Source organism: Canis lupus, chromosome 20 (assembly GCF_003254725.2).
Source record: "Canis lupus dingo isolate Sandy chromosome 20, ASM325472v2, whole genome shotgun sequence".
NCBI lineage: Eukaryota > Metazoa > Chordata > Mammalia > Carnivora > Canidae > Canis > Canis lupus.
Window position 1 is genome coordinate 42,153,300 of NC_064262.1, and position 68,189 is coordinate 42,221,488.

General features: G+C 57.9%; 3 protein-coding genes across 16 annotated transcripts in view; 2 read left to right on the forward strand and 1 right to left on the reverse strand.

Moving 5' to 3' along the window:
* CCDC12 (coiled-coil domain containing 12) overlaps nt 1-4,458 on the forward strand; it is a 54,696-nt gene extending 50,238 nt beyond the window's left edge. The window contains exon 7 of the mRNA XM_025458316.3: nt 1-4,458. This exon is cut by the window's left edge and continues 226 nt beyond it. The gene's annotated coding sequence lies outside the window, so the exon portion shown is untranslated.
* Nucleotides 4,459-16,233: 11,775 nt separating this feature from the next.
* PTH1R (parathyroid hormone 1 receptor) lies at nt 16,234-40,286 on the reverse strand. Of its 6 annotated transcripts, XM_025458301.3 has the most exons (17): nt 40,112-40,286; nt 37,887-37,942; nt 35,410-35,532; nt 32,919-32,984; nt 25,477-25,579; nt 23,520-23,654; nt 21,809-21,919; nt 21,591-21,709; nt 21,370-21,464; nt 21,037-21,229; nt 20,389-20,542; nt 18,752-18,812; nt 18,362-18,428; nt 18,028-18,122; nt 17,469-17,610; nt 17,307-17,348; nt 16,234-16,790 (listed from the first exon to the last, which is right to left on the reverse strand). In XM_025458301.3, the coding sequence occupies exons 3-17, from the start codon at nt 35,482-35,484 to the stop codon at nt 16,395-16,397; spliced, it is 1,854 nt and encodes a 617-aa protein (XP_025314086.1). In that variant the 5' UTR covers nt 35,485-35,532; nt 37,887-37,942; nt 40,112-40,286; the 3' UTR covers nt 16,234-16,394. The 6 variants fall into 6 exon arrangements, with proteins under 6 accessions (XP_025314086.1, XP_035559025.1, XP_025314087.1 ...); XM_035703132.2 differs by lacking the exon at nt 37,887-37,942; XM_025458302.3 differs by lacking the exon at nt 32,919-32,984 and having other exon boundaries at nt 40,112-40,285.
* A 12,238-nt stretch (nt 40,287-52,524) lies between these two features.
* Nucleotides 52,525-58,002, forward strand: MYL3 (myosin light chain 3). Of its 9 annotated transcripts, none has more exons than XM_049098299.1 (7): nt 52,525-52,790; nt 55,005-55,032; nt 55,185-55,334; nt 56,117-56,290; nt 57,363-57,440; nt 57,555-57,597; nt 57,799-58,002. In XM_049098299.1, the coding sequence occupies exons 1-6, from the start codon at nt 52,644-52,646 to the stop codon at nt 57,581-57,583; spliced, it is 606 nt and encodes a 201-aa protein (XP_048954256.1). In that variant the 5' UTR covers nt 52,525-52,643; the 3' UTR covers nt 57,584-57,597; nt 57,799-58,002. The 9 variants fall into 9 exon arrangements, with proteins under 9 accessions (XP_048954256.1, XP_025314085.1, XP_048954254.1 ...); XM_025458300.3 differs by having other exon boundaries at nt 57,790-57,896; XM_049098303.1 differs by having other exon boundaries at nt 52,577-52,794.
* The last annotated feature ends 10,187 nt before the right edge of the window (nt 58,003-68,189 follow it).

A 68,189-nucleotide genomic window follows, 5' to 3' on the forward strand; every position in this document is an offset into this window, starting at 1 on the left:
AAGTGGTCCCCGCCGCCCCGAGGGGCAGAGCCAGCGGCAGCCCAACGGGCTTGCTGTGTCTCTACCTAAGTATGTATTTTGAACTTTCTTTTCTCTCTAGAAATAGAAGCAAGCAGACCCATGTGTGTGGCAGAACCTATTAGACATTTCTGGGTCCTTGGGGCGCTGTGGGTCGGGCCCTGAGGTGGAGCCACAAAGGCCCAGACCTGACCTTGTGAGTGCAGGTCCTTGTCCAGTCAGATGATCGTGTCAAAACCTGTGGGTGCCAGAGAGACAGGGTCAGAGAGCCTTCTGTAAGCCCTCCCACGGGCCCAGACCTCCCAGGAGTCTCTGGTCAGCCTGAGAGGCTCCCGCCCTGTCCTCTAGGGATCCCCTCAGAGTGTGGAGAGGACAGGGAGAGGCTGGGTATGCGGAGGGGATGCACTATGCCTCGGCAGTCCGTCCCAGGCTGCTTCAGACCAGGGCCCCTGGCACTGTTGCATCTCATCCTGCACAACGCTCAGCAGCCCGACTCCCAGTCAGAGCCAGACCATGGCTTCTCGGGGACAGGGCCCCTGGATTGGGGAGGGGGCTCCTGTATCCTAGGGTAATACAAACTGGGTTCCCAGGGTCCTGGTGTTATGATCACAGACCTCCTCTGTGGAGCTGACTCTTCAGAGTGACTGGCCACAACTCTGACTCCAGGTACCTGAGACCAACTAGAATTTAATCTCCAGAATGATAACACTCTTGAGTTTCCTTCAGCGTTTCCCCTTAAGTCTCCCACCCTGCCCTGTGTCACCCCAGTGCGTCCTTCCCCCTGTGCTGAGTTGGTCTGACTCTGGCCAGCAGCGCCAAGAACTCAGGCCATAGGGCTGGAGCGAGTGCGTATACACTGAGACCAACACGCTATACAATAAAGTAGATGCTTTCAGCTAAATGTATGCAACTACCCTGAGAAGTTAACTTGTACAGAGAGGGAGCAGAAACCTGCAGGCACTACTGAGGGCTGATGTGGTCGGTGGCTGGCCAAGCAGCCAGTAGGACCAGGACTCTGATTCGCACACAAGCAGAGGGTCACATGTGCCCACGGGCAGCAGGGCTGGAGCCAGACTCCCTCTGCATCATGGTGTCTGGAAGTATCTTTCCCTTCCTGGGAATAAAGGATGAGAAGGTGCCTCCCGGCCCCAGGACTGCCTTAGACAGCAGGGTGCTCGTCCGTGGCAGCATAGGACTCGGACATCTGGGGACGGGGCCCAGTGAGGTTCCCACTCCGAACTGGCACTGTGACTAGAATGTGGCCAGCCCCACAGAATGAGAGCCCTTAGAGCTGAGGAAACATTTGCTTCTGCGTTTACAGCTCTGTATGCCTACAGAAAACCGCCGTGCATGGAGAGAAGAAAACAAACACCATCACACTCGATGGGCATGAGTACAAAAATGACAGGATCCGTGAGGAGATCTAGTGCCTTGAGGAGAGGCTACCACCCCACCAGGTGGAAGAATTTATACCTAACAAGCTGACAAACTGACTTCCTAACATGCTTCCTCTAAAATGAGCATTTGTTATATCACCAGAGAGAGAAAAGAGGCACTGAACCCACTAACTCAGGAACAGGGACTAGGTATGAGGACAATCTGGTGAGTAATCCTGGAAACAAAGAATGTTTACTAAACTAAGCAACTCACAGATGCACATACATACACACAATAAGCAACTCACGGGAGGAGCTAACTAGTAACAATCAAGGGATTGATAAACTGGAAGTAAAAGCTGAAGCTCCCGAGAGTTTCAGAGAAGAGGGTCTGTCAAGAACTTGAAGTACTGCCACGTGTCCTTGAACAGACAGGAGATCAGGAAAAGGAAACTAGAGAAAGGAGAAAGAAGAAATGGCTGACCATTTCTGTCTCTGGCATTATGGTACAACAGTTGCCTGAACTGATCCTCCCTTTGCAAATAGCTAAAATACTAAGTACATAAATAATCACGACAAATACTTCTTAAATGCATCACTGACCTGGCGAGAAAGTAAGGAACACTCAAGGTAAGAGAAGCACCAGGACGCTGAAGCCCGACATTTAACTTGAAGGTATTTGATAAACCAAATGAAACAGCATGGTTTTGGGGTCCTCGGTACCTCGGGCCAAGCTAACCCAGTACTTGTGCATAATGAGGAGTCTGGTCAGAGAGCCCACCAGAAAGCTGGGCTTCCCAAAGGGCAGTACCCTCTGAATTAACAGTAGATCTGCTCCCTTGGCATCCCAGGGGAAAGTTTAACCTTGCCACTGACTGGAGTGAAAAAAGTTCTCCCTCCTAAGGACGGAGCAGGCCCTCACATGGGTTTGCACATGAGAAACCTCAAGCCAAGAGTGTAAGTGGTCCCAGAAAGTGGTGGTCTCAGATGCTTGATAGACATGCAGATCCTCCCTGAATGAACCTTGATTCATTGCAGTCCTCAATGAACCCCCAGGGATAAAGTTCCAGGAAAAGTGAGCGGCTTCTGGAAAAGGTCACCAGATCTACTAGGCAGCAAGGCACTGAGAGCAAAGGACATCAGCAGGGATGTGGTAGACTTGCAAAGGATTCACACATTAGAATTACCAGGCACATGTCTTAAATGTTTAAAAATGATGTAAGAAGGCAGCCCGGGTGGCTCAGCAGTTTAGCGCCACCTTCTGCCTGGGTTGTGATCCTGGAGACCTGGGATCGGGTCCCATGTCAGGTTCCCTGCGTGGAGCCTGCTTCTCCCTCTGCCTGTGTCTCTGCCTCTCTCTCTGTGTCTCTCATGAATAAATAAATAAAATCTTTTTTAAAAAATAAAAATGACAAAAACTAAAAGGCTTGAAAAGAGGAATCGATTTGCTAAAAAACCCAAGTGATATTCTGGAAATAAAAATTGTCATAGCAATTAAAAGCCCTGTATCTGTGAATTAGAGCTAAAGAAACAGATTGATAACCTAAAACAAAAAGCTCAGAGAGACAGAGGACAGAGTGGGAAGAGCCAGCATAACATGTGATTCAGGTTCCAGGAGGGAGAAAAAGCAAAAATGAGGAGGACGTAATTTTTTTTTTAATGGCTATGAACAACTCTTCAAAATCACCAATCCAAAAAAAAAAAAAAAAAAAAATCACCAATCCACAGATTCAAGGAGGTCAACAAATCCCAAGCAAGGCAACAAAAAGAACTCAACACTCAGATGTTCTATGTCTTGATATGGATGGTGATTAATTAGTATATTCACTTTATGGCTATTCATTGAGCCACACCCATATGATTTATACACTTTTTTGTATGTTTATTACAGCTCAGTAAGCAAGGTCACAGTTTTCTCATATCTTGGATTGCTCAATTACTGTATTCAAATTCCATACAAAACTCAGCGGCTTGAAACAGAGCTTTAATATCTGACAGTTCCTGTGGGTCAGGAATTCAGGAGTGGTTTACCTGGGTAGTTCTAGCTTGGGATCTCTTTGGGATTGGAGTCAAGATGGCCCCCAGGGCTGCAGTCATCTGAAGGCTTGGCTGGGGCTGGAGGGTGTGCTTCCAGGATGGCTTCCACCCTCGGGATTACTCATGGAAGCGTGGCGTGCACGCAAGTGCTTGCCACAGGGTTCTCTCCACAAGACTTGTGAGATTGCTTGTGTGCTATGGCAGCTGGCTTTCCGCAGAATGAGTGATACAAGGCAGAAAGCAGGGGAGGGTTTTAGGGCCTTTTATGACCTGGTCTTGGAAGTGATATCCTGCCACATTGTATTGTTAGAAGCAGGTCATTACATCCAGGCCACACTTAAAGGAGAATTAGATTCTACCTCTGGAAGGGAGGTCTGAGAATTTGTGGATGTATTTTAAAACCACTGAATACCTAGACAATAAGTGCAATAAGTTGGCAGGACAAAAAGAAGAAGACAAGATGTTAAAATTAGAAAAGATGCGTTACCTTTTTTTTTTTTTTTTTAAGATTTTATTTATTCATGAGAGACACAGAGAGAGAGAGAGGCAGAGGCATAGGCAGAGGGTGAAGCAGGCTCCATGCAGGGAGCCCGATTTGGGACTTGATCCCGGGTCTCCAGGATCATGCCCTGGGCCAAAGGCGGCGCTAAACCGCTGAGCCACCCGGGCTGCCCAATGTGTTCCTTTTAAGGAGCAAGACAGCAGATGTCTCAACCACAGCCAGTGTTAACTGAAACTATACCTTCTGGTATCAGTGTTAACTAGATGAAAGGAAATTGTCACCTTAAAATTTTATACCTGAAGAAAATAGCTTACAAGTACAACATATTTTTAGACAAACCCAGAGATTTTGTCACCAGAAGATTCACATGAAAAGAAAGCATTTTAGGGTAATGAAAATAGTCTACAATATTGTGGTCGTGGTTGCACAAATCTGTGAGTATGCTTAAAAGCCATTGAACTGTACACTTCCAGTGGGCAAAGTGTATGATATCTATCTTAATAAAGCTGTTTTTTAAAAAATAAATATTCTCCTTTAAAAAAAGAGTTCACAGTATGTCTTCAGATTGAAATGAGGCACAATCCAAGATGGAAAATCTGAGATATGAGTAGGAATGAAGAGGAAAAAAGTGGAAATCTAAATAGGTATTGACCTTGTGGGGAATAAAAAAAGGAATGAAAAAATTCCTGAAAGAAGGCAAAGAGAGGGATCCCTGGGTGGCTCAGAGGTCGGGCGTCTACATCGAGCTCCCTGCCTGGAGCCTGCTTCTCCCTCTGCCTGTGTCTCTGCTTCTCCCCCGCCCCCCGCCATGAATAAATTAATAAATAAAATAATAAAATAATAAATAAAATAAAATCTTAAAAAAAAAACAAAGAGAAAAAGTGGGACACATAAATGAATCCAAAAACATCATTAATTACAATCAGTACCTTTTTAAAAAAACTAAATCTGATGCTATTTTTAAAAAGCCTGAACTCAAAGATTGCAAGGAAAGGGACTTGATAAGCTCTATGAAGAGGTGTCTGGGTGGCTCAGTCGATTAAGCGTCAGCTTTTGGCTCAGATCATGATCACCAGGTCCTGGGATCGAGCCCTGCTGTGGGGCTCCCTGCTCAGCGGGAGTCTGCCTCTCCTTCTGCCTCCCACCCCCACTTGTGCGCTCTGTCGAATAAACTCTAAAAAGAAAAAAAATACCTTTATGAAGCTCAGAACCAACAAAGGAAGCCAAGGTGGCTGCGGAGACCTTGGGCCTGAAGTGTGATTAGGTATTCTGTGTGCAGCCCCGAGCTGTCACCTGTCGCACGGGGAGAGCTAAATGATCCGGCCGCTTTGGAGAAGTGGAACACGTGCTCACCCCGTGCGTGACCAGCAGTTCCACCATTAGTGTCTTAGGGAGCTGTTGCACAGCTGTACCAGGAGACGGGGACAGGGTGCTTGTAGGAGCATTCTTCATAATAGCTTGTGCGCACACTTCACACGCGCGTGCATGCACACGCACACATTAAACCATGTAAGGGGAAGAAATGGAGTATGAGCCATTTGTGTGATGCTCCAGAACAGGTAGAGTGAAACAAGGTACTCTACGGGTAGGCCTGTGGGTGGTGAAGTCGGTGCAGAAAAGCTAGGTGATGACCCTCAACATCAGGCCTGCTTGCGGTTAGCTCCGGGAAGGGGCCCGTCGAGGCAGCGATAATGTTCTTTAACTTGGTTTGAGTGGCAGGAATACATTTTATTCTCTGTCCATTTTATTTTATTTTATTATTTTATTTTATTTTATTTTATTATTTTTTTTGGTGTATATGCTGTATCTCACACACATACCTTTTAAGGAGAGAAATCTCCAGAATTCACAACATAAATTACTCGGTAAGTGTGGTATTTTAAAATAGCCACATCTGCAGTTTTGTTAGCGGTCCAAGTTAGAACATTGAGGGTGAAGAGACAAATCATACAGGCTACATGGGGAAAAAAAACAACCGCCACATAAGAATGAATGAGTTCCATTTTCCTCAGTAGTAGGTACTACAAGACAAATTTTTCCCAAGTACCAAGGAAACGTGACAATCCGCTTAATTAGTGTACGTCATTAGGGCCAGATAGACATTTTCGGGCTTATGATACCAAGTGTTTACTATGCACAGATCTTTGCCGGAAGAATGAGCAGGGAATGCTCCTTAGCAAGAGGAGTGGTGGTGGGGGCCGCGAGAGGGGTGTGGGAATCGGGGCCGCATTTGGCAGACGACCACGAACAGGATCTCAAACAAGGAGGGCTTTATTGTTCTTGTGTTAAGTCCATGGCGATACAGTGGATCCAGGGACACAGATCCCTTCTGTCCCCCCAGCTGCCGTCCTCAGCTCCCCTAGGAGCCTGCGCACCCCCAGGTGGGAGCCACAGGGAGGAGGCGGAAGGGCAAGGGGCAGGCTGGCTGAGGGAGCCGTGGCTTCACGCCCGGTCAGCCCCCCAGGCTTGCCTCCGCGTCCCACGAGCCCTCACTGCAGACGTGTGGGGAGTAAGGGTGTTTTAAGCTGGGCACATTGCCACTGTGATTGAAATCGAGGTTCCACGAGAGGAAGAAGGGTAGAAAGAGTACTGGGAAGGCAGCCAGCAGTGTCTGCCACAGGATGCAGGAAGAAGTGGCGACCAAAGAAACTGGTAAGCATTGCAAAAATCAATAATTGGCTGACCTCTAGCAAGACTTACAAAGACACAGGCACGAATATTAGGAATGCAATAAGGCTGCCCTGACGACCTCAGAAACCTCAGAAGACAATGAAGGGATACTGTAGATACCCACATCAGTTTGACAAGTTGACGAAATGGACCAATTTCTTGAAAAGCACAAACTACCACGACTCCTCTGAGATGAAATAGATGGTTTGCATAGCTGTACCTACTAAGGATACTGAATTCATGATTTTAAAATTTCCTTATTCATTTAAGTCATCTCCATACCCAGCGTCTGGAACTCATTACCCCAAGATGAAGAGTCATGCTCTACCCACTGAGTCAGGAGCCCCCTGACACCATTTTAGATTCCCCTGTAATCAAGCTGGGGGTGTTGGTGGAAAGATAAATACATAGATCAGTGAAAAAGAATAGGGAACCCAAGTAGCCCCAAACAAGTATGGCTAAGTCATTTTTGACAGAGGTGCAAAATGAGCTCAAGGAAGGCAAGGTAGGATTCAGCAGATGGTGCTGGAGTGGTTGGATATCCATAGGCCAAAAAAAACCCCCCAACCAAAAGCCAAGGCAATATACAAAAGTTAAAGTGGATTGTAGGTTTATTTTTTTTTAAGTTTTATTTATTCATGAGAGACAGAGGCCGAGACATAGGCAGAGGGAGAAGCAGGCTCCCTGCAGGGAGCCTGATGCAGGACTCAATCCCAGGACCCCGGGATCACGACCTGAGCTGAAGGCAGACGCTCAACTGCTGAGCCATGCAGGTGCCCCTGGATCATAGATTTAAATGTAAAATGTAAAACTATAAAAACGTTTAGGGGCAGCCCAGGTGGCTCAGTGGTTTAGCGCTGCCTTCAGCCCAGGGCGTGATCCTGGAGACCCGGGATCGAGTCCCACGTCGGGCTCCCTGCATGGAGCCTGCTTCTCCCTCTGCCTGTGTCTCTGCCTCTCATTCTCTCTCTCTCTCTCTCTCTGTCTTTTATGAATAAATAAATAAAATCTTAAAAAAAAAAACTTTTAGGAGAAAATCTCCAGGACCTAGAACTCGGTGAAGAGTTCTTAGACATTAGACCCAGAAAGCACATCCATTAAAAAATAAATAAATAAATAAATAAATTTAACTTAACCAGAATGAAAAGCTTTTCCTCCAACAAAAACTCTATTAAGAGAATGAAAAGCTACCTACTAAATTGCAGACCCCTTATCTGATAAAGGACTCAAACCTAGAATATATGAAGAACTCTCACAACAGAAGGAGGGAAGGAAGGAATGGGAAAGACATTTCACTGAACAGGGTATACAAATGGCAAACACATGAGAGAGGTTCAGTATCTCTGGCCGTTAGGGAAATACAAATGAAGACCATGATGAGACCTCATTACACACCTGTTAGGACAGCTTAAATACAAAATAGTGATAATACCAAATGCTGGCAAGGATGTAGAGAAACAGAGTCTCTTGTATGTTGCCGGTAGGACTGTGATTGGTCCAATTACTCTGGAAAATAGTTTGGCAGTTTCTTAAACACTTAACATGTAATCCAGCAACCAGAGTCCTCCTAGGCATTTACTCCAGAGAAATAAACACTGTCCACACAGATGTTCACTAACAGCTTTCTTTATAATCACCAAAAGCGAGAGGGGAAAAAAACCCTCCCAAATGTCACATGTGTCATTGGTTATTGAATACTAGGTAGCTTGAATTTGTTGTCCAGGATATGTCCAACTAAAACAAATGAGCCTAGATCTCTAGTGTAATGGAGGTTTCCAAGTCATCAGATGAAGTTCAAGGTCAGTATAGTTTCCCGTTCTTCATTTTGGAATTAAAATATTACACAAAAACAGATGAAATAAGTATGTGGTAATAAATTTCTGACATATGGCAATGTATGGGAGCATTCCTTCACTTGGTCCTGTACTTTTGGGAGTAATGGAGTAGAGAATCAGGTTTTTATTCTGTGAAGAAGCAAACCAACCGCAAAATGTCCTTCAGTAGGTTCCCTGTTAAACTGGCACATCTGTGCCATGGAATACTATTCCGCATGGAAAAAAGAACAAAACTGTTGATAAAGCTGATGGCTTGGGTGAATCTCAAGGACATTATGCTGAGTGAAATATGCGCACACATATCTTTATATATAAAGATCATGTGCCCTACAATTCCCTATCTGTAACATCCTCGAAATGACAAAATCCTAGACCTGGGGAACAGATTCGTGGGTGCAGGGGTTAGGAACAGTAAGGGCAAGTGTGACTATATAAAGGGGTAGCTCAAGGGAGATCTTCATGGTGATAGAAGTTCCTGGTTGCACCGATTTCACAAATCCATGTATGTGTTGAAATGGGATAGAACTATGCACACACATTGTGCCAATATCAGATTCCTGGTTTTGATGCTTTACTAGTCTCCCATCAGGGGAGAGTGGGTGAATGGTACACAGGACTGCTCTGTATTATCTTATTAACTTTTTTAAAAAAGATTTTATTCATGAGAGACACAGGCAGAGGGAGAAGCAGGCTCCCTGCGGGGAGCCCGATGGCAGGACTTGATCCCTGGACTCTGGGATCCTGGGCCAAAGGCAGATGCTCAACCGCTGAGCCACCAGGCGTCCCTCTGTATTATCTTTTTAACTTCCTATGAATCTGTATTTCAAAATTAAAAAATTTAATTTCAGCAGCAAAGAATGGTAGGTCATGTAAAATTGTGATTTAAAAAAGTATTTTAAAAAGACAAGTTTTCTAGAGTCTTGTGGAAGATCAGATGGGGCAGTTCAGAGTGGGTCACAGCAGGGGGCGGGTTGGGGGCTCTCAGGCCCCAGCAGCCCCCTTGTTACAGGGCTGAGGGAATGAGCAAGTGGCATTGCCCACCTCTGTGGATGGAGGGAGCCCTCGTGTGCCCATTGCTACCCAACTCCCCAGCTTCTCCAGGACAGCCCTGACTGACCTCCCAACGCTTAGGTCCCTCCTGCTTGAAATCTTTGAGGACATCTGGCCTCCGGGTCATCTCTGGAGAGGTGTCAGACCTGGGTCGTTCAGCAACGCCACTTCCCCAGCAGAGGACAGGAGGACAGGGCCTGCTGGCCCAGAGCCCGGGCTTGGCGCAGGAGGGCCGGGAGGAAGTTGTACCTGGGATAGGCCGCTGGGGGCTGGTACGGGGCCTGTTCCGCAGTGAGGAATCGGGGACGCGGGGGTCAGAGAGAAGCCGGGCCCTACAGTTAGGAGGGAAAATTCTGTCTGCAGCGGGCTGCAGCCAAGAGTTGGAGGCACCCGGTGCGGGCAAATCTAGCCCCTGGAGCCTGGCTGTCCTCCCGGCCACGTCCCCTGGGGTCCCCTGCGGCTGCTCACCAGCTCTGGGCTCTCTGAGACGCCGGCTCACCTTCGCGCAGGTGCCTCTCCGGGGCTCTGAGCCACGTCCAGGGCTTGCTGCAGGACTGCCCACCCCTACAGGGGCCGAGGACCTACCCTCGCTGGGCACTGTTCTGGGGCTGATGTGGCTCCCGGGCCGGCCGACCTGCCGGTGGCGGGAGCCAAGCCCCTCCCTCAGGCCAGCCTGAAAGACCTCGCTTCCCCCAGCGCCATCTGGCTGCGCCTTACAGCGGGGCCTCGTGGGCGGTGGGGCGGGGGCCTCAGCCTGGAGGCCGTGGGGACCAGTCTTGGGCAGCCTTTATGTCCCCACTTCTTCCCGTGGCCGCTGGGGGGCAGCAGAAGACACCGATCGGGGGCCCCTGAGGGAGCGCAGGTCAGCCCTGCCTGTTTCCCCGCTGCTCCGGCGGGTCTGGGGTAAGCACAGCGCCCCTCGTCCCCCGGAGAAAGCAATCGCCCGGCCCGGCCCGGCCACTGCGCCCAGGCTGGCCTTACCCAGCTTCCAGGCACCACACTCCAGGGCACGCGGGCCCCCAGCTCTGGGGGCAGCTCCAGCCCTGCCGGGTCCAGGCAGCCTCATCCCTCCTGTGGGAGGGTCTGCACCTGTGGGAGGCATCCGTGGCCAGGACACCCCGGGATGTGGACCCTCTGTAGTCTGGCTGGGGAAAGGGACTCTCCTGGAAGGTCAGGCCCCCTTAGCCCCCAGGCCAGACCTCGCACGGCATCCTCTGAACCTGTCCTGAGCATCGATTGTCAGAGCCAAGCTCCCAAGATGCCTGTGGTCCCAGAGGCCATCCGGGTGGCCTAGGAGGCTTCACCCACCTGATGGGCCCGGAAGGGCGTTCGTGGGCATTCCACAGAGTGGAGCGAGCGTGCGTGCTGGGTCCTAAGGCTGCTTCCTCCCTGGCTCAGGCCTGGCCTCAGGGCCTCTGGCGGCCGTGGGCTGGGCAGGGGTGTCCAGGCAGTTTCCCGGCCAGCCTGCCCCTTCTCTATGTATTTACTGGTTTTCTTAAAATGTTCCCATTACTCAGGCCTCTGGTCGGCACTGAGACAGAAATAAATCCCACAAGGCAGCCCAGCCAGAAGCCGGGAATCCAATTCCCCATCAAAGGCCGGAAGAGGCCCCTATGCAGAGCTTGCCAGACCACAGTGGCCCACACACTCCACATGGCCACGAATACGGCCACGCACACACCCCCCATGCGCACACACGGGCACATGCATGCATTCTCACACGCATACCCACACCTGCACGTGCAGGCACCCATACGTCCCCCACGCACTCATATTTGCCTAATGCACACACATGCATTCACACATATGCACCCTGTTCACACAGATTGGCTCCCATGCACATATGCATTTACATGTACACACCCCCCAGTGCAGACTGTTCATGCACATGCTCCCTGACAGCTAGGCTTGCACTCGGTTTTGACCACACACCCTGAGGTCACAAACTCAATCATCCCCAAGGTGCTGGTAGGCGAGCTAAGTGGTGAGGGGGTGGGAGGATGGGCAGCCCCTGTGCAGCTCTAGAGGAGAGCAGCCTCATGGGAACACAGGCCAAGGCTGCCAGGGCTTCTGAATTTTTAAGAGAAACTGGAAAGCTGAATTTTTATGTGAAATATCCTGATTTTTAAATGTTGGCTCAAGATGTTGAAAATACTGTGAGGGCCAAACCAAACATGTCCCTGGGCCAAATTCCACCCACAGGCGGCGTTCTCAGACCACAGGTCCACACAGACACACACACACACAAATAGACACACACGTATACACAGACATACATACAAACAAATGCAAATAGACACACTGATACACAATACGGTCACACAAATAGACATGTGCAAATGGACATATACACACGCATAAGCAGACACAGATATATATATGTATATATACAGATAGAACCACTGGGGACCTGGGTGGCTCAGTGGTTAAGCGTCTGCCTTTGGCTCAGGTAGTGATCCCCGGGGTCCTGGGATTGAATCCCACATCGGGCTCCCTGCAGGGAGCCTGCTTCTCCCTCTGCCTATGTCTCTGCCTCTCTCTGTGTGTCTCTCATGAATAAATAAATAAAATCTAAAGAAAAAAAAGAGCCACCAACTGACACAGTACAGATAGACACAACAGACACATAGCTAGACACATATATGAACACACACATATAAATATACATACATAAATACAAATAAATACACAGACACAAACATACACTAATACAAATAAATAGACACACAAATCTATACACACATAAGAGCCCCATGACACATCCGTCTGTGTCATTGATGTGGGTGAGCTTGGTGGGGCACAGAGCCTGCCCATGTGGTCTCTGGGCAGGGCCAGAGCATGGTTTACATCGAGGCTGTCTCCTGACCTACTGGGGAGAGGGTCCCTGGGATGGACCAGCTACCTTGGGCGGCCAGGAGAGCACAGCTGTGCAGAGTGGGAGGAGCGGACGACGGGCCTCTGTGCCAGGACCTGCAGAGTTTGCAGCCACAGGTGCCGGAGCTCGGAGCTCGGGGTGGCCAGGAGCCCGCCCTCCCATGCCCCCATCCTCCCTGTCTGGCCTGGTCCTCACCTCCTCCCCTTTGGGAAGCAAAGCCAGCAGGAGCCCATGGGGGCTGCTCGTCTGCAGAGCTCCCCAAGGCACTCCTGGTTCTGTCAGAGAACTCTGATCAGAAGCCTTCAGGGGGATGCCTTCAGGGGGATGGAAGCCTCTAGACCCCCCATCAGAACTGCTGCGGGGGGAGGGAGGCTGAACAGTAGGTGCACAATTAATGCAGCCGCCTCCCCTCTCCTCACCCACAGATTTGGAAAGCTGAGGCCAGAATGAAAGGTTGGAATCTGCTTTTCTGACTCTTCTGCCTCCCAGACCCCGGCCCCCTTCCTCACCCCAGCTCTTGGACAGGCAGGAGCTGCACAGTCGGCACCCACCACCTCTTGGCCCCCACAGCCAGCATGACTGTGATACTGAAGAAGGAAGGGATCTGTCCCCTGGTCTTGTGTCCTAGGGGTCGCTAAGGAGCAGGATGGGGTACCAAGCCCACACTGACCAAGAGACCTGGACAGGGGCCTGACCTCAGAAGAGAAGCCGAGGCTCAGAGAGGGAAGGCTGCTTGCCCAGGATCACACAGCACACACTGGGAGCGAGCCAGGGTCCAGGCCCCTGCCTGGCTCTGGAGTCCCCTCCTCTGCCCAAGAGGAGGCTCTTCTGCCCCAGCCAAGGCTTGTTTCAGTTGGCTGTGGTAGCCTTAGGCTGGGATCATTCTCCTGGAATTGGCTGAGGAAGCATGAGGGACAAGCAGCTGGACCCAACCCAGCCCGTGTGCCGGGGCTGCTCAGCAAGCCCCACTGCTCCAGCCCCTCTGACGGACCCCCACAGCCAGACCTCTTCTAACAGCAAGGCAGAGCCAGGACCCTCTCAGACCCCCGGGCAGGGTCATGGCCCCTCATACGCCATCAGCACAGGGCTGTGTCCCCTTAAGACCCCCTAGGGCAGGGTCATGTCCCTTCTGAACTTCCCCTTCCCCTACTCTGTTCTGTCCCAGCTTCCCAGGGTGAGGTCAGAAGGGCGTGCGGGTGTCACAGCCTGCCACTCTGGGTGGGCGTGTGGGGCTCAACTTATTATGCTTATTCTCAACAGGCTTGCAGGTTGAGGGTGGGCTGAGCCATCTCTCTGACACCCCTGACCCCCTAGGCCCCATCCTGAGCAGGGAGTTATGGTCTCACCCAGGCTTGGGGCCCAGCCTTGTGTTCCAGGGGCCCCCAAGAGGGTACATTCCTTCCAAGGATCTTCACAGGTCCCTCTCCTAGTCTGGGCTGAGGAAAGACAGGCCAGAGAGGGCAGGGCCTGTTCACATGCCCAAGACAGGTGGGAGCTGAGGTCTGCCTTACTGGCCCAGCTTGGAGTTCAGGGCAGCCCCCGAGGTGCCAGACACCATGGCCAAGGTGGCTGAGGAGCTGGGGTCTCTCAGTGTCCTCCCCCTGCCTGCCCGCTCCCAGCTCGGCTGGTGTTTACGTGTTCCCTGTGGCTTGGCTGGGCTGGGAGGCCTTGAAGGGAGAAATGACCACCTGGCTCCAGCCCCTGCTCAAGGCAAACAGGGTCCTGACTGCGTGCCAGGCCCACTGAGGGCTCCTACTTCCTCTGCCAACACCTGGATGGCCCAGGCGCTGCTCAGGGGCCTCTGAGTGGGAAGGCCGGCTCTGGCCTAAGGGTTCCAGGTCTAAGTTAGCAGGAGGGTCCTGGCCCAGGGCCTTGGGCTGGTGTAAGGTCGAGTCCTGTCCTGGACATCCCAGAAATGGTTCCCGGTCTAAAGGGGAAGGCCTGGCCCTGTCCTGGGGGGTATGTAGTCTGAGGAGAACAGCCCTGTCCTGGAGGAACACCCATTCTTGAGGGGTGAGCACAGCCCTGTCCTGGGATGGAGGTCCCATGGAGGTCTGTGAGAAGAGGCTAAACCCTGTCTTAAAAGAAATCCAGTCTGAGAGGAGAGGTTCAATTCAGACTGGAAGCTATGGTCTCACCCAAGCTTGGGGCCTGGCCTTGTGTTCCAGGGCCCCCCAAGAGGGAATGTACCAAGAGGGTACATTCCTTCCAAGGGTCTTCAGAGGTCTGGGGGGCACCCAGTCTGAGGGGGAAGACACAGGCCTGTCCTAGGGGTACCCTAAGGTGTGTTTCAGGGTGAGTGGGCCTCATGGACTCGACTTCAGAAGCCTCCCAAGGAGGAGTCTGGGATGGAAAATAGGGCCCTGGGGCCCAGCCAGCTAGAGAGGCCTCAGCGACTACGTGTGGGGTAGGTGGGATGAGTTTGCCAGAAGGCCCAGGGTCCTGTAGCTCGGAGCCCTGAAGAGGGATATGATGCAGACACCCCTAGGAAGGGGATGGGGGCCTGTCCTGCTTGGGTCTCCTCTGTCCGCCAATGCCTCATGCAGGGTCCTCCCTGCCACCTGCCTCCCAGAAGGCTCCCTCTCCCCTGAGCTCTGAGTGACCTCCTCTGGCCTCTCCAATGGGGCAGGGACTCTTCTAAACGTGGCTCAGAGCTCGTTGCTCTCCCTGCATGATCTCCAACAGCTCCCAGCATTCACAGCAGTCCTCGATGCTTAAACTGCCTCAGGGGCCCTTTGGGTCCTGGCCCGTCGCTTGCAGCATTCCAAGCACATCCCACCACATAGCGCTCATGGGTGCTCCAGGCCTTTGGGCAATCGTTTGCCTTCCCCGCCATCCTCAGCCTGAGGCTGCCCAGAGTGTCTGTGCCACCCCGCTGCTAAGTGAGTCTGTGGTCCTGGCCCCGTGACCCCTCACCCCTCCCCAGGGGTAGGAGTGCTGTTCGAGATGGGGAGCGCTTTCCAGATGCTGAGTCCAAAACCGTTTGCGCTGAAGAGGGTAGGGGCGCCAGCTAGGGGTACTAGCCCATAAGGCCCAGAGGCGAGGCTGTCTGCAGACTTGAGAAAGAAGCTTGTTCTGCTCAGAGCATGGGGTGGAGAGGCACTGGGGTCAGTTCTCAGTATCAGGCGAGGAGGGCCTGCGCCATTCTAGAGCCCGAGCCTGGACTGGGCAGAGGTCACCGGGGCAAGTAACCTAGCAGGCGGGTGTTAGATAAGGATGCTTAGTGACAGCCTGAGATCCACGGTGAGTGGATGTACTGAGTCCTGCAGGCCCTCACCCCAGCCAGACCTGTGGGCTGACCCCAGGCTCCCTCACAGCCCACAGCTCACTTGATGGCCTCGGCACACTCTCAGTCTGGTCGCCAGAGGTGTGTCAAATCCAGGTGGGGGCTGGGGATCATGTGTGCAGAGCTCCCTGAGTGCCCCAGCCCCCAAGGGGCTCAGCATGGCCACCAGACCCGCAGGAAGGGGCTTGGAGCAGGGCCAGGGACCCAGAGATCTGCCGTTGGCTGCTAGTGAACAGTGACAGGGCAAAAGGGGACAAGATGGCCTAGAGGAACCCGGGTTCCCCCACCCCACCCGACCCGGAGGCCTGGGTCTCGGCAAAAGCAGCCTAGGTGGCAGCGTGTGGTGGGGAAAGGCTGCGGCCTGGCTCCTGCATGGCTCCACTGGGCCCCTGGGGGACCCCCGCAAACTCGGGCCACTCTAGGCCTCTCCCAGGTCCTTCCTGCTGGACTGTGTGCCCCACCGACCCCTCCAACTGGCCCGTGGCCCCTGGAGGCCCTTCAGAGGTGAAATCCAAGAACTTCTCCGTGGCTTCCACCCCTCCCCTCCCGAGCCCCAGTTCAGACCACAGGAAGCTACACACCGCTTCCTTTTCCCTTTTCTTTCTTTTTTTTTTTTCTCGTTTTTTTTTTTTCCTGTTTTGTCTTCCCAGCCCCAGCCCTGAGTGGGCAACTGTCCAACCGCCTGTCTCTTGGTCCGTCTGTCGGCCCTTATGTCCACGAGTCCAACCCTGGCACAGGTCCCCGATCACATGACCGTCTCCCACTCCTCCTGCAGCAGGGCGGGAGGCCGCTCCGGCGCGGAGGCCTCCTCGTCCAGCCCCGAGCAGGAGCCGTTGAGGAACCCATCGTCCTTGGGAGCAGCCGTGGCAGGTGGTGTGGCCGGGAGGGTCGGGGCCCCTGGCTTGGTGTGGCCCGGGATCGGGGGGTGGCCGTTGGTGGTGGCGGTGGTGGTGGCGGCAGCGGCGGGCAGCAGGCGGGGGCTGAGGGGCAGGCCAAGTCCCGCGCGGGGGCCTACGTTGGTCACGCTCGTGTGAGACACCATCGGGCCGTAGCTGTAACTGCTGCTCCCACTTCGGGCCTTGCGCTTGAAGTCCAGGGCCAGTGTCCAGCGGCTCCAGGATTTCTTGATCTCGGCCTGTACCTGCGAGGGCCGGGGGAGGGCGGACCATCAGGTTGGCAGCTAACCCCTCCTCCTGCCATGTGTGCCCCCAGCCCCGGCCGTGCCCTTGTCCCTGCCCCTACGCTCAGCCCCGAATGGAACCAGAGGTGTGGGGTGTTCCTGGAAAATCCCAAGGCCAAGTAAAATCCCTGCATCCTCAGAAGTGGTGCCTGGCTGCAGGCAACAGACACACCCAGAAGCTACAAGGCTCCAATGGCCCCGGGTGGCTGAGTCCTTCAATTTGAATTACGGGGAATTCAGCCCTGGGGTTGGGAAGACACTGCCCCTGCCAGAGATTGAGGAGCCGGCAAATCCTAGCTCATCCTGAGCCTGAATCATCTGGAAAGACTCTCTGCCTTCAGAATGTCCTTGGGGATGTCTTGGAGGAACAGAGGAATTGGGTGGAAGAATGGAGGAATAAGACTTGGGGGACCCCTGGCACTTCTGTGTCCTCCTTGCCTGGCCCCAGCGCTGCCCCCCACCTGCCACCCTGCTTACCTCGCCATTGCAGAAACAGTATATGATGGCGACAAAAAATCCCTGTGGAAAGACGTGAGTGGGGTCAGGGCCCAGAGGCCGCATCTGGAGAGCATGGGAGTGGCCGCCCCTGCCCTGCGCCCCCTTCCCGCCCTCAGCCAGGCCTTGGCCAGGGCTGCGCACCTGGAAGGAGTTGAAGAGCATCTCGTAGTGCATCTGGACTTGCCAGAGCGTCCCTGAGACCTCGGTGTACGGCGTGGCCATGAAGACGATGTAGTGGACGCCAAAGAGCGGCATGAGCACCAGTGTGGATTTGAGCAGCTTCCTGGGCCAGCAGGGCAGGCGGCTCAGGGACAAGCCACTTCCCCTGGGTAGTCACTGTGCCACCTGCACCTGCCAGCCCCAAGCTCTAGGCGCCTAGAGTTTCAGCTGAGCCACCGCCCTCTCAAAGCCACCCACTGCCCACCTGTCCCTGTACTCCCTACAATCAGCTTTTTGAGGGGAGGTCTGGGTTTGTCCCTGCCCCCTGCCCCCTCGCAGACCCCGCTCTAGGGCAGGGCCTAGCACTTAATGGCTTAGGTTGGCTCTGGGATGGCCCCAGAGAAATCCCATTACTGCTCAGGGTGGGGCCAGCCAGGGAGTCAGGAGCTGAGTCCTTCCCATGACACAGGCTCATTCCTGGGGCCTCTGTCTTTGTTTTCCTACGGGGCACTGGGGCGTGATGCCCCCGGGCACAGCTCACCGGTACTGCTGCCGCGTGTCACACCGGCCGGCATTGGTCTCCCGCAGCTTGGTGGCGAGCACCCGGACGATGTTGATGAACAAGATGAAGTTGAGCTGTGGAAGTGAGGCAGGGCTGCATCTCGAGCTGCGCCCTGGCAGGGTGGGGGCGAGCGCCCTGGGGCCCATGGCCCTGCCAAGACGCTGCTCTGCGCTGCTGCTGCGTCTCCAAGAGGACCCTTGTCTTCCCCAGCTGGGCCAGGACGGGGATCGGGTGCTTCTCAGGCCTGTGGCTCCAGCCCTGGCGGCGCCTGTAGCACACGCCCCCACCCGGCCCCATTGCCAGCCCCGCTCACCACAATAGAGGCCAGGATGGGCACCTGGATGATCCACTTCTTGTTCCCGGAGCTCAAGTCCCAGCACCTGGGGGAGGCCGAGGCATCAGCTCCCACCCCTGTTCCCACCCTGCGCCCCCCCCACAGAGTGGCCCCAGAGTGGTCTGCTCTGCAGGCAGCTGTTAGGGACAAAGGACAGGGCGCTGTTGGGTATGGCGGAGCCTGAGGCTGCCCTCAGACACTTCTTTTGAAGCAGCCTCTTGTGACCCTGAGAGAGGACCCGGCTCAAAGCCAGACAGAAAACGGTAGCGGGGCCCACTCAGGGCCAGGGTACAGGGAGCCCCCTCACACACTGCACAGACCAAGGGGGTGCCGGGGGGTATCCCGGGCCCCTTCTCCACCTGGACCTACCCGGTGTTGGCCAGGGTGGCTCTCACGCTGACCCACACAGCCACGAAGACGGCGGGCAGACCTGTGGGCACATAGGGACGGTGCGTGAGGGACCGTGGGCACTGCCCACCGCGTCTCTCCCCTCGGCACACCCTGCCTGGCCCATTCCTCTCATCCTCCATGACCCCCCTCACCCTGGGCCCACGGGCGCCTGGTGATGGAGCCACACGCTGACATGTGCTGCTCTGCCTCCCCAACAGCCTCCTCCTAGGACTCTAGCACTCAGGACCCAGTTCAGCCCTCTGCCCTCATCTTGGCTCTGCATCTCCTACCCACACATGCAGACCTGTCTGGTGCGTGGCAAAATAGGGCTTTGCTAACTTCCCCATGCCCAGACCATTCCCTCCTTGCTTTTAGGCTCTGGGCTGAGAGTCCCTGGGGGGAAGGGGCCTAGTACCAGCAGTTTTCTGTCCCAGCACCGCCGTGCCCCCAACACACACACTCAGTTTGAAAGGTCCTAGCCACCTCCTCCCCCCCAGGGATGAGGCTGGATGGAGTGACAGCTGTCATCCAGGCTGAGTAAAGGCCACAGGGGAACCCTGGTGTTCCCAGGCCTGAGTCAGCTCAGATGGCACATGTACGGTACCTCTGAATGAGCCCAGACTCTAGACAGGAGCCCGGGTTCCCGCCCTCCACCCCCTCACACTTCATTCTAGGTCAGGTGCACCCTTGGGAGGGGCAGGGTGTGACCTGGGTTTACGGTGGGCAAAAGGGCTGTGACATTCTTGTGTCCCTCAGTTCTGTATGCTCGCAGTCTGTGTGTTTCCTGCTCAACCCTGACACCCTCTAGCCCCAGAGCCCAGGTCAGTTTCAGGGACCAGAGCCCCAACTCTGGGGCTTGCCGTGGCTAAAGTCAAGGTCAGAGTATGTGCCAAGGGGCTGTGGCTGTTGACCTGAGAGCTTCTGGGTGCCGAGTGCAGGGAGGGCTTCAGCCACCGGGCCTACCCCTCTGCAGTCTGGCCAGTTGCCCCGGAGCCCAGCCAAGCTCTGGTGCTGCCAACAATAATGGACAATTATCAGTAACTCAATCCCAGAGCCCATGGGGGAGGAGTGCCGAGCCCCAGCAGCCCATTCGGCAGAGGGGCTGCCGAAGCCCCAGATGAGGCCAAGAGTCCGGTCTGGGGCTCTGGGTCATGGATCCCACAGGCAAGGTGGCAGTGGTGTGGACAGCTCCACGTGGTGTGGAGATTGGTAGGGAAACAGTGCTTGGGGTGGAGGGAGCATTCCAGATCTCAACTCCAGCCCCAGGATGGCCTCTGACCCACCATCCCACTCTGATGCTGAGCTGAATCTTGGCCTGAGAGCACCCCCTCCCTCTCCTGGGTTTAAGCCTCCACGCCAGGTGAATCTGCCTCCAGGTGAGCCCCAACCCCAGGCTGAGCACCCACTCCAGATACACCCAGACCTCTGGCCAAGGCCTGTTGCCTGAACCTGGGATGGGGTTAGAGTCAGAGAAGGGGTGGGCAGACCACACACTGGCGGCTCCAGGTCCAGGCCGGGATATGCTGTGTGGACACCTCACTCTTAGTGGCCCCTTTGACCCTGCTGCCTGTGGTCCCACCCTTGCCTGTGCCACGCTGCCCGCCGCGCCTGCATACCCCAGCCGAAGACCGTGAAGCCCCACAGGTACTTCTTCTCTGAGAAGAAGGCCATGAAGATGAGACTATGCAGGTACAGCCCCTCCACCAGAATCCAGTAGTAGTTGGTGGCCAGGAAATAAAGGAAGAAGGTCACAGCTACCCTGCAGCCCGCCTAGGAGAGCAGCTGATGTTAGCCAGAGGGCCGGCCTGCATCTGGGGAAGTCGGCGATGGGCTAGGGGATGAGCTCGGACAAGTGGTGCTGGCTGACGAAGGGCCAGGCTCTGGTCAAGGGCCAGGGCAAGGGCGCAGCTGAGGAGCAGGGGGCGGGGGTGGGGGAGGATGCTGCCAGGGGCAGGAGGGCACTCAGGACAGGGGCAGGGGCCAAGGTGAAGAGGTGGGGTGGCTGTGGGGTGCTGGGCAGAGGCGGGAGGGTTGATGAAAGGGGCGGGAGGGGGACAATCACAGAGTCCTTGGCCGAACGGGCGGGCGGGCAGCAGGGCTGAGGCTGGGCTAGGGACACGGTGGGGTGTGGGGTGGCTGTGAGCAGGCCCACGACGATGACGATGACGGTGACGCCCGACCCGCGGAAGCAGGAGGCTGGGTGGGGGGGTGCAGAGCTGGAGGTGCCTGGGCCGCGGCCGGGGGGGCGGGGGGGGGGCACTCACGTAGCCGGCGGCGGCGGTGGGCGGCGGGGGTGCCTGGGCGATGGCGCGCAGCTCTTCCTCCGTGAGGCGCTCGGCCTCGTCGAGCGTGGCGCCCGAGTAGAGCACCGCGTCCTTGACGAAGATGCTCACGGCGCGAAGCATGAAGGACAGGAACAGGTGCATGTGGATGTAGTTGCGTGTGCAGTGCAGCCGCCTGCGGGGCGCGACAACACCGTGGGTGGGGGCCCCGGGACACGCGGGGGGCTCCCGGGGAGCCAGGCTGTGTGTGGGGGGAGGGGGGAGGGGGGTGCGCAGAGGGAAGGTGCTACCCCGGCCCGCCCCGGCCCCGCCCACCTGAAGTAGGCCAGGATGAGCACGGCCACGGTGAGGGAGGCCAGCGACACGGAGTAGCCCACGGTGTAGATCATGCCCAGGCGGTCAAACACCTCCTGTGCGCGTGGGGAACACACAGTCAGCGCCCCGGGACTCAAGGTTCGCTCAGGAGTCACCAAAGGGGTGGAGGTGGCCTTATCCAGATCACCCCCTGATGGGGTGGGGAAAGGGAAAACTCGCACCCGTTCACGAGTCTCGTTGGTCAGGAACTTGACACACTCGCTGTAGTTGGCCCACGTCCGGTTGTGTCCAGGCACCAGCTCCCAGCTGCCATTGCGGTCACAGCGACGGTAGGCATGGCCTGCAGGTCCACGGGGAGGGTGAGCGTATGCAGAGAGGTCTGGGGCCCTGAGCTCCCAGTCTCTCCCTGTGGTCCCTGCCCTACTCCAGCCGGCCTTACCTTTGTGATTGAAGTCATAAATGTAGTCGGGACAGGGCACAGCCACCACCTCACCTGGTGCCCCCAGCGGCCAGCAAAGGATGTGGTCCCACTCGGGCAGGCAGGGGCGCCCTGTGCCCACAGAGACAGACAGACAGGGTGGGGGACACCAGTCAAGTCCATGGTTAGTGACCCAGAAGAATGAACACACCTGTGGTCGCTGGCTCCCTCAGGGACAGGTGTGCCCCAGGACTGGAGAACTCAGGCCTGGAGCGTTCTGGAGAGAATGCATTGAGCCTTACTACCTACTGTGTCCTACATAGAATTGAATCCCTGGCCTCATAGAATTCAGCCCTACAGCCCCTGCGTGCGGGTACTGGCACTGGCCCTATTTCCTAGATTGGCTGGTGGAGACCAAGAGAGGCAAGTATAGCTTAGGGCCCTGCCCTCCTCAGGTACTCAGCCCCTGGCCAGGCCTGTCTCTTTTTCCTCTGCTTTTGGTCCCACCTCCAGGTGTCTCTGGAGAAGGGCAAGCGCCCAGACTAACTCCCTTAGTTGAAAGTGTTTTCCGTGGGACCCCTGTCCAGAAACCATGGACGGGAGGCAGGAGGTCTAGCTGTGCCAGCTGGACTCCCAAACAGCTGCTGACCTCATGCATGTGTCCACCCTCTTTGCGTTCCAGTTTCTTCACTGGGTAGCTGGGATTGACCATATCAGCCTGTGCTTCCACCACCATCCCAGACCACCCTAAGCACCTGCTATAAGACTCCAATGATCATTTGTAGAGGGAGGTATACTCCCCCAAATCCACGTGCTAATTGCATTTGAGACAGGATAACATATCCTACTTTGGGGTTCCAGCCTCACAGCAGAGATACTAAGTGACCTTGGAGGGTCCCCAGCCTCTGAATCTTCCACTTTCTTCCCCCCTAGTTCTCTTCTTTCCCCCTGCAGGGCTCCAACCACAGGACTCTCCAGCCATCCTGGAAGGCTGCCTTGATGGCTGGACCCACCCCAGCTTGGTGAAAGGCTCTCTGTCCTGGGCACCATATTCCCAGCCCCGCCTGGCCAGGCCCACAATTCCCTCTGGTCCCTGGGGAGCCACAGGGTGACCACAGCCTCCCAGATGTGGCCCATCTGGAATCTGCTGCCCACCCAGCCGGTTCAAACCGGCCCTGTGGCTGCAGCCTGGGCTCTGAGTTTGTCTCTCCTTACCTTCCTGAGGGACAACACAGTCCTGCATCTCCCTCCCTCTCTTCTTCCTCCTCTGCCCACTGTCTCAGGCCCCGCTGCTCCCAGCCACCCTCCTCTCCTGCTCTGTGTCTATGACCCACCACTCTATGTGTTTTGGTGTGCCCTCTTCTGACACACTGGGTCCCAGTCTCAGTTTACGCCTCCTGGTACCCTCTCTGCCTCGGTCTTTGCATCTCTCCCTGCTCCTCTGTCTCCCAGGTTCTCTGTCATCTCTCTCCACAGGAGGGGCCACAGCCCGGGGTCCCCCACCCCGGGGTAGTGCGGAGCAAGTTCTCTGCCCAAATCTCCCAGTGGTCCAGCCCCCTCTGCATGATCCCTCCTGGGCTCTGTGTCCTCCCAGCTCCTCCCCTGCTTTCCTGGGGAGCGGGCCACAGCCTATGCCTTTCCACAAGAGCTCAAGAGCATGAGCTCACCGAAAGGGGATAGAGCCGTGGGGTGGGCGGGTCTCAGCCAGTCTCGGATGGACACACAAACATACCTCGGTGCCTGCTGCCAGTGGGCACCTCCTTGTCCTCCTCGGACTCAGGGTAGAGCTTCCCAGATGCCTTCTCTTTCTTAGGCTTCCCTGATGTGGATGCAGAAGCCCATCCTTTGTCTGATTCCATTATGTCAGCTGGAGAAATCAGAGCAGTCATGGCTGTCAACGAACTGTGCTATGGCAGGGGACCCAGGGGACCTTCCTGCCTTAGAGGGATCCCCTTTGTACAGTGGGGTTGATCCCTGCCCTGCTGACAGCCCAGGCTGTTGGGAGAGCTAGGTAAGAGGTGAGAGAGTGCTTTACAAACTGTAGAGCACTCGCCAGGTGCAGAAGTAAGCAGAGAGCATGGAGACTGTCAACAGGAGGTTCAAACGGGAGAGAACACCATGTGGGTGTGGGATCAACTAGTGGGTTGAGCAGTAAGTGTGGATAAGACTTGGGCAGAGGTCCTGTCCTCCCACCCAGGAGCGGGAGCCAGAGCCTGTGCAGGAGGACAAGACTCCCACCAGGGGGCGCAGGACAAAAGTGGACAGTAGGGGTGATGTCCGTGGAGGTTAAACAGTGAAAATGAAGGCTGGCTGGAGCACGGTGCAGCTCAGGAAGCTGGCGGTGTGGACGCCATGAGCAAGAGTGTGCAGCTGTCAAGGGTGTTCAGGCACCTGCTCCTGCTGCTCCAGGTCTCTACCTCGCTGCAAAGTCTCCCTCATTATCTGACCTGTGTCCCTGCAGTTACCTGGACCCTCCCAGGTCAGGGTTTGTGGCAGCAGTGCGAAGCTGAGTGCAGACCCCCAGACTGGGATGGAGTGGCTGTGCCCGTTATCCTGCCTGACCCTGGAGCATTAGTGGGGGGGGGGGGGGCAGCAGGATGAAGCGGAGCAGGAGGAGAGGAGCTCCATCAGGATGAGGCACCATGGCGGGGAAGGTGCCCCTGGGCTTCAACTGGGAAAAGCACTAGGACCCAGAGTGGGGGGTGGGCATCTGATCCCCAGACCCTGATGTGATTGGGGCAGGGGACCAAAGAGCCACCAGAGGAGCCAGTATGGACAGGGCTGGGACTGCACAGACCATGTGAATCCCTGTGACTGTGAGCAAAGCCCACATGCGACAGTGTGTGTCACTGTGTGGGCTTCAGTCCCTAGCAGTGTAGGGGCCAGCTCCAGACAGGAAACGGTTCTCCTCGGCCAGTCAGGGGGGTCTGGGCCTCTTCCAGGTTGATGAGATTAATCAGACAGGCAGCAGAGGCCTGAATGCCTACTAATGAGCTCCCAGCAACGCTTTCCAGGAAGTGGACTCAGGGAAGAGATTAGCTGGAGATGAGGCAGGAACTGGGAAGCCAGGTGAGTGCCCCTCCCACCTCGACCTTGGCAGGGGTCCCTGAAGATACGGTGCTGGTGTGCAGAAGCCCCGCCGACCCCATGTCAAACCCCCTCTCCTGGACAGAGACCATGATTCACAGTCATAGATACCCATCCCTACCCTCTATCCTTCTCCCCATCCAGTCCCGTGGACCCTTGATTCTCCTGACCCTGGACACCTTAGCCTTGTCCTCTGACCAGGTGGCCTTCAAAGATCTACTTATTCTTGTGGACCTGCCTTGGATACCTCCTCCTCCAGGAAGCTGTCCCAGTGCACCCCAGTGGGGTTTGGCAACCTACTCTGCTCCTGATCCTGGGGTGCCCTGCCAGGGCTAAGCCTGTTAGGGATGATTTAGGCTGTGGCTGCCTTCCTACTGCCCTAATCCCACCCGAAGGCTCTGCATTTCAGCCTGCTGACTTTGATCACAACTGACCCACCTTGCTTGGGCCTGACCCTCCCTTTAACTGGAAGCCCTCTCCCCTGCTGCCCCTTGGTTCTGCATCCTAGGCTCTCACCTGCCTTCGGCTCCTCCCCTGCTTCTCCTGACCTCGCCCCCAGACCCTCTTTTTTTTGGCCGCGCCCCACGGGACTCCGCCCCCACCTGGCCTCTGCAGGACTTCTTTGAGCCGCTTCTGGCACTGGGCCTGGGCGCGGTGCAGCAGGAAGATCTGCTCCTCTTTGGTCATGACGTCATCTGCATCCACCTACCAAGTTGAACGTCAGACTGCAGGCAGGACTTCCCAACCCAGTAGCAGGTCCCACAATCATCCCAACCTCTCTGAGGCAGTCCCGCCTTTCCAAAGACCCTGAGTCTAGAATTTGGGAACTCTGCCTTATGTAGCTCCCACTTTACCGATGGGAAGCTTTGGCTCTGACGGATAAAAGAGGGAGGGGGGATGTCCCCTGCCTGCTCGCTAGTAACCCTGTGGGCTGCAGCCACTGATACTCTCGGTCCAGTCTGTTCCCCAAGGGTACAGGGAAAGGGATTGGAATGTCCCAGGATGTATCCTCACAAGATCCTGTCTGTGGGGGACCTAGTGGGGAGAGGGGGTGGATAAGGAGTGGTGAACTCTGGGGATATAAACCAGGCCTGGATTCTTTCAAGCCCTGGTGCCCTGGGGGACCTTGGGAGTCACCAATTTCCATCCTGGCCCTCACCCCAGTCAGTGCTTTCCCCAGTGAATGGTGAGTGCCTCAGCTGCTCCCACCCTCGAGATCTCAAGAGCCAGAGGTCAGAGGAACTGCTGGCAAGTGGTCCGGTTGGGCGGGCACTCCTGTGCGGGCTGTGAGCGAGAGTCACCCGCAGCCCACTGCTTATCTGGAAGGCCCTTTAGCCCAGCAGACCCCGAGCTCTGACGACGCCAGCGGGCCTTTGCTTCCTCCCCTTCCTTCCGACCTGCACACCCTGGGCACTGGCTGCCACCCACTGGGCTACTTGGCATCATTTTGAGGAAGAGAACCAGAAGGTCATGGGCATCTGGGGGCTGAACCTGTGTTCCTCTTAGGGTTCCAAGAAGGTCAGAGCAAAGGCAGCATGCTGCCCTGGGGACTGCTCCGGGCGACCAAGCCTAGCACTTCCACGAGTGCGACCCACAGAGTTAGTAGGCGGCTCGCGGCCCCGCCCGCTCAAGTCTGACGCGTCCGTCCCCTTAGGCCCCAGAGCAGGGCTGTGCGCCCCGACCCCGCAGGGCGGAACCTGGCCCCTCGGCCCCGCAGCAGGCAGAGCTGCCGCCCCTGCCCCTCGGACGCCCCAGGGCCCCTGCGAGCGCAGAGCCAGGGGGCGGCGCGCTGGGGAAGGGGCGGCGGCCGGCGGCCGGGGCGGGGAGCTGGCTGCAGGGTGCGGTTCGTGGGCCGCGTCTCTCGGCGGCAGCTGCACGGGCTCCAGGGCCAGGGAGTCTCCCGTGGGCTCGGCCCGGCTCGGGGGCCGCTGCTTTCACTTGGCGGCGGCGCGTGCGCGTGTGTGCGCGTGTGTGCGCGTGTGTTCCGCTCCCGGCCGTGCGCTCGAGCGCGAGCAGCCAGCGGCGAGCCCCGGCCCGGCCCCGGCCCCGTGCGCTCTGCGTGGGCACCGACCCGCAGGCACACCCGGGGCGCGAGCCTCGGGGGCTGGGGACACGCGTGTGAACAGCGGGCGTCTGTCGGGCGTCTGTGCTTCCTCTGTCGGCGGGAGCCTGCGACCTCAGCAGGGCCCCTGCCATGCCCCCCGCCCCCACCCCAGCCCAGGAAGGGCCAGCACATTCCGACGTGCTCCCTCCCCTCCCGGCTCTGCAGCCTCCCCGCCCCGCCCCGCCCCGCCCAGCGCCGCCGACGGGGGCAGAAGCGGCCTCGCAGGGGGCGGCTTGAGGCAGGACGACCTGCCCGAGTCCAGAGGATCCAAGACTGACCTCAAGTTTTCTCTGTGCGTCTGGCATTGGGGCTCCCTGCGTGGCTGCCCCGCTCACCCCAACCCATTATCGCACCCTTTCGCTACTGTTGCCATCATTACAACTAGTACCTCCATCAAGAGCCGCCACCACCTTCACCAATGACACCAACACGACCGTCACCATCCCCCATCACCACCACCACGAGCACCATCCCAACTGAGATGAGGACCTCATTACCATCACCACCACCGGCCCTACTCCCACCATGACCAACACCGCCACCACCAGGATCACCACCACCTGCGTCACCACTATCACCATCACCACTGAAGGGGACATTAGCACCATCACTGCCATCACCATTATTGCCCCCAGCCCCATAAGCACTGTCGGTACCGCCTCTGCCCCCGTCTTACCCTTACTCCCTCACCACACCCCCGCCCCCACCTTCTGCCCACCTCCCTCTCTCTCAAGACAGATACCGCGCTGTATTTCTTCTAGCTAATGGAAAGCTCCCGAGTGGCTGAGGTATCCACCAGTCCCCAAAGGCTGACACACCAGCCCTCCCAACGGACAGACTAGCCTGCTGATGTGACGGAGGGCTGGCTGACATGGGTGGAAAACTGCCCATTTGGCAGACTGACTGACAGGTGTGCTAGCTGGGCCACGGCCAGGGACTAACACGTGCTCTGCTCAGCCCCCACCTACTGCTGTTGGCTTTTCCCTCTCTGTGGCCAAGAGGCATCCCCTCGTCTCTGGAGTCTGGTTTCCATGGTGGGGCTGGGAATGCCTGGGAGAAAGGAAGGCATGTGTCTCCAGCACCCCATGGCCCTCAAACTCCTCCATTCATCCACAGGGATGGTGCCCCCACCCTGGACTCCCTGAACTTATAGGCCCCATTTCTCTGACTGCCACTGCAGCAAGAGGAATCCAAGCCAGAGTCAAGGAAGCAGTAACCCAAGGCAAGGAAGGCAGTTCCACACCAAGTTCACTTCACTTGCCTTGAGTGCAGCTCCCCCGCCTGCAACACCCTCGTTTGCCCCTCCCTCCAGCTGCACCCTCTCCTCACCCAAGGAGATTCTGCTGGCCAGCACAGGAGCTTGAATCGCACCTCCACCACTGACTGGCTCTGTGTCTAGGAAAGTTGGTTAACCCCTGTGATCAGAAAGATGATAGGGCTGTTGGTGAGGATTCAGTGCGGTACTGCGTGGAGAGCCTGGGTGTGGGTGGGGTCGGGGGAAAACTGGTTGCTCTAATTGCTCCCATTAGCAGCAGCAGCAGCACCAAATCATGGCTCTCCCACTCTGGTTACGGGCACCCCTGCTGCTAGGCATTGAGGGTGGCCCCAGGCTGGGGACATAGAGTGGCAGGGGGAGATTGGGTACATGAATAAGTCTAGGGGGCTACAGTGAGGGGTGGATGGGAGGTGGGACTCCAGGAGGGTGAGGAGCAGGGAATACAGGAAGGCCCACTGGGTGATGTGGTGTGTGATGAGCTTTTGGGGTGATCCAGCCTGGACTCACAGTAAGAGCCCAGATCACTGCCAGCACTCCACCTCGCCCAGAAAGCCTGGGCTTGGTTGGGGGGCAGGCAGGAGGACCCTTCATCTGCCTCTGCCCCAACTGGAAGCTTTATGTCCTGGGGGTGGAAGGGAAAGTGCAGCTCTGATTCCCCTCCTGGCCCGGTGACTCTGTCTGCTGCTCTCTATCCCCACCTTTCCCCTCTTCCCCTTCCTTTGCAGAGTTCAGATCTTTCTGGCCCAGCTCCTGGAGTGAAGGACTCAGGGGTGCATCAGTTTAGATACATAGAGTCTGCAGATCTTGGGTTTCAGGAGCAAGAGGTGAGGGAGCCAGCGCTGGATCATGGCCAGGCATCACCCACTAACTGGCGGGGCCACCGAGCCCTGGCACCGGGTGTCCCGAATCCCCCCCTACATCCTTCTTAGGGTCTTGCGTTAGGGCTGACTTCCCCTGACTTAACCACCCTGGGGCTTGGCTTCAGTGTCCCTCGCCTTGGCACACCCCCCATGTTGAACCTCCCAACACAGAGCCTTCCTGTGTGCACAGGTGTGCACGATGTGCATTTTGTGAACATGCAGGGGGTGAGTGGGGTGATGCCCTGACCTCAGCTCTGAGCTGAGAGGAGTAGGGAGAGAGGCATCCTGGGAGCAATGAGCTGGTGTTTGTTGGGCTCCAGGCAGGGTACAGGTGGAGGCTGGAAGCCAGTCTGTTATTTACAAACATAGAAGCTGCTGTCCCAGGGAGAGAGTAGTGTGTGGTCAAGAGGCCCGGATGTGTTTCTCATTTCCTGAGTTCAGAAGCCCGGACGAAGAGAAAAGCCATCTGCTCGTTACCCCTCCCCTGGGGGGCAAGCAGCTCCTTCTACCTTGCAGGAAGCCCCACTGAGGAACGAACGGTGTGTCTGGAGTTGGGGATGGGAGTGGTGGCGGCAGTGCGGGTGGAGGTGAGGACAGGGAGGAGACAGCATCAAGGCTGGTGATGGTGATGGAGGTGTGACGGTGACAGTGGTGGTGGAGAGAGCCAGTTCCATGCCACTGACCAAATGAGGGCCACTCCTCTCAGTTTCTCTCCTTACTGCCAAATTCCACACATTTGCTGTCTGTGATCCCAGACATGCCTACATTCTCCTCCAGGCAAAACGAAGGAAGGAATACAAGGGCTACTTCTCCAGCTGCCTCCACCTCTGCCTTTGGGAAAGGGGCTTCTTCCACGGAGTGACGTCAGCCTGGAGATGCCCTCTTGGGTCATCTCATCCATCCATCCACCCTGGTTCAGCCTGGTCCCCTGGGGGAAGGTGGCTGTTGGCTTCCTGCTCTCCTCTGGAGTAAGCAAACCTGCTTGTTGGTGTCCATTCAGGCCCTCTGCCCACTGGCACCTGCCAGTGCCCCTGGAGCTTTGTCCACACCTCCTTTACCTTCTACCACAGCCCCATCTTACAAACGGGGACATCAAAGCTCAGAGTCGCAGTTAAAAAGAAGAGGGCCAGTCTGCTGGACCCTGAGGCAGCAACCCTGGACGAAGCACCCATTTCCATGGATGCCCGAGTGCGAGCCTCAGTCCCAGCTTTCCAGAGTCCTCTTGGGCTGTGTCTTCTGCTGCATCAAGCAAGTGCCTCCTAGCAGAGCCTTTGAGGCAGCCTGCACAAAGGGAATTCCGGGGTGGGGGCAGACAGGATCACATGGCCCTGGTGCTGGTGATGGCATCTGGTGCTCAGCTCTAATGGGACAGAGGACAGTTGCACCCTGGTGTTAGGAGTGAGGAGAGTGGTACCTCCAGAAAATCCAGAAGGAGAAAACCTTGGCTCGCAGGAGACCCCCTGGTGACCTCCTGGCCTTCCTGCATCTCCTCTCCAGGTTCCACTACTGGGACCTGTGCTGGCACCCATCGATGTATCCCGTGCCAGCTGGCCAGGGATTGCTCCCCGCCCCTTGCTGCCCTCTGTCTGTCCGGCTGGCCCGAGCAGGCTGGGACGGGCTCCCTGCCGGGGACACTCCTGCCCCGCCACCGCTGACAAGTGCTGACTTTTCCTCCCCCTCTCCAGGCCTTCCTGAACAGGCTGCCTGTGTTCGGGGCTGGGAGGGGCCCGGGGGGAGGCACTGTGACGCCTCTCATCCTGGCCAGCGTGGACGCCTTCAGGGCAGGCGGTGGGATGGAGCCTGGGATGGCGGAGTTGGCTGCTGGACCCAGTGGATCTTCACAGGCGGCCTCTACCTGGCCTGCGGTACCAAGGCCCAGAAGGATAGCATGGCCTAGCCTAACCGTACGCCTGGTCAGCAGAATAGGATCCCACCAGGTCTCACCTCCACGCAAGGCCGGTCCTAGAGTTGGGGTTCTTTAGGGTATAGAGGTTTCTGACATCTTTGAGAATCTGAGCGAAACTGCCCTCTCTCCCCGTCACACCGTCTTTGGCAGACAATATCAGGGGTCTGCAAAACCCCCATCCCACCCTTTCCTTTTCCTAGGGACTCACTCCCTGCAAGAGCTGCCTTCCTGATGTGGTGGCTGGACCAGGGAGTGTCCCCAGAAGGCCCACAACAGGAATCTGGGGGAGGCCGCTTGACGCCTCATTAAAACATTCCGAAGAAAACCCAAGTTCCCGGGAGGGCTCGGCCCCCCTCCTCCTGCTCTGTCCACAGGCCCTTCCCAGAGCTGGGGTGTGTGTGGGGTGTTTAAGGGCAGGTGATATAAAAAGCCTCAACAAATCAATACAAAAAAGACAAATAACCCATAGAAAGATGAGTAATGGCTCTGAACAAGCTCTTAGAAGAGGAACAATAGACCAATGCAAAGTCCAAAACTCATGGGTAATTGGCAAATTAAAAGGACAAGAGACACCATTTTTCACCTATCAGAATGGCAAAGGTGAAAATCTTCATAACTACCCTATGAGACAGAGGGAGTGGGAGAGAGACCCTCCTGGTCACTTCTGGTATTGTGCATAGAAACTGGCACAGGCTTTCTAGAGGGCAGTTTGGCCATGTCTTAAAAAAAAAAAAAAAAAAAGGAAAAGAAACGTGCATGTGCTCAGACCCAGCAATGAAGAATCTAGAAATACCCTACAGGGAAATGGTCACACAGGAACATAAGAGGGCATTTCAAGGAGCTTCCCTGCCACTGTCTGGAATCACACACGCACACACAAAAACTATGCAGAAAAGATCTAAATGTACATTTCTAGGGGCTGCTAATGAATCCTAGGTTTTGGAATACTATGCACCATTAAAATAATAGATTTATATTTACTGACAAGAAGATCTCTGAGATACACCTCTTAAGTAAAAAAAAAATGTACACAGCAGAGCCTTACCTACAGATACTACTCATTTAACAACAAGCAGAAAACCGACAGGACAAAATTCTGCTTTATACGTACACAAAAAGGTTATCTTTTGGAAATAAACAGACAAAGGTCTGGGAGGACATCCCCCACACAGACTGTTAAAAATGGTTTTCTCTCGAAGAGCACTGGGACTCGGGAGTCATCAAGAATGAATTTTGTTTAATCTGTGTTATGTGACTCTTTTATAAGAAAGAACATATTCAAGGATTAGTTCAATTAAACATAAGAAAGTACAAGCAAAAAAATAGAAGGATTTTATGAAAGAAGGAAAGAAAGAAAGGAACAGAGAAACAGAGAAAGAAAGAAAGAAAAAAGAAAGAAAAGGAGGAAAACTTTTAAAAACCCACCATAGGACACGGGGATCTCCTGTCAGCACATCCCTCACCTTGCTTTGGAGGAAGAAGCTCAGCACAGGAGTCTGAAGACCTGGGTTCAAGTCCCACCTCTGGCACAGACTCACTGCGTGAACCTCAGGACCCTTTCCCATAAAATGGGTGGGTGAATGGGACGGAATAAGAAAACATTTGTGACAGTTTCTAGCTCAGCATCAGGGGACAGTCATTGTTCAATACATGGTGGTTCCTCTGGTCTTTAAAAGATGGGCCATGGCCACACTGGCCCTAGAGCAGGCTGGGGCCTAATCCCCCAGCCACCACAGTCCCTCCTGTGCCTGACCCCGAGGTCACATCTCTATGCTCGAGGCCCATGTTGACCTGTGGCCTCTGCCATGGCAGTTTCTCCTTCACATGTATGCAAGCTCAGGGCGTCCCCAGGATGAGGCGCCCCCAAGGCTAACACCATCCCTTTGACCCCTACTCACATCTGTGGGTCCGTCCCTTCCTTCAAAATTCACTCCATTTGGCCCCCAGCACACAGTTACTATTCTCTGTAAGGACAAAATGGACCAGCTGAGTCTGGCCACAGCCCTTTCCTCCCGGTGGGATGCTTTTTGATCCCCCAGCCCCGAGGTCCCTGGAGACGGGAGCCTGCTCCCGGGGCTGGCTGGGCAGGCAGTACACAGGTCTGGCAACAGAGGCCACCAGCTGAGTTCAGTGGACTTGGTGGGCATCAGCATAGATGTGGATGGGAACGGCAGTCTCCGGGTTCAAAAGAAGAAGCTGGCAGGCTGGCAGTGTCTCGCTGGCTCCAGCTGAGCCCAGGGGGCCTACAGGGGATTGGGTGATCATTGAGCCACATCCTCCAGCCCTAAAACCAGGGAAGGCCCATGGCCTCAGTGTCCAGCCACGGATGTCCCCAAAAGGTCTCAGAGCAGATCCAGCCATGGCACCCCTCCTGCCCTGCCCTCAGACCTGCCCCAGGGCTAAGCCAGGCAAATTCTCTGCATGTGCCTCAGCTTCCCCAGAAATCAGTGTGGGGCTCTGGGCACCCATTACCCCCTTCCCATAGAGACACGGGGCTTGGCAATAGATTGGCACGTGAAAAAAGATGGTCCTACTGATTTCGTGATTCAGATTATTTTAAAAATGGGAACAGTAACAAAACCCTTTTTTCTAGGGTTGTTGGAAAGATTAAAACTAATTAATACCGTAAAGTGCTTAGGACAGTGTCTGACGAGTAGAAAGCACTAAAAAAGCATTGATTAAATGAAAAATAAGAACTAGACCTGGGTGCACATGTGCTCACAAATGCACACACACACACACGCGTGTGCACAACTATGCCCCTGCAAGTCATGTGCAGACCCACAGCTTTGGACACATGTGTTCACACACGACTCAGCCACACGCTCACCCGGATCTAGAGAACAGCCTGCCCAGAGTCCCAGCGGTCCCGCTCTGACAAACAAACGACTCTCAGCACCCTCACGTCCATCATCCTGTCTACCCCAGGGATGTGCACGCAGATTGCGGCTGGCTCGGCACACACTCTGGAAGGGACGGTGGTGGGGAAGGCACGCCTGGCCCAAGGGGGAGGGTGGGGAATTGGGTCCGGGTCCTGGCATTTATTTCTTGTAAATGGCCTTGACTTCCCCATCTATAAGTTCTCGTATGGGGTGAGGTTTCTGGCTTTGGGGAGCCAGAGTCGTGAGGGCATGGGCACCGGAGAATGGGTCTTGCCACGCTGAGGGCCCCCCTCCGCCCCCCACCCCAGGAGAAGAGAGCCTCACTTAAATCAGGGGACTCTCAGGCAAATGTTTCTCGCTAGTTTTTTGCAGAAGGTGTGGAGAATAGCCCCAGGTCCCGCGGGCCTTAGGCAGGGCTGGAGGACTCCCAGAGCTCCTGCCTTCCCGCCTAAGGTTCTTCCCGGGTAGGGAGCTGGTCAGGAGAAGGTGGCTGCCTGCCTGCCTGCCTGCCTGCTTCTCTAGAAGGCACATGCCCACCTGGGAGGTACTGGGGAGGCAGCAGGGGCCTTGGAGCCGGACACACAGGCAGACAGCCTCCTCAGCAACGGGCTAGTCCTGTGAGACAGGGCTGCTGTGGGATCCGACTACTCCCCGGGTCCCGGCCCCCCATCTCTGGCCCAGAAGGGGGAGGATGCTCCCCCCCACCCCCAGCCTCTGCCAGTCTCTCCTTTTCTCTGCTATTCTTGGTCTATCTACTCCTTCTGCTCTGGGGAGCTCTCATCTCCACCCCCTTTGTCTCTCTTCTCTCTCTCTTGCTTATTTCCCAACCTGCCTCTTCTCTCTCTCTCTGGTCTCCTCTTGGTCTCTGCTCTCAGGATGGGGGTCCCTCACTCACCAGAGTCCCCCTCCAGCATGTTTCTTCTGGAGGAGTGTCCTGTGAGGGTGGTCTCCTTCAGAGGACCTCCATCCTTCCTCTGGGCCACATCACACTCGCCTCCCTGGGCAAGAGCGTCTGCGTGTGTGCATGCGATCGCGAGAGCTGGAGGGGACCCCTAAATCCTACCCCTAACCTAGGGGATTCTGACCTCAGATCCACAGCCCTGTGTCCTGGATCGCAAACAAAACTTGCAGAAAACAGAGGCCCTGGAACAAATCTGTGGGACCCTCGATCAGGGCCAAAGCCAGGTCTACTGCTAGATCACACTGTCATCCCCGAAGGCGACACAACCAGAGCAGTGGAGCTCACAGAAGCAGAAGATAGAAGAACCCCAACCACAGAGTTCCAGACCTGGGACCCCAAACCCAAGCTTCAGCCATAAGGAGATGGGAGCCATCTGGAGCCGAGTCCAGACACCCCAGAGACAGCAGGCACCGGGGATCTGGGGTCAGAGGGGCCGTTCCTCCAAAGTTCAGATTGCCCAGGGAACCCAAGACTGTGCGCCCTGGACCCACCCAGGCACCGCAGAGCAAGCCCGCAGCCTGTCCCGAGTGCCGGCGAGGGACTTACCAGCGCGTACGCGGAGCTGAGCACCGGGCAGCAGAGCAGCAGCGCCAGGCCGGGCGCGATCCGGACGGCCCCCATCGCCACCGCCTAGGGCCCCGTCCCTCGGGGCAGCCGCCGCCGCCGGCCCTGGTGGTGGTGGTGGTGGGGTACAGAGCTGCGTCAGGCCGGGCTGCCCCGCCCACGCCCGGGCCTAGGGGACCCCGGAGGCCAGGCGGCCCGAGGCCCCGGGGCCCGGCGCGGGGCCCATGCGCCGAGGGCGAGCGAGCGAGCGAGCGCAAGGGAGAAAGAGAGGGAGGGAGGAAGGGAGGCAGCCGGGGGCCGGGCGGGCGGCGGGCGGGCGCCGAGCGCTGCGGAGCTGCCCGTCTGCCTCGGAGCGGAGAAATCACATCCATATGGCCGGGCCCCCCGCCCCCGGCCCGCCCCCCGCCCCCCCCCCCCGCGCCGCCTTTTCTTTCTTTTTTTTTCTTTTGGGGAACTGGGAGCTGTGGCTTCGCCCCACGCCCAGTGGGGGAGGGGTCGGGGGAGGGGTTGGGGTCGCGGTCTGCGGGGGGCGAACCGGGCTGTTATTTTTAGCTCGGCGGCGAGCCCCGGGCGGGGAGGGGAGGGGGCGGGGCGGGGCGGGGGGCGCGTTTCGAGTCGCTCGGGGCGTGCAGTTTAGGGACGCGATCCTAACTTTGCAACGACGCTGAGCCGTTCGGTGCTCCGGCCGCCAGCCGCGTGCCCCTTAGCCCCCCTCGGATCCCCATCGTGCCTGCGGCTGCCTCCCGAGCCCTCTCCGCATCCCGGGCCGGGGCCCCGCCCGCGCCCGCGCCCCCGCCCGCGCCCCCGCCCCCGCCCGCGCCGCCGGAGCACGCCCGCGGCCGGGACGCTCTGCCTGTCGGCCTGTCCGTCCGTCTCCAGCTCCCCCAGCCTTGGCCTCCGTTCTTGCAGCAGCCCCGAGCTCCGTGTCGGTCACTCCCTCGCTCCCTCCCTCCCTCCCCTCCCCCTTCTCTCTCTCTCTCTCTACGAAAACATTTGCAAGTTTCCAAAAAAGCCACGGAGCCGAGCGGCACGGGGCTGGCGGCTCCACCGGGCTCCGAGGAGGCGCCGCCGACCGACACCGAGACGGAGCAGCGCGCCCGGGGCCCGGCCAGGCCCGGAGCCGCCCCGAACCCAACGCCGCCCCCGCGCCCGCCCCCGCCCCCGCGCCCGCGCCCGCGCCCGCGCCCGCCCCGACCCCGACTTACTCCGAGCGCGCCGCCGCGGCCCCCGCCCAGCCATGGGTGTCGGGGACCCCCCGACAGCCTCCCCAGGACAGCGCCCCGTCCGCGGCCCCGGGGGCACCTCATGGGGCTCTCGGGATGCCCTCCGGCCGGCCCGGCCTCCAGCGCCCCCCGCCCGGCCGCCGCTCGGAGCCGCCGCCCGCCGCGCGCGTCCCTCGCCTCGGCGTCTGCCGCTCCCCCTGCCCCCGCGGCCGGGCGCCGCTTCCCTCCCCGCGCGCTCCCGGGCCTCGCCCCCGCCCCCCGCGCCGCCCCCGCCCGGGCCGAGCCGCCGCGCCGCCGCGCCGCCGAGCCCAGCCCGCTGCCCCTGCCCCGGGACGCTCCGCTAGGGGCCGCGCCCGGGTCGCCGGCGGCGGGGGGGCGTGTGCAGGGGACGGGGCCGGGGGACTCGGACGTCGGGGCCCGGGCACGTCGCCCGGGACGCAGCCGCCGCTCCGGTCTCCTCTCCGGGAAGCACAGACGGGGTTTTTCTGGTCGGCCTGCGGGGGCCGGGGCCGGGGCCGGGGCCGGGGCCGGGGCCTGAGCCCGGAGCGGGGCCTCCTCGCGGGAGGCGCCCCGCCGCGGCGCTCGGGCGGGCCCGGGGTCCCCGGGGAGGCTCCGGGCCGCCAGCCCCGCCCCCTCCGCCGCGGCCTCGCCGGGACCCCCAGCTCGGGAGCCCCGAGGGGGTGGGCCCGCGGGGCTCGGACCCGCCCCCGCCCTGCCCCCGCCCTGCCCCCGCCCGCAGCTCGGGGCTCACGTCTCTCCCACCCTCCCCAGTCTCGACCCTTGCAGACGCGGCCCGGCCTCTCCGGCTCCGCCCCGGGCTCCACCCCGGGCGGCTCCAGCCGCGAGACCCCGGGCTCAGCTGGGACCCCCACTCCCGAGCCCCGCCTCCTGCTCCACCCCTAAACACCCCCAAACTGTCCTCGCGGACTCGGGCCCACGGGGGACCCTGGGCTTGGGGCAGGAGCCGGAGGAGTCTTTGCGGGCGGAGGAGGGGGTGCAGAGGGGGCGGGGTTGCGTGCTCTGGGCCGGGAGGGGACGCCGGAGCGCCAAGAGGAAGGGGTCCCGGACCCCCAGCCCCACACCTTTCAGGATCAGGCAGGGAAACTGAGGTGCTTGGAGGGCCCGGGATGCCTGGAGCAGAGAGCCTTAAGGATGCTCAGGAGCAAGCTCATGTGGTGGTCGGGGCCCTTGGAGATACCATCTGGGCTAAGTGGCAGCCCCTGCCCATCCACTTACCAGTTGTGGATCCTGGGCAGGACGACTTCCTGCTGTCTGGGCCTCAGTTTCCTCATCTGTAAAACGGGGACTTGACCAGCTGATTCAAAGGGCACTTTAACTTTACTGTTTTAGTGCTGCAGAGGGTAAGACCCATGGACTCTGTGGACTCCCCAGACTCAGCCTGTGGAAATTGAGCTCCTCAGAGCCCCCAAACCAGGACCACCCCCTCTTCCATCTCAAGGATGGCCCCTACCCTCCATGTGAATGGATCCGCAAGCCGAGCCCCTAAGGTCACTGGAATCCAGCTCCAGCCAGCTTTCCCGGCAGCCCATCCTTGTCCAGGCGCAAATCCACCCATCTCCCATACTGGCCCCACAGCTGTTTTCTCCGTGAGTCTGTGGCCACACCCTTCTCTGTGCCCCACTACCCTCAAGTTTCTTGCCCTGGTGATTAAGGACTACGCTGTTGGAGGCACCAGCCTGTTTGAGGTGACTCTCCCCAATAGGTACTGTCCACTAGACAGCTGACCTTCTCCCCATGTTCACTCCTCTGTCCTTGCCTTTGTCGTTTACTCTGCTGGGATCGTGCTTCTCTTGCCTGGTGTAAAGAACATTCCTCCCTCCTCGAGACCACATCTTTTCCACTACTAGCAGGGGGCACAGGTGGGTGCTGTGACTTGGGGGCTACCCCCTGGATGTATGGGTTTCTTGGGAAGAGGGACAGAGGCCCACGTGCCCAGAGTGGGTACCTAAAGAACATTTGTGGTTCTTCAGTGTTATGTTTTGATGGTCTTGGTTTTATGTCTCTGTTTCTATCCATTCTAATGACCACCCCTGCCCTGTGGTGATAGGGGAAAAAAAAAAAAAAAACAGTCATGGAGAGATGGGGGCAACTGGGGTACAACTGGGGACTAACGTAGGGAGTCCTCAGATCTGATACTAGGAAGCTTGAGATTGGGAAACACACAATATTTGTACTGGGGAGGGCCAGGGTGGGCTGTGGGTAGAGCTGCAGAGGGGGGTCTGATGGCTATGGGCCTCTTAAGGGTGTTCCTCTAGCCATGACTCCATGTGCCTCACCCCAGACATGCCTGTTGAGGTTGATCCCCTAAGGCACCTCCTGGTCTCTGGTTAAAGTGCCACCGTGGAGGTTGTGTGTCACACATTAACTGGTAGCACCCCAGTGCCTAGCAGAGCCAGCCTGCCCTCTTTGTCAGGCAATCCCCGTGGGGCCCCAAGGGTCAGTTTCTGGTTAGTTTTAGGTCAGTTTCAGTGGCATTTGAAAGGCTTGGTTGGGGGCAGGGAGTCCCCTTTGGTGACTCCCGTCTCTGATGGGGTCCTTGGAGGAAGAACCAGGGTAGTCACTAGAGCTCAGAACTGGAGCAGGGTCTGGACTCTGGCCCAGGGGCCCTAAACTGGGCTCTGCTGCCATGAGTAGGGCTGTGGCCAAGCTCTATAGACCCTAGGGCCAGGGTGGGCAGCAAACTCAAAAAGAAAAGACAGAGGCTCAGCTCTCAGCTCTGCTGCCTGGACTTGGTCCCTCAGAAAACCCCTTGTTCCATTCTGGGGGCTCTCTGGGAAAATTGGTCTGCAAACCCTCAACAGTTCATCCCCTAACCCTAGCCCCAAAGTCAGCTGGAATCCCAGTCTCAACCCCAACCCCATGCGGGTCTTTAGCCCAGTGTGACCTCTAACCTCTGGCTGAACCCTGACCCCAGACTGAGCTTCCACCAAGCCTCAATCCCAGACCTCTCTCTGGTTCCAGTCCCCTCTGGAAGCTTTTCAAGGCAAGAGGCTGGTAGGGGAGGGGATGGCCAGGCCATAAGTGAACTGAGGTGCCACTTTTACAGCCATTTCGGCTGCTCATAAACACCCCCCACCCGGATGAGTCACTGGAGGCTCCCACAGCAGCTGGTCGGGCAGCCCCCTCCCCTTGCAGCAGGAAGCCTGGTTTTCTCACCTCTCAGGAAGGCAAAGGGAGGGAAGCTGGGGGCACAGGGGGCTGGGAGGCTGTGTCCAAGGCAGGGAACACTCTTGGGGCGCCTGGAGGAGACCCCCTGCTATAGCAACGTCAGATCCACAGGCATCTCTGTGCAGGCATGCCTTGTCTGCTCCACAGCACGACACGGGTACACACACACACACACATGCACACACACGCACACACGCACACACAATGGGGTACCATGGCCTTGCCCCTCCCAGCTGTGCTCGGATCCCAGGGTTACCTTGGATCCCACTCACCTGGAGCCCACAAGGCCTTCCAAGTAGGGCCTGGGGACTCAGAGCAGGCTCAGGTTGGCCATGGAGGAGAGGCCATGGATCGTCCTCGCGGCTTCTGTATGGTTCAGGCCTAAACAAGGATGTTGCTGCTAGGGACAGGAAGAGGCTTGAGTGAGAGCTTTCACTTGAAAAGAAAAATTAATTATTTTTTACTAAGCCCTGCACCAGCCCAGGACTTTGTCCCAGACCCCTGGTGGGGGAGCAGAGGCAGGTCCAAGGGTAGCAGTGTTTGGTACCCTGAGCTGGGCCCTCCCCCACCTCCATGGGTGTGCCTGCCAGGCGCCCAGGCCTCTGCCGTGGATGTGCCTCAGGGGTCCTCTCCTGGCTCCACCAAGCCCGTCTCCAGCCAACTGTCCTTCTATTTGTTCCTCTGTCCCTGTCTGCCCTTTCTGGCCTCTCCCACATCTCAGAAATTTCAGGCCCCTGTGAGGTATGGACAGAGCCCCGTGAGGATTTCATTCAAGTTTTGGGCACCTGAAGAAATCAGATGGAAGCTGAGGGCGGTTCATACCCAGGTCCCAGGCAGGAAAGCTGAGACCTGAGAAGGCCTCTCACCTCTCTGTCCTGGGTACTCAGTGTTCCCCGACCAGGTGACATGTGGGGACACTCATTCTACGCAGCCCTGGTTCTAACCCTGCAGCCCCATTGCCGCTCTGAATCTGCCTCCTCGTCCACTGGAATGTGGGTTCTTGGCGTGAAACCAGCCAGTGTCACCCAGGCTCAGAGTCTGCTTATGCAGTTCCAGGTCCCGGAGGCAGAGGGTTGTGGACAGGATGACCTGCCTTCCTCTGTGGTTCTGTGAAATGAGCTCTGTCTGAACCAGGGCTGGGTCCAGACACGGAGAGTGAGGACGTGGACGGATGGGGCGGAAGAGGCTCTGCCAGGTTCTGGAACCTCACCCCCGCACCTGGAGACCCTGGCTGGAGGCTGCCCTTCTGCCTGAGTCCAGCCTGAGCTGGTTTGGGTCTGAAAGTCCTGGGCCCAGCCTGACAAGGTGTAATGATTCACGTGGCAGCTGCCGCTCAGCACATTCCAGCCGGAGCCCCCAGCGCCCAGCACGTGAGGCGGCTGGCCCCAAACCAACCCCCCACCCGCAGCCAGGGCACGTTCCTAGGGGCCCCCATCCCCAGGGCGGAAGGGGGCAACCCTTCCCCAGGTCTTCTAGGCTCCTAGGGTGGGTACCACATGATGCAGTTTCCAAAGGACTTTCTAGTTCGTTTGTTCAGAGGCTGGAAAGGGAGGCAGAGAGCTTGGCCTCCAGGTGGGAGAGATGAATGAGGCTGAGGGAGTAGACTGGGCTGGCCTGGATGGGGGGGTGCTTGGAGCAAAGCGGTGACAAGCATTTATGGGGTTCCTGCCCCCTTCCCCCCTGGCGCTGGGCTGCTCCCAGGCACGCAGCTCCAAGTCCCCCGGCCTCCCCCCCGCCAGTGGAGAGGCCATTCTGTAACCAGCACCAGTGGGGGACCGCACTTCTGTTTTACAGGCCACAGGACAAGTGTCCAAGGGGAAGGAGCTCTTCTGCCCTCTGTTAAGCCCGACTCTCCGCTCACCAGCTTCTCCCTTCTCTGAGCCCCTCCCCACATCCTTGCTCTTTCCGCTGTTCCTACCCTCACTGGCCAGGGAAGCTGGGGCCTCTTCTGCCCTGACCTGTGGGTCCCCTTCCTGCTCCTGGCCTTGGTTTCCTGATCTGCCATTGATAGATGGACGGTCCAGGGTTCGAAGGGGCTCTGTCAAGCACCCAGGCACTCGGGGTTCGGATGCAGACCTGTGGATCTGAAACCCTGAAGTCCCCTCTCCCCTTGTGGGCCGCCGGTGCAGGCCAGCCTGTGTTCCTGCAGTGAGCCCCAGCCCAGGGCTCTGAGGGGCAAGTCTAGCCCTCAGCTCCGGGACAGGAAGTTGTATTTTGGTCCTGGGTCCTGGGGAAGGGGGCAGAGGTAGAATGGCAGCTCAGACCCAGTCATGTTTACTTGGGCCCAGCCCCCTCTGAGCTCAACAGGCCCATTCATCGGGAGCCCCATAAACCCTTTGGGGCTCCCTGAGGTTCGGAGTGCCTGGATGCCAGGTCTGGCTGCTGCCCCCAGATCTGCTGGGGTGGGGGTGGGGTGGGGATGGTCTCAGATGTGCCTCCGTTTCCTGACCTGTACTTCGGAGTAGTGGTTGCTGCCCGTGAACATTGAAGGGCAGTTGAGAAAAGCGTTTGTTCAGTGGGAAGAATCAAGGCTAGAGGGTCCGAAAGCTACCCAGCTCCCGCGTGACCTTGGAGTGGTCCCTTCTTCACTCCAGGCTGACCTGCCCCCACCCCACCCCACACCGTAGTTGGCTAGGGTTACTGCGCACATGCTCCCCAACTCCTCTCAGCCCTAGGGTTCCTATGCCCGGCAACAGAGGGGGGACCTGGTGGTGGGAGGGGCAGCGTAGGAACAAGCCCTCCCAGCCCAGATGCCTTTCAACAGCGTCCCCACATGCTTGGGCAACCTGGCCAACCTCTTGGGACCCTAGTGGGGGTGGTGGTGCGAGAATGGAGTCTCCTTTCCCAGACGCCTTCCGGGTGGGGTGTGACTTCCCGCTCCAGTGGTTGTAAAATCCCCTGAAGCCTGGTGGGTCCCTGGGGGTGGGGGTGTCTGTGCCTTGGAATACCCCCCTCCCAGGCGTGTTTGACACGTGTTTCCGCCTCTCCCAGCATGGGCTCCCGCTGCTGCTATTTATAACTTTTAAGAGCTCCTGCCGACTGCAAAGTTTTCTTAAACTCAAAATATCACCGAGGTCCTGGGCACGCGTTCCAGAGGCCGGCTGGGCCCTGCGGTTTGAAGGGCCAGGGGGCCAGGAAGGAAGAGGCAGAGGGAAGGGGGTTAGCTCAGACACTAGGTCCTGGCTGGGGCGGGTGGGGGGAGTGGGGGGTGTGGTGGAGAGACCTCGGGTCAGGGACCCCTAGGTCCTAATACTGAGCCCTGCTTGGATTGGAGGGATGCTCTATGTGGGTGGTCCTTGGTCAGGCTGGGCCATTTGAGGACAGCTGGGCCATTTCTCTGGGCCTCAGTTTCCTCTCATGCCTCAGAGAACACAGCCGGGTGAAGCAATGAGCTGGCAATGACACTGGGAACATCTCGGGCTGGGCCCGGGACCGTGTCTGTCCAGCTATCCAGCGCCCGGCACGGAGCCTGGCCCAGAGGCGCCGTGGACGTTGGCTGAACTGGCCAGAAAGGGGAAACACTTGGGGAAGTTTATAAAACTGTGTGTGGGAGAGCGGTGTCCAGAGAGGGGCAACGGTGTGCCAAGGGTCACCAAGCTCATCCAGATCAGGTACCCCAGGTCTTCCCAACACCCAGGGCCCTGTTGGCTATGGAAGAGGCTGAAGGCGCCCATTTGGGGACCAGAGATAACAGGAGTGGCTAAGCATAAATTAGAGACCTCCCCAGAGTGGGAGGGCCCTGGGAGCTGGTTGGGCCCAGGGAGGGCTGCCCAAAGTCAGGTACGTAGGTACATAAGCAGCCCCTTCCTGCCCTGGGTCTCTGGGGCTCCTCTGCCTCTTCAGGAGGGAGTGAAAATCTCAAACCCCACCCCGAGGGGCAAGCTGGAGGTGACTGGAGCCCAACTCTCCAAGGGGAGGCTGATGCCTGGGAGGTGGGGGGCTGTAGGGAGGGTGCACCCCAGTCCTCCAGCACAGGCCAACCAAGCTGCCCTTGTGGCTGCTGTTCTCACTGGGGCCACGGGGGTGGGGCGACTGGCATATCCTTTCTCTGGACCCCAAGGTCAGGTGTGCAGGGCCGGAGATGGCAAGGACTCTTGGCAGCCGCGATCAATGATTCCTCTCTGTGGATCCCAGACCGCTACCGTGATGATTTAGAGTTGGGCTTGGGCTGGGAGCATGCAGACAGGGGTGGGCTGCAGGAGGGGCCAGCTTATTCCCTCCAGGGCCAGAACTCCTGAAGGCAAGGGCCCCTCTTCAGAGATGGGGCTTGCTGTCAGACTAGGCTCCCCGGGTCAAAGAAAACCCCCAGCTCCTCCTCGCTTATCTGCAGCCTTGGATGAGCCCTGTGTTGGAGCAGAATTCCAGCTGATTGTTCCCTTATTGACAGGGCTCTGAGCTCCAAGCTCCAGACAAGCCCCAGCCTTCCGCAAGGCCCTGAGACCCAGGCTGGGGACAAAGGTTGGTGTAAGTGGGGGAGGGAGGAGATTCAGGCCCATGCATGCCTCCATCTGACTGTGCTGGGGGGACTGCACGCCTTCTGAGTTGACCCAAGACCCCTACCCCGTTGTGCAAGCGTGTACCCTGAGGCCTCTGGAGGGGGAGAGGCTCCAGGAGTCAGTGATGAGACGGGGAACACATAACTAACTGCAGGCCCAGCCCCTGATGATCTGCTAGGGATGGGACATGATACTTTGAGGTCCTCTAACATTCCCCATCTCCCCAAGTAGCTTCTTCATTAACCCTGGTTCCTCGGAGCAGAAGGGGCTCAAGTCCCCCTGTTGCAGAGAGCTGAGGGCCTGGCATTCATTGCCCCTCTCCATGTGCTCCGACCCCTGCACTTGGGTGTCCCAGTGCCAGTTTGAGGGGTCATTCTGCATTCCTGGGCATCTGGGAGTCTCTGAATCTGCTATGCAGTTCCTGCCAGCCCTCAAGGCCAGCCTGATGGAGACTTGCCTGCCCCTCAGCCACCCCTCTTTCCCTTTGCCCCCACCCCTGCCTGCTCTGGGGTCCAGGGTCTGGGAAAGGAATGGGTCGGGAGACTTCCAGAGAGCCCTTTCCCACGAGAGCCGAGCTCTGACCCCCGTGCTTATCTGGCCTGAGTGCGCCAAGAATAACACAGATGCTAAGGCTTGCGAGCCCCAAACCTGGGGACGCTGACCTCCCCAGGCCCAGCTGCTGTGCTCTGTCCTCTATTTTCCCTCTGTGAACAGGGAGGGGCGTGGAGGATGACCCTGCAGGGGGCCGGGGAGGAGGCAGTGAAAGGGTCGCAAACACCTGGATACGTACATTTGCGTTCACATTCACGCTCACATATACTCACATAATCTCCCAGACCTCACCAGGCAGGCCTGCTCTGGTTCCCTGATTTCTCTAGTCTTTGCTTCTAATTCCCACCCAGAGCTCCTCCTGCATCAGTGAGCTCAGAGGTGTGATGTGCTAGGTGTGTGTGTAGGCAAAGGCACGTGAATGTGTGGCCATATGTGTTCAAATGGTGTATGTATGTGTGCAACCGTGTGGATGTGCGTGCAGAGGCATGCATACATGCATATAAACATTTGTGCAAAGGCATCTGTGTTGTGTGAGGATTTATGTTTAAAGGTGTGTGCATGGGCATGTGGTTGCACTTGGTGCAGGCACCTGTGGGCAGGGCATGTGACGTGTGCACACACACATACACACATCAGTGTGATTCTTGTTGGCTCTGGTGTTGGTGAAAAGAGACCAGGTGGTGTGGGGAGTGTCCAGGGCCCAGTGAGTATCTCCAGACAGACACAGACACATAGCAGGAGCAGGTTAGCCTGACTCTGGTATTTCTGAGTGTGTGTGTGTGTGTGTGTGTGTGTGTGCGCGCGCACGCACTGTTTTAGACAGGGTAGGCGGGCCGATGTATAAATATCCGCACAGGCAGGTACTGGAATTGACCCTAACTATTCCTGGCTGGGGGCTTGAGCCATTTTTAATGCAGTTCAACACCCTGGGCCACAGAGGGTGTTTGTGTGGCCACTGGAGGCAAGGACACAGCTGGTGCTGGGTGGAGTGGGGTGGGGACAGCGCTGGGTCTGCTGGGGCCACCACAGCAAGGGGACAGGGAGGGAGGCCCTCCTGGTCACCATGACCCCTTCTGCCATCATCACCACCATCCTCGTCACTCTCCTGCCATCACCTCCACCTCTGCCGTCCCCGTCTCCTGTGCTGTCCACGTTCCAGCCCCCACCCCCTCTGTCGTGACTGCCTTGCCCACCCTCTTTTCCTGCCTCCAGGTCTGGTGCCCCTTCTCATCCACTTTGGGCTGCTCGAGGGCAAGGCTAAACCTGTCTTCTCCTCGGCTCGGAGCTGAGGATGGGGGCCGGGGGGGCCGTGTGCACACACACCTCGTCTGTGGGGGGGTCTGGGAGGCTGCATCCAATCCCGGATGCTCTCTGTGTCTCGGGCTGGCCTTGCCACCCTCCCCCCCCACCCTGTTTTTGAATCCGTCCCCGTCTCTGTCTCGGTCCCCGTGTCTCATCTCTGGTCAGCCGGGGTCCACGTCTCCAGTTTCCCCACGCGGGCCCAGGGGGGAGCCCGGTCCTCCTCCCAGCCAGCAGGGACTGTTTGCCTGAGACAGTTGGTCCATCCAGTCAAACAACCACCCAATTCAGACTCCTCGTCCGACCGACGGGTTTTTTTTTTCCCCTGCTAAATTTACTCTCCTTTTTGACTGAATTGGCCATTCAACAGAGGTTGTGTCCACATGCCCCCACCCCGCCCCGTGCCAACAGAGGAACGGTCTCACAGATGGCCAGGCACCCAGGGCCAGGAGCACCCAGACGTGCTCCGACACACATGGGCTTCCAGCCTCGTGTGACACACGTGCGCACACAAGACGTCACACATCTACACACACATTCACACCTCCCACCGCAGTGCCAGCATCCGGCCACCCTCAGACCTGTTCTGGGGAAGCCTCGGGGAGGTGGGACCTGGGGCAGAGCCCCCACCCTGCAGCCTGGGGCAGCCATGACCCCCTTCCTCCGAGGCCAGCTTGGTCCCAGCCACCTTCCTGCACCCTCGGCCCATCTTCGTGGGGCTTCTGGTCACCTCGGGCTGCCACCGAGCCCCTGCAAGCCTCAGGAGCAGCTCCCAGACCCTGAGCCTAAAAGGGGACTCTTTTTTTTTCTTCCAAGGACAATAAATATTTGCTCTTTGGGAAACTGCTCGTGGGAGGGTACAGGGTTTGGCCCAGTGGCGGGAATGTCCAGGGCAGTTTAGGGAGGCCGCAGGCCATGCTGGGGGGTGGGGCGGCGGGGGCACTGGGTGGGACTTAGCCCCAATCCCTCGGACCCTTGCCTTAGGCTCTGTTTTCTCCACTCTTTGGGTCAGCACGTTGGCACACCTCTTCCCATCCCTCCCACCCACCCGACACTCCTCTACACTCGAACTCACCCCTTGAGAGCCTTTCCACTCCCATCACCCTCGTCAGCCCCCACCCCTTTCCCACACACTCAGGAGGCCTGGCCCCAACTTGCAGTCTGACTCTTTGGACTAAATGAGGGGTTCAGTATTCTGGGACACATTTCCAATCGACCTCTTTAGACCAGCCTCGGAGGGCAGGACTGATGTCCCCCAGGCCAGGCCCCTGAGAACACAGCATGCCCTTCAGACTGAGCCCCAAAAGTCAGGACTACGCCTTCCTTCTGTAAAGAACCAAGCCCGGCCGACAGTGTCCCCTGTCCTGTCCTCCCATGAGGCACTGGTCCCTAGAGGCTCTTGCCTGCCCACCCCTCCCTTATGCTCAATTGGGCTCCCAAATATAGCGGCCGTGGCCACAGCCGGCCAGGACACCACAGCCCCAAGCGTCAGTCCTGGGCAGGGATCAGAGGGGCAGGAGCTGATTATAGGTCCCTGGGCCAAACCCGGGGCTTGCCTGCCAGCCCGCTGGGTCCTGCCACCCCCACCCCAGAACCACAAGGTTGGAGCATCTGGTCCCCGTCAGCACAGTGGGCAGAGGGAGGGGCCTGAGGGTTGTATTTGGCCTGCTGAGGACAGAGTTGTCTGTGTGTGGTGTGGGGGTGGCGAGGATGGGCCAGGGCTCGGGGGCAGTGACGGTCACCTCGTCCCACCCCTGGCCATTGTACAGATGGGGAAACTGAGGCTCAGAGCAGCCAGGACCAGCCCGGGTCACAAGAGCATAAGGAGACTCCTGCCTCCCCCTTGGCCACTCCTTCCCATCTTTCAAGGCCTGGGGCTATGCTCCGGGAAGCAGGCCACATCCTGTTGGTGGCACAGCAGTGCTGCTGGGAAGTCCTCCTTGGAGTCAGACTTTCACCCAATGATCCAGGACCGTGGGATGGTGCACAAATTCCTCTCCTCCTGGTCCTCGTGGCTGCCTCGTGCCACCTCTGGCTAGAGTCTCTGGGCAGCTCCTGCTGCTGGGTGGTTGGGCAGGGGCTGAGGGCCTTGCATGGGGTCTGTGCTTATGGCACCTGACATGTGGCGGAGGGTTCACATCTCTGTGGATACACATGTGTGCCCTGGTGGGTGAGCTGCCGCCCATGGGCCTGCCTACGCCTGGACGGGGTCCCCAGGACCTGCTGCACAGCAACATTTGACCTACTTCTAAGGCTCTGGGTCTGGCCCAGGCCGCGTTCTCGACTCCTCCGGGAAGTGTGGGCCTGCATCCCAGCCCAGAGGCCTCGGGCCAGGAGGGGCGGTCTGGGGCGGGCCAGGGCAGCCCATGGAGCCTGTGGCCAGGGGCACAAGAGCCCGACCCTCCTTCCCTGCCTCTGGCTCCTGGGCCCAAAGGACAGCCAGGCCTTATCCATCCCTCCCTCCCATCACCCTCCACCACCCCCCTCCACGTGGCCACCATATTCTCAGCTCCCCAGATTGGCTCTGACAGGATGAGGGACATTCCTCATGCCCCTCAGAGGAACACTAGCGGGAAGGCCTGCCAAGCACTCACCCCCACTGTTTGCCAAGAGCTTACCCTCCCCTGTCCCCCGCCCTTGTCTACACAGAGCTGGAGGGCAACGCCAGTCTGGAAAGCCAGCCGCCCCTGTCCTGGGTCCTGGGTGCTGAGTCCTGGATCCTGGGTCCAGTTTAGAGTCCTGGTCCTTGGCCTAGGGTCTTGGGTCTGGAGTCTGGATTTAAGGTCTGGGTTTGGCATCCTGCATTTTAAAGTCTGGGTTCCCAGAGTGGGATCAGGTTCTGGGCCTTGAATTCTAGGTTCTAAGTTTGGCATTCAGATTCTGAGACCCAGGTCTGGAGTCTGGGTTCCAGGTCTGCAGTCTGGGTTCTGGGTCGGGGATCCTGGGTTCTGGGGTTTGGGTTTGGAGCCAAAGCCTGGTTTCTATCCCTTTTACGCCCCCTGCTGGCTGGTCTTCATGGTCAAGTCGCCCTTGAGACCACGGGGTCGCCCTACCTTTTCAGGCTATTGAGAAGAACCTCCACCAGCGGGTGGAAGTGGCACCCAGAGCAGGCCCTGGGTTGACGTGGTGGCAGCAGCTGGCTGCACTGCTGTCCCCGGGGTCCCTTGCAGTGAGTCTAGCCAGTCTTCCAGCAAATCCCCCTCACTCCCTAATCTCCCTTGACCCTATGCCGGGGCTGCGGTTTGGCAATGGGTCCCAGGCACCCGGTGAGAAATGAGTAAATTGAGACGTTTGGGACCTTTGCTCATCCAACATTTCCTGCGTGCCTACTGTGTGCTAGGCTCTGTTGTAGACTCTGGGAACATAGAAGTGTGGGAGAACAAAGACACCTCCATGACAGCGGATACCCGTGGGAAGGAGGGGATCCACGTAAGAAACTAGATAACAAAGAAACAGGTTTATTTTAGGATGCACAACGATGGGGAGTCAGGGTGAGAGACAAGGCAGAGGGAGCAGGTCCAGGATAGTCTGAGGAGGCTTCTCGGAGGACGTGACATATCACCGGGACCAGAGGGTGACAAGGAGCAAGCCAGGGCCCGGCTTCCAGACAAGGGGATAGGAGAAGGAAACAGCTTATGCAAAGGTATTGGGGCTGGAAATAACCTAGAGGGAGGCTAGTGTGGCCCGGAGTCTTCTGCTTCTATCCATGGGCCCCTCAGAAGTCAGGGCTCACATCTTCCCCAGCATCCCCCTTGGCTGGAGAGAGACGGGGCTCTGGAATGTAGTACTTGTGAGTCTGCATTAGACGGGGTCACACTCAGACAGTGGAGCTGAAGGAACCAAAGGGGTAGGATCCAGACCCCCCAGGCCCTGCCTGGGTCTTGCCTGCTGGCTGTCATTCCTGGGGGGCACAGAGTTCAGGCCGGGACCCGGGAGAGGGAGAGAGCCATGCCTTATTGTGGCCGGACCTTATCGCCCACTGCCTGCCCACCTGCCCACCCCCGCCTTGCTTCTGGCCTCAACAGCCTGTCCTGTTGGCAGGAGAGGGGGCCGGTCTCTGCAGAGCCCCTGCTGGGGGCCGGGCATTAGTTCTAGGTTGAGAGTGGTCCCACAGGGTGAGCCCTGGGGCCCTGTTGCTCCCAGGAGCCATAGCTCAGCCTCCATCTGAGCCTTGGGGAAGGAGTAGAGGATGGCTCTGTCCACAGTGTCCCCTCTGCAGGACCACATCTCCCCCATGCATGAGGGAAGGGGACTGAGGTGCCCCCGCCCCGCTCCCCCAGACAGAGGAGGTGGCGCTGTGTGCTCCCATGGGCTGCCTAAGCCTGGCCACCCTGTAGCACGGACCTGGCGGCTGAGGCTCCGGAGGCCCATGTCCCTCACCTACCCCTGTTCGAGATGGTGATGGGTGGTTGCTGAGGCACGGCAGTTATGTGTGCATGAAAGAAATGAGATCGGGAGTCTGGGTGCCAGAGTGTGGCCTCTGCCCTGGGCCTCGGTTTCACCCGTGATGGATGAAGGGGATTGGGTAGTGTCTTGGCTGGAGGGTGGCTGGAGTCCCCATGGGACATCCAGAGTCAGTTGTCCTGAGGGCCAGTGGGCCTGGGCGACGGGGCTGCCTGGAGGCCTCCCTCACTCTGTGTGTCCCCCTCTGGCTGTGTTCTCTTGTGGTATTTCTGGCTCGTCTCTGCGGACCCTCCCCCCACCCCTTTTTTCCCTCAATACTCTTGCCAAACATCTGGAAGGAAAGTGAAAAACTTGCCTCCCCCCTCCCCACCCCAGCACCGGATGTTGTCAGATTTCCAGATGTGGGGTGATCTGCCCTCCAGATGAGGGGAGGAATGTCCTGTGCTCCAGTTAGGAGGGGGCCAGGCTCCATCCCTCCACCGTGTCCCCCTCTCCAGGAGGATGAGTGATAGGGCTCAGCCGCAAGACTGCTAGGGGACTCCAGGTAGAGGCCCCCCAATCCTGCCCTCAGGCTGAGGCCCCAGGCCCTCTCCACACCCAGGAATCCCCCTCCCTCCGGGCCTGGAGGGGGGAGGGGCATTGCCTCTGAAGTTTCTATCAAAGGCTCCAGGCACTTAAAAATAACAAGGAGCACCTCCTTCCCACCCCGGCACAGAGGAAGGGAGCCCAATGTGCTCACAAGATGTCCTTACTCTCAGAGTTCTGCGCCCAGAGGGGCCTCATGCCACCTCAGCCCTCCCACCTCTCCCACTTAGCCGAACAGTGGCCCAGCCTGGCTGCCCTCAGGCCCTGCCGTCTGTCTGCTGAGGGCTGGGCCTGGGGGGTGAGCACCAGGGGGCAAACCTGGCTTAGCTTCCCGAGGCCCCTCAGAGATGCAGACCCGCTCCCAGGGCCCCCACCCCAGGGTCAGCCCAAGGAAGTATGGGGCGGTGGTGGCGGGAGGTGGGGGGGTGGGGGGCACAGACAAGGATCCTCCTGGGAGAGGGGGTGGTGGCCCGGAGTGCGCCAAGTGGAGGAAGGGCGCGCTGCAGAGGGTGCAGTGGGTCCCAGGGTCTGGTGAGGAACAGCCCTGAGCTCTGTGGGTAAAGTGGGCCACAGGCCAGTGGGGGGAAGAGGGGATGGGAAGTGGGGTGAACAGAGAAGCAAGCCACTGGGCCAGCTGGGTGCTGGTGAAGGGGGCCGCGGAGACCACTGGGCTGCTGGACTGGGGCTGAGTGGCTGCCCTCGGGGGTGGGGTGGGGGAGTGGCACCCATGCTATTGCCACTTGAGGTGTTCCTGGGGACCCTCCGGATGGGGCTGCAGCTGCCTGCCAGCCATGACCAGACACTCACACACGGATATATATAAACACCAGACACAAACACACGGAAGCAACACTCACAGACACACTCACGCAGATACACACAGACACGTGCACACGTATAAACACCCAGAGGCAGACCCACTGAGCCAACATGGAGACAGGCACAGGCCGTCACCCACAGAGACACACAGACTCCTCCCCCCCCCCACACACACACGTGGGAATTGGATGCACAGCTGGGAAGTTTAACTCAAGAGGTGCCCCTAGGTAATCATGGTCCTGCCCCCACCACAACACACACTTGGTCCGGCCTCGTGGTGCTGTTCAATTTGTTGACCTGCTGAGGGTTGTCGTGCCCATGTGTGCGTGTGCATTCGAGGGTGAGTGTGTGGTGAGCAGTGGCCTCTGTCCTCTGCTCCCCCTCCCTCTCCCTAACAGGTGATTGGGAGGAATGGAAAGCCCTCCCTCTCCTCTACCCATTCCTGAGCCTGAACAATGCCCTCCCCAGGCCCCAAAATAGCCCCTGAGCTTAGCCAATGTCCTTTTATGGCTCTGTCCCTATTGTGCACGGCGGGGGTGGGGCTGGGGTCAGGAGGTGTCCAGACAGGATAAAGGCCAGGCCCAGGAGCTTCACCTACCCTGCTCTCTGCTTCCTTCTCTCCACTTCCCTCTTTGTACTTACAGCTTCCATGGCCCCCAAGAAGCCAGACCCCAAGAAGGACGAGGCCAAGGCAGGCCAGAAGGCAGCTCCTGCTCCTGCTCCTGCTCCAGCCCCTGCCCCTGCACCCGAACCCGAGCGCCCCAAGGAAGCGGAGTTTGATGCCTCCAAAATCAAGGTGGGTATGGGAGCTGGGTTTTGGCAGGAGGGACAGGGCAGGTAAGTGGATCCCAGAGTGGACCTACCCAATGGCAGGCCAGACTCCAGAAAGTGGGCACTGAGCTAAAGCTGGAAGCTTCTGTGCCGAGGTCAGACAAGCCCCGAGGCGCTTTAGGCATCAGGACGGCTGTAGTGGGAGGGATGGTGGTCAGACATCAGGCAGGACTCCCCCAGTGCTGCTGAAGGGACATCTTTGGGTGGTTTTGGAAACTGTCCCTTGCCCTCGTCCATGGACCTCACTACCCGTGGGGAATCCTGGAGCCGCCCAGACCCCAATCCCGGCAGCCAGCTGGATCCTCCTTTTTCAGCTGTGGAGTGTCATGTCCATGCCAAGTCCCCCAGGGTGGCCAGAGTGCAGAGCATGGGGAAGTGAGGCCCCTGCCCAGCCTGGGTCACGCTCACCCCTACCAGGGTGGCCAGCGCTGGGTGGGCCTCAGTTTTTAGGTGGGGAAACTGAGGCAAAGGCTGGGTAGGTCACTCGGGAAATTGGTCTTGGGGCTGTGACCAGTGCACCCAGAGCCCTTCCCCAGTTAGGAAGTCTTTCTCAGAGTCTAAACTGGGAGGAAGAGCCATGACTCCCACCGATGGCATTTGCATAGTGGCACGCACCCCGTGTCCTGCCTGTTCCCTGTTCTTGGCTGGCCACCGGTCACGGCTGCCCTGGCTACTGGCTGAGGGGCCCGCCCGGCTCCGCGCGGCTCCTCGTGTCCAGCCAGCCCTGCAGCCCGACTGCATAGAACTATCTTCCGTTTGTGATCCCTTCCTGGGGTGCCTACATTGTCCCTCAAGACATGGGTTCAGATCCCAGCCTGGCTCCATCCTGTTCACTGCTCTGAGGCATGGCTTCCTCAGATGTGACAAGGGACAATAAGCCCTCCTCGAAGGTTATTGGGAACTGTTCCTGGAAAGTGCCTCCTGGAGCTGGCTCCCTGAGCGCCAACCACCCCCAAGGGCTAAGCTCGTGTCCCGCAGGCAGTCTGACTACCCCCAGCCCATGGTGGCATGGTCTGGTCTCACCGCATCTGAGGCTGGCACAGACTCCCCTCTGAGAGGAGGGCATAGAGAAGCCCCTTGTGTGTCCGCCTGGCTCTCCCCCCACCCCCGGGCTGGCCAGGAAAGGGCAGGGGCTTTGCCAGGACGCTCAGGAGCCTAACTTCAGCAGGCTTCCTGGTGGGCCGGGAACAGCTGAGTTGAGTCAGAGGGCTGGAAGGGACAAGCACGGGCGAGGTGGCAGAGGTGTGCCATGGAGGTGGGTGGGGCTCCCAGGGAGGTGCCAGCCATGCCCCCTCCCCCAAGCTCCCTCCTGTGACCTTGACCTTGAGGCGAGTGACTCAGTGATAAAAATAGATCTGGTATCCGATGAGGAGGGGGAAACCGGGTCCCCGGAGGCTTCCTGACCTCAGGTGGCTCTCTGATGTGGCCTCCCAAACACTCAACACCGCCACCATGCCCCCATGCTGTGCTGCGGTGGGGGCTGCCCCGGGTGGACGGGGTGGATGCATGGGCTGCGGAAGGCCCAGGTGTAGGCAGGGCTGTGAGTGGCAGTGCCCACCTTGAGGTCTCTGTGAGGGGCACTTGCAGACACACACAGGTGTGAATGCACACACGTACATCACACACATACACGCACGCACTCCTGTGGATATGCTCTCATGCTGAAAGAAACCCTCTGGCCTGTACCCTCACCCTTGCTCCTCCTGCCACCTCCCTCCCACCGACGATGAGATGAGCCCTCCCGTCTCACTCATATGAACAGTCCTGCCCACTGAGCCCCAGACCTGCTGGGGGGCGGCAAAGCCAGTCTGGTTGGATCATCTGGCTTCAGACACACCCGTCCAGGACCAGGGGCATCAGGTAAGGCCTACCCTGGGCTGAGGACTCAGGGCACCAGGCCAGCCTTCTCACCCTCTCCCGGATGCAGCCCACCAGCCATCAGGGTCTGGGCACCTGCAGACCCGAGGCCCTCTAGCTCAAACAGGTCAGGAGGAGTGAGGAGGCAGGAAGGTGCTAAGGTAGACAGCAGGAGCTCATGGGTGGCAGAAGCTGGAATAGGGACAGGCTGGGGCAGCCAAGAGGTTGAGGCCTGGGCCGTGCCTGAGGAGTACTCAGGTGGGCTGAGGCCCGGCCCCACCCTCTGAGCCAGGCACTCAGAATCTTTGGGGTCTCCTTTCAGATCGAGTTTACACCGGAGCAGATTGAAGGTAAGCAAAGGTCTTGAGCCCAGGGGCTATAGGGCTGGACCTGGGGTCCCCAGTCTGAGATCCCTGCCAGTGTGGGGTGAGTCCTTCCGGTGTGGGGTGTGTAGGGTGGGCTTACTTTGGGAGGACCCACGGTTCACATCCTCTCCCGGCAGAGTTCAAGGAAGCCTTCATGCTGTTTGACCGCACGCCCAAGTGTGAGATGAAGATCACGTACGGGCAGTGCGGGGATGTTCTGCGCGCGCTGGGCCAGAACCCTACACAGGCCGAGGTGCTCCGTGTCCTAGGGAGACCAAAGCAGGAAGGTTGGTATGCATTCGTGCCAGGCCCCCGGGGAGACGGCTGGGGTGGGCTGCCCTCTGGATGGCACAGTTACCTCCCTGCTCTGTGCTCTCCTGGCATCTTCCTTCCCATCATCTGGATGAGGAACCGAGGCAGGGCTCAGGTGATGCTGAAAGGTAACAAGCAATGAGGTTGCTGGGCCATCCCGCCCCATGCTACTGGTCACAGGAAACTGATAGTGCAGAGTAGCCTCAGTGCTGGTGTGAGGGCGGTCAGGGGGCCCCCAGCCTCGGCTGCCAGTGGCCCCTCCTGGTTTCCACGGCATCTCTCTGGGCCTCAGGGCCAGATTCCCTCACCACTCCTGCCAGAGAGGGCTGCCTGCTTTGCCTCACAGAGGAGTGAGGCCCAAGCCCCCTCTGCAGATTCCAAAGTCCCGGAGAAGGTCTGGGATGGGGCCCGTGGCTCCTGACCAAGCACAAGGAGTGTGTGTGTTGGGGAGGGCGCCTATACGAAAATGACACTATCTCGGATGGTTTCCCGAAAGGAGAGCAGAGGCGCTAGACAGGGCCCGGGGGGTGCCACTGCAGCAAACTGTCCCTGTGGACAGCAAAGGATTCTGTGAACAGTGCAATTCTGGGCTGGCTGTAAAGTGCCTGGCAATGGCGAAGTGATTTGTAAATGGCTAACTGGAGCAGAGTGCTCTGGGACTGACTGTGTGAGGGCGATAGCTCTTTGCTACATGGCCCAGGGGAAGGGGGTGCCCACCCTGCCCCTCAGAGCGTGGGACTCGGCCATGTCTCCACAGAGCTTAACACCAAGATGATGGACTTCGACACCTTCCTGCCCATGCTCCAGCACATCTCCAAGAACAAGGACACAGGCACCTATGAGGACTTCGTGGAGGGGCTGCGGGTCTTCGACAAGGAAGGCAATGGCACCGTCATGGGCGCCGAGCTCCGCCACGTGCTGGCCACTCTGGGTGAGGGCCGCCTCCTCTGCACTCCCACCCCTCCTCTGGGGGGCATCCCTGGGGAAAACCAATCCATCACCAGCCCAGCCTGTGTCTCACCTGTGAAATGGAGAGAATGACACAGTCAAGGTGCCTCTGTGCCAGGCGACAGAAATGTGGAGAATCTAGAAATCTAGAAATCTAGGGAGGGAAAAAGAAGGTGTGTGGGTACAGCCCACGGAACCAAAAGGGGTTGAGGACGGCTCTGGGGACAGGGTCGGGGCAGGGGGCAGTGTAGGGCATTCCGCAGGACCAATCCAGTCGTGGGGTCCACTGTCTCAAGGTCAGTTTCCAGGGACACATTAGGTAAGGTGCCTGCCTCTCGGACATCCTGACCCCCATCGTCTGGCTGGCAGGGGCACCTTCTTCTCAAAGGAGTATTTTGTACAGAAAATGTTTATCAAGCACTTGCTCAGTATGTCTGCTCAAAGTATGTTTCCCTGCATCAGATATTTACTGAACTCCTAGTGTGTGCTTGGCCCTGGGCTGGTCTCTGGGGTTGTGTGTGTAGCTGAGGGTAGGAGGTTACCCCCCATCCCAGTGTGGGGAGCAGCATAGTACACAAAACCCAGGGGCAGGAAAGTGGCAGACTTGTCTGGAGAGCAGAGATGCTGTCTCCTTGTCTCCTCCACCCTGTCCCCCAGGGCCCTCAGCTCCACCCCATGGGCCCTTCCTCTAGCCTCAAAAGGGACAGCTTCCAGGGATCTGATGCGGGGACTGGCCTCCTCTTGGTGGAAGGAGCCCCCAGCAGCCTGTTGAAAAGACTGTGTGTGCTGGTGACTTGAAGACCAAGCTGGCCCTGTTATGGGCAGAGCCCAGGCTTGGAGGGTGCACCAGCACTCTAGGTCCCTCCTGCTGTTTTGACTTGTCACTGATATTCCTGGTCTTGGAAACGGGGGTGATGGCTAAGACCTTGTGAGCCAGGACGGTTGTGCCAAAGTGGGGATACTGGGGAAGCAGACCCACGATCCAGAGGGGCTCCGTGGGCCCTCCACGCCTCGCACCTTTCAGGGGTGCTGACTCAGCCTCCCTCCCTGGCCAGGTGAGAGGCTAACGGAAGATGAGGTGGAGAAACTGATGGCGGGGCAGGAAGACTCCAATGGCTGCATCAACTATGAAGGTGTGCTCAGCAGGAGGGGGGCTGCTGGTGGTGGTGAGGGCACTGGGACCCTAGGCTCCTGCCCGAGGCCGCCCAGGGCTCAACCCCTGCCACTCGCTCTGCCCTTCTTTGCAGCATTTGTGAAGCACATCATGGCCAGTTGAACCTCTCATCCCAGGTGAGACCTCTACTCCTTTCCAAACCTGCTGCTACCCCTGCCCCCTCTGCCCATCTCAGCATGGTTGTCCTCTCCCATCTCAGCATCCAAATCCCATGTTGCCACCTCCCCGTCTCTAACTCCGGCTCTCAGGTGACACCTGGCTGCCTCGCTCCGCCCCTTCCGCTGTAACCTGTGACCCTTTACTCTCAGGGAGCCCAGGAGGCCATGCTGGGGACAGCTCATCTCCCACTTATGGTGCAAACACCAGCGACCTGGGATTCGGGGAGAAGGGGAGCACATCGAGAATCCTACGGCAGCCCCTCTGCCGGCCCTGCAGACCTGTGTGCCTGGCATCTCTCCCTACCAGCTGTGCATCTCTGTCCTCACCCCATGGGCCTCATGAATAAATGCCATCTTTCCTTCCTTTTTCCTTCTTTCTTTTGTTCCTTCCTTCTTTTCTTCCCCCACCCCTCTCTCCTTCTTTCTTTCTTTCCTGTCTGTGGCCTTTGATTGACTTCTATAAAATCTATGAGTCCCACATGGTGAGCCCTGGACAAAATGAGGGGAGTCATGCTGAAATCCTGCCTCCTTGCTCCCCTTCAAAAATATCCCACCTGCTGTGCCCAACCCTCTGAGCTTGCCTACCAGGACACTGGGGCAGGAGCAGGGCTGAGCTGGAAGAGGCCTGGGTGCCCTGTCCTCCCCTTCTCTCTTTAAGAAGTGGCAGCTCTGCTGTGGCCCCTCACGCAGGGGTGCCAGTGGGATATCTGAATTGTCTCACACCACCACCAGCAATCAGGGAACCGTGGGGCATTGGCCCAGGGCTGCCCATGTCACAGATGGAGAAACTGAGACCTGGAACAGCGCATGACCTTAACCTGAGTCACCCTGGGAATGAATGGCCGGGCAGGAGCTAACTTTGTCCCCAGGCTGTCAGAATTGAAGGGGCCTCAGATCCCTGACTGCATCAGATGGAGAGACCAAGGCACTCTGCCTGTGGTGTGGTGGTAGGCCAGAGGAGGAGTCCTTACTGGGGTAGTATCTGGCGTCCCCATTGGGTTCCCCAGCCCTGGGCTTCTCAGCAGAAGATAAGTATGCAGTCCCTGCAATGACAGAAGGAGGTACAGACACCTGCTGCAAACCTCGACCCCATTGTCTACACCCTGCTCAGGAGCCAGGGCCCCTCCCCTCCCCTTGGAGCCCAGCAGGGAGAGTGAGAGGAAGCTTCCCGGAGCAGGTGATCTACTGATCAGGACTGAGAGCAATGCCCTGCAGAGAGCCTGGGGGCCCTTGGAACAGGGGGTATGGGGGAGATTGAGGGCTTAGAGTGGGGAGTGGGCCACACAGGGTAGGGAAGGAGGACCCAGGAGGTCAGGGCAGCTCCATCAGGATGCATTTCAGTGGCTCTTGTGCACGCCAGTGTGTCTGCATGGAGGTGACCCTGTGCGTGTGTGAGCGAGTCTGAAGATGAGCACAGATTAGGCTGCCTGTAGGCATTGGTGTGATGTGGGGACATTCCTGCAAGTATGTCGGGATTGTGAGCGTGAGAGTGTGTGGGGGGAGTGTGTCAGCAGTGTACGTGAGACCATGCGTGAGGGGTGTGAGTGTCTATGCAGGAGTCTGTCTCATCTTCATTCTCTCGGAGTTTATAGAGCACTAACTGTTGCCAGGCTCCGTCCTAGGCCCTGGGAACACGGTAGGGGAGAAAGCAGTCAAAACCTCTGCCCTCATGGAGCTCACAAAGACCTGACAAATCACCACCCATAAAATGTGTCAACAGGCGATAAAGGCTGAGAAGGGACCCAAAGTCGGGTAGAGGCTGTGAGTGTGTGTGTATGTGTCTGTGTGTGTAAGAGCTGAGAGGGGGTTGACATGTTAAGTCGTGAGGCCAGTGATGATCGGAGAAGGTAATGGTTGGGCGAAAAAGAGAAGATAATATCCAGAATACATAAAGGACTCCTACAAGTCAACAGCAAAATAATAGACAACCCAATTTGAAAATGGGCAAAAGACTCGAATAGACATTTCTCCAAAGAGGATCTACAAATGGCCGATTAGCATGTGAATAGATGTTCATGTGAATAGATGTTCGACACCACTAATTAGGAAAATGCAAATCCAAACCACCATGAGATACCACTTCACACCCAATTAGGATGGCTCTTGTCCAAGAACCAAGAAACAGAGCATAACAAGTATTGTGAGAATGTGGAGAAATTGGAGCCCGCCGGTGGGAACGTAAATGGTGCAGCCGCTTTGGAAAACGCTATGGAGGGTGGTCACTAAAATAAAAACATATTCCCATAGGATCCAGCAATTCCATTTCTTTTTTTTTTTTTTTTCAGCAATTCCATTTCTAAGCACCTACCCAAAAGAGTTGAAAGAAAGGACAGAGAGATACTCATACCCTCATGTTCATAGAGACATTATTCATATGAACCCAATAGGTAGAAACAGCTCATCGACAGATGCGTGGATAAACGAAATGTGGTATAGCTACGTGATGGCTCGGTATTCAGCCCTGAAGAAGGAAGGACGGGGTGCCACTTGCTACACCATGGATGAGCTTTGAGGATACTAAGCTAAGTGAGATAGGCCAGGCCCAGACAATACTATGTGATTCCACTTAAATGAGAAACCTTGAGCCATCGAATTCAAAGAGGGAGAAAGTAGAATGGTGACTGTAGGGGACTGGGCGGGAAGGGGACAGTGGGGAGTTGTCAAAGCAGAGAAGCAAGCAAGAGAGGAGAGGAGTATCTTAGCTGCGCTTCCCCAGAAGCAGAGCTGAGATGAGGACAGGAATGCAGGTCGGCTCCCCAGGAGGTGACCCCCGGGGGCATGGGAGAGCAGCTGGAAGGGAAGGAAGTCTCTCCGGGGTGCACGGGAGCGGAGCGTACTGTGGACAGTGAGGGCGCAGCCTCCAAGAGACGGCCCAGACTCTCCAGTTAATCCTGTCCACACTGGCTAGGGCAGGATCTCCGAGGCAGGCTGGAACATTCGTGTGGGGCACTTGGGCATCGGCTCCAGGCTGCCCCGTGGGCCTCGAGGGAAGCCGTTCCTGCAGAGGGCACGAGTGCCCTGAGATGAGAGCAGACAGCGCCATGCGGAGGTGGTGGTGGTGGGGTCAAGGCAGAGAGGTGACCAAGGGCCTGTGGACACTGCACAGGCTTTGGTGTGTGCTCTGGGTGGGGGATGGGGGTGATGCTTTATCAGCATCACTCTGGCTGCCAGCAGAGGCAGGGTGACAAGGTATGAGGGTCTGGGAGAGAGAAGCAGATGCACACTTGGCCCAGTGGAGATGACAAGCGATCAGAGCCACTTTGAAACCAGTGGCTACATCTTAGGCAGATTTTGAGGCTTTCTGGTTCCTTTTCTTGTCTCGGCACAATGCACTCCAGCCCCAGATCCCGTTCCAGGGGGCAGGTGAGGGATGGTGGTCGGCTCTTTCATGGTGCAGAGTCTGGCTGGCTGGTGGGGCCAGGAATGGAGGCACATGTGGCCTTGCTGCGGTGGCCTCTGCTACTGGGGGTGTCTCCTGTGTACGTGTGGACTTGCTGGACTCTGGCCGGCCTCCCTGGACAACTGGTGGCTGAGGACCCCCACAGGAAAGCAGGGCCTCCCTTTGGTCCCAATCAGGGCTCCGGGTGGGGAGCCACGTGACTGAGGCTGATGCCCTTCTGGGCGGCCCCCAGCTCCTGCCTGCCCCGGCCACTTCATTCCTGCACAGCAAGCCCAGGAATTGCTGAGCCACCTTTCAAAAGTCTCCAGGGGCCACTCTGGGGTCTCTCCAGGGGACTGGGAGACCCCAGCCTTTTCTTTCTGGGGATGCCCACCCTGGGCTGGAGTCCAGCAGGCAGGGATCGCACCTGTTCTGTCATCCCCAGGCACGGCGATATGTACTCTCTCAAGAATGGCTGTCCTTTCTCTGGTTTTCGGAATGGTCCTACAGTGCTCGCATGCTCCCTTGGCTCGCTCCCAGGAGGTACCACCCTCCTCAGCTTGGTGTGGCAGCAGAAGGGAGCATCCCACGCATCCCCCCAAGACACTCTGCAGCCCAGACCCATCAGTCTTCCTGTGTGGATGAGGAGGGATAGGCTGGTTGGAGGTGGCTGGTAGGGGGTACAGTGGGGGCTGTTGTGGCTGACAAGCTGGGGCTGGGGTGGTTTGATCCTAGTTATTGGGGCTCCACTCTGCTTGGAATGTGTCTCTGTCCCAGGCCATGGTCACATTGCCACTCTGGGGCCTTTTGCCTGTTGTACATGGCTGTGCTGATCACAGGTGGGCTGTCATTCCTGGGCTCATCTCACTGGCTGTAGGTACAAGTGTCAGAGTGGATGGGTGGAAAGACCTAGAGGGTGCCACTCAGCTGCGGGGGGTGCGGGGTGAGAATTTTCCTCACTCGGCCTCCCTCCTCCCCACCTTGGTTGGAATGTTTATTTCTGTCTGTCCCAGTGTGATTGTGTGTGCATGTGCCCACCCTCATGCCTGTGTGTCTGTGTCTGTACCTGTGGGTGCCTGAGATGCCCATGTGTACACCTGTATATGTGTGTGATGTTTGTGCATATGCACACCTGTGTGTGCCTCCGTGCATGTGCACATCTGTCTGTTTGCATGCATGTCTAAGCGTGTACGTGCTGGGGGGCTCTGCTGAGTCAGTGCTGGTGCTGGGCAGGCAGCACTGCCAGCCAGGCTGTGGCCTGCCCACAGTTGCATAAACACTGTCCCCGCTCCCCCCTCAAGCAGGGTGGTCCAGCCTGTGGCCCTGCGGCCGGTGGAAAGGGATCAGAGGGGGCAGAGGCTTTGTCCCCCTGTTAGCCTAGTCCCCTCCATGCCTCAAGTGCCAGGTCCCATGTTCTGTGAGATGGGGTCTAATCTGGGGTCTCTATATGTCTCACTTCCCCCATTTGGCTTGAGGCCTTATCTCTGAGGTCTTTCTAAGGTGGCAGGAATATTCACCTCTGGTTTCAGTCCTGGTTCAGGCTGATCCAGGGGATCGGCGGAGCAGCCTGGGGAGACTGGGGGCCAGGGGCAGACAGAATTCAGCCTCAGGACCTCAGAACCACCGTCCTTCTTCTGCTCTGACATTCCCACATGGCTGCTTCTGGCTTTCAGCAGCCTGCTACACCCTGCAGCTTCTTTCTAGACTCCGTCCTTGGGGTTCCAGGGGTCACCACTGGGACATGGAATAGATAACACTAAGTAGGGGGCCCAGAAGGCCAGAACTCAGGCCGAGGTAGAATGGAGTCAGGCAGGGTATTGGAGGAAAATCTTACCAGGTCACGAGAAGGCAGGAAAGCATATGGCAGGTATGAGGAACTGGACACTAGGGCCCAAAGCGCTTTGCAGCAGAGGGGCCGACAGAAAGCTGATGACCTTAAGAGAAATCGAGGGTGGATTGTATGAAGTCAGAGGCAGGCTGGGGCGGCCTGCGGAGGACGTGGGAGGAGAGGCAAAAGAAATCAGGCCATGGCAGATGTCAAGGCAGCCCCTGTGCTGTGGAAGTGGGTGCTTGGGGGACGCCTGGCCGGAGCGCTGGCCTGTTGGTCCTGAGGGCCTGGGTGGTGGGAAGGGTGGAGGGGAGGGGGCCCGGATGAGCCTGGCTGGGTGCAGGGCCAGCCTCACTCCAGGATTGCTGACCCTGTGGCCTCAGAGGACAGCAGGAAAACCCCAGACCTTGAACCCAGTGACCTGGCACAGAAGTGGCTCCCTGGGGGTCTTCTCAGGTCCCTTCTGCCCAGCCCCAGGCCTGCCCTCACCCAAGTTTGGGGGTTATTTGTTCCCGCTTTCCCAAAGCCACACAATCCTGGTTTGCCTAAACGCTGACAGAGCATAGCTGGAATGTGGAGTGTGTGTGAGTGTGTGTACGCGAGGCTCCCCAGGGCCGACCGCCCAAAGTGCCCCCTCTGGTCTCAGCAGCCAGGGCCCAGGGCCCCTTGGAGAGGGGGGGGCCTTGAAGGTCAAGGCTGGGAAGGGCCCCAGCCTGCCCCCTCCTCCCCAGACTGCCTATGGATGCCTGCAGCCTGTGTTCCCTTCTCTGCCTATGGCTCTGGGTACCTTACCTATCCAGTGGGGGCTCAGAGAGAATGAGGACACCAGAGCCTTTCTGGAGGGCCAGGGCCTGGGGTGAGGCAGCTGGAAGACTCTGGAACTCCAGAGACGAGGAGACAGTGCCCTTTGGGAAGTCTCAAGTCTTGGCCAACTTTCTGGGTTTTTTTAATATTTTGGTCCAGCTGAATATGAGCTCCCCTTTCCCCCCACCATTCCCATGCCCTGGGTCTGGAAGTTGCTGTATTCCCTCCTCCCCTGGGCACCTCTTCCATCTCACTTGCCATGTGGTCCCTTCCCTCCCTCCCACAGTAGGCTTGGAAGCCACTTAGAGGTGCTCCAGAATGACATCCCCCAGCTCTGGAGCTAACTGGGGGAGGTAGTGAGCACCTTGTCCCAAGAGGTGTGCAGGCAGAGGAACACCGATTCTAGTCAGGAAGGCTACAAAAGGGGTTCTGGTGCTGGTAGAGCTTGGAAGCATATGGATGTCCCCAAGCCCCAGGGCCCAGCTTTGTGACAATATCCAAGAAAGTTTTCACGAGAGAAAGTAAGGCCAATGTTGGTGGCCCACGGTGTCTCTATGAAGCATTTTCAAGGTCTGCCTGTCTTTCTTCCAAGATCCCATGAGGCTGGCTTTTTTTTTTTTTTTTTGTCTTGAGACTATCCTTTTGTTTACAAAACAATGGCAATGGTAGCTGATGGCTGTTGTTTTCATGTCTTTGGTTGGCAAAATAAGATCTTACAACTCAATTTTTAAGTTTTGAGAAAATCTCAGTTTGTTGCAATCAACATCTCCCCAAACCCCTGGATAGAGACCCCTGAATGGGGCCCATCCTTTTCAGGCCCGAGGCTCATTTGAACTGACTCATTCATTCATTCACTCATTCATCCATGCATCGTGGAATTATCAGATGCCAGTGATGACAAACAGAGGCCTGGCACTGCCAGCTGGGATGGAGCAGGGAGTGGAGACTGGGGAGGGCCGATGCAGATGAGCCTTTGAGAGAGGCGGGCACTGATGAGGTCAGGGTTGGGGGGGGGTTGGGGGGGGTGATCCTCCTCTCTCTTCATAGCAGTATCTGGGATCCTGTGATTCCAAGTGTCTCTAAGCCTCTGGGTGCCTATACCTGTTCCCATCTGCCGCCAGAGGTGCGAAGCCAGTGGCAGTAGCTGCTTGTGTCTAGCTGCAGCACAGTGGTGGGGTGGGGGCTGGCGAGGCAGGAAAGGCACAAATACTCAATGATTTCTAGCCCCGGGGAGGAGAAACAGTGCTCAGGGCTGAGGGATGGTTAAAGGTGGAAGCTGGGCATAGCCCAGGAGCTTCAGCAGCTCCCTCTGTATGGCCTGGTCTGAGTGAAGGAGCCCAGGGCTGGGAACCCCCAAGAGACAGACATACCCAGATTCCACAGTTCTGGACCTACTGGCACCTACTTCCTCCCTCAGGAGCTCGGGCTCTGGGCAGCCCATTCCCCAGATGGTAACACTTCAGGCCACATGACGGAGTGACTCCTACCATCTTGGGCACCTGAGGATCCAGTCATCAAGCCCCACACACAGGGGACCTGCTTGGCTGTAGGGTCTTCAGGGGCAAAATGATATCAGGAGTGACTCCAAACTCAGTCCTCAGCTCCATCAGCTTGCCTGCCCCACCTGGGCTCCCATCCCAGCTCCCCCTGTGCTCAAAGTGCCTCCGGGAGGCAGAGGCCCTGATCCCTGCGGGCTCTGGGAGGAGGTCCTGGTCAGACCCCATTTCATTCATTGGTACACGATGGTGGAGTATCTGCTGCGTGCCCAGCTCTTCCCCAGGCCCCAGGACACTGTAGTGAGCAGGTGGGTCCTGCTTGAGCTTTGGTCCGGCTCCCAGGTCTCCTGTCCTTGTGCCTTGGCCATTGCTTCCAGACCTGCCTTGCCATCCCCAAGTGAGTGAGAAGGGACCCCTAATTCCATTCATCTAGAGTGGGGACCTTCTCTGCTAGCCCCAGATTCTGACCTCAAAGTTGGGTGGGAAGGGGCCCCAGACATCTGGGCCAAACTCTTCTCCAGGGCAAGTCTGATGAGCTGCTATTTGCTTGACCATCCCAGCAACAGGGAGCTCATCTCCTGTTGAGGCAGCTCTGCCAGGTGGGCAGCTCTCTGACGTGAGGCAAACATTTGTCCAGGCCCTCCCTAGTTCTCCAAAACTGGGTCCTTAGAACTGTTGCTCCCGGTCTAGCTTCTAGGTGACTGTCTCGGCTGACCCCAGCCCTGCCGTCCTCTGGATTGATCCCTTGATCCAGGAAGGGCCTTGCCCTCTGTCAGGCTGCTGACCCAGCCAGAGCTCAGTCTGTTAAGGCCCTGAACAGGGCAGGGACCCTGAGAACTGTCCTAGCAGCACCTGCTCCAGGTGGGGGACACCGGGGCTGGCTCTGCAATGGAGAAGGGGCCCCTGAGGCCACTAGTGTGGAAAGTAGTCCAGAGCCAGTGAATAGAGGCAGGGAACACAATGTTACAGGATGGTGGCAGGGCAGTGGGGGTAGGGATCACCTAGGAGGATCCAAGCTTAGGGGTAGGTAAGTTCAGGTGCAGGCTGTTGGGGGAGGTCCCTTCAGGTTGCCCTGGGGGTCTAGCTCTGAGCCAGTTTCTCTCCTGTGCTGGGCTGGAGGTGTGGAAGCCTCTGCTGTTTAGAGCCCTGGAGAGGCCCCTTCTGGACTCTGAGCTTCGGGCTGGGGGCGGTTGGGGGAGGCGACAGCTGCTTTGAAATGTGGAGAATAATAAAGCAAGGAATGTCTGAGCTCAGGGGAAAAAAATAACCCCCGCCCCGCTGGGCCTCCCACCCTGCCCAGTGTAATGAATTAAGTACAGGGAGGCACGTTTCGTGTGGGGGCTCAGGCTGGGGGAGGCTAGAAGGCCCCTAATGAGAAACAGGGTCCTGGGTGAGGCCACCTGACCTGAACTCTGGGAATGCCCTCACTCCCCAAAAGCTTCCTATCAATCTCCCTTTACCTGAACTTGTGTTGGGAGGCGGGCAACATCCTGGCCCATCCTGGTGCTGACCTCTGACCCCTGGCTTCACCCTAGTGCTGGCTTTTAAAGTCAGAGACCCTGAGGGATCATCTCACACTTTTCCTGAAGCATTTACTGGCTAGGACCCCGTGGGTACATCAGTAGCCCAGGATGATGGGGTCAACGCTGCCCCCTGCTGGACCAACCAAACCTGCAGCGGAGCCCAGCAGACTGCCCAGCAAGCCCCCGGTCCCCCACTCCAGGCTCCCTCCTGCTTCCAGTTCCCACATGCCTTCCCCTCCTTCTGCAAATCCCTCTCTCTGCCCAAGGTAGCCTTACCCTCCCTTCCACCCCTATATCCCTGGCCCCAGCTCGGCCCCCCTTACTTAGCTCCCTGGGGCTTGGACCTCAGCATCTCCTGGTCCAGCTCTACCCTTCCAGTCCACTGGTCTGGGGGATCTGGGTTTTTCAGGGTCACCTTCCTCCACCTCTGCTCTCTCTTTCCCCAGTGAACTTAATATTCTCTTCAAATAAGGCCCACACTCTTGCGTCTTCACTCATGCTGTCCCCGGTCTCTTTATCCGGTGCCCCCTACCTTCAAAACTGCTTTCTAAAAGACCATCCCTTCCCAGGGAGCTCAGGGAACAGTTGGGTAAATGAGTAATGAGACTGTCAGCAAAAGGGTGAATTCTCAGCGAGGGAGGTGGAGAGCCCTGGAGGCAGGTAGGGCTGTGCTTGGGGCTTCCCAAGGAGCCTGCCTGGCCTCCCAGTTTCTGCTGGCTTGGGGCAAAGCTCCCACTTTATTTTTAAGAAATCTGGCCCGGACTTGGAGCTCCTTGAAATATTCTCCCCCATGTCCCTTCTCTCCCCCACCCACTTTAATTAAAACCATTGTTTTGCAAGCACATGTTAATTAAAAAGCAAACATGTTTTGCTAAGTAATTTGGAAGCTCTGGTTCTACAAACCAGAGTCATTCCAGTTAAAAAAAACCTCTCACCCAGCTAGTTCCAGTGTCTTGGGAGCCGAGGACCCTGTGGCTGCCATAGATGCATATCCCTTTAGATGCAGAGCCACCTCCTGTGGAGGCCTACCCAGGACAGGGTTTCCTTTCTGTCCCACAGGTGGGGGGATGTGGAGGCAACTCAGAGGCCTAGAGCTCTGGGCCAGCCCTCTGCAAAAGTGTGCTTTGAGCACTAGCTGGTGAGGAAGGGTGAAGGGCTCATGTGCCCTGTCCTGCAGGTAGGGTCCTTGTCTCAGAGCCACTGCCCAGCTATTGGGCCAAGCGAGGAGGATAGGGGGCATGACAGAGCCGCAAGCCCAGCCAGGAAGGCTGGCAAGCGCTGGGTAGCCAGTGCCAGCTCCCTGAGGTCTCCAGCACAGCTGAGGCTACAGTTACCCAGGGCTGGGACAGTTGATCCCTTAAGTGAGGGCCTGAGGCAAGAACCAGCCTGATGGGTCAGGGAAGCCCTGGATGCTCAGAGGCATTTGTCAAGCCCCAGCTCCCCACTCTGTCTGGTGATGGCCACAGTGCCATGTCCCCACCCTGCCTCCTGGCCCTGGGAGTCCTGGGGCCTCTGAGGCC

Bases quoted from the DNA above. Each gene is read 5' to 3' on its own strand.
- PTH1R (XM_035703132.2), bottom strand. From the start codon at position 35,484: ATGGGGGCCGTCCGGATCGCGCCCGGCCTGGCGCTGCTGCTCTGCTGC. The intron at 21,920-23,519 runs GTATGTTTGTGT...CTGTGGGCACAG, and splicing joins CACTGGCAGCAGGCACCGAG to GGCGCCCCTGCCTGCCCGAG. The intron at 18,429-18,751 runs GTAGGTCCAGGT...GGCCTCCCCCAG, and splicing joins GCCACCCTGGCCAACACCGG to GTGCTGGGACTTGAGCTCCG.
- MYL3 (XM_049098297.1), top strand. From the start codon at position 52,644: ATGGCCCCCAAGAAGCCAGACCCCAAGAAGGACGAGGCCAAGGCAGGC. The intron at 55,335-56,116 runs GTTGGTATGCAT...ATGTCTCCACAG, and splicing joins AGGGAGACCAAAGCAGGAAG to AGCTTAACACCAAGATGATG. The intron at 57,471-57,789 runs GTGGTGAGGGCA...CTTTACTCTCAG, and splicing joins CAGGAGGGGGGCTGCTGGTG to GGAGCCCAGGAGGCCATGCT.